Source organism: Drosophila arizonae, chromosome X (genome assembly GCF_054131065.1).
Source record: "Drosophila arizonae isolate 15081-1271.41 chromosome X, UAZ_ARI_1.0, whole genome shotgun sequence".
NCBI classification, from domain to species: domain Eukaryota; kingdom Metazoa; phylum Arthropoda; class Insecta; order Diptera; family Drosophilidae; genus Drosophila; species Drosophila arizonae.
The window spans coordinates 33776154-33837101 of NC_142927.1; the positions used below are offsets into that span (position 1 = coordinate 33776154).

General features: G+C 39.8%; 5 protein-coding genes across 5 annotated transcripts; all 5 read left to right on the plus strand.

Annotated features, from left to right (window-relative positions):
* Nucleotides 1-7078: 7078 nt before the first annotated feature.
* LOC149268234 (uncharacterized) lies at nt 7079-13436 on the plus strand. The gene is made up of 2 exons (XM_089476161.1): nt 7079-7363; nt 7468-13436. The coding sequence occupies exon 2, from the start codon at nt 7770-7772 to the stop codon at nt 9258-9260; it is 1491 nt and encodes a 496-aa protein (XP_089332287.1). The 5' UTR covers nt 7079-7363; nt 7468-7769; the 3' UTR covers nt 9261-13436.
* An 8028-nt stretch (nt 13437-21464) lies between these two features.
* On the plus strand, nt 21465-27052 carry LOC149268235 (uncharacterized). The gene is made up of 2 exons (XM_089476162.1): nt 21465-26275; nt 26343-27052. Exon 1 carries the CDS (start codon nt 21660-21662, stop codon nt 23148-23150), a length of 1491 nt encoding a protein of 496 aa, XP_089332288.1. The 5' UTR covers nt 21465-21659; the 3' UTR covers nt 23151-26275; nt 26343-27052.
* Nucleotides 25757-28574, plus strand: LOC149268236 (uncharacterized). The gene is made up of 2 exons (XM_089473643.1): nt 25757-25786; nt 27716-28574. Exons 1-2 carry the CDS (start codon nt 25757-25759, stop codon nt 28568-28570), a joined length of 885 nt encoding a protein of 294 aa, XP_089329769.1. The 3' UTR covers nt 28571-28574.
* Nucleotides 28575-34200: 5626 nt separating this feature from the next.
* LOC149268237 (uncharacterized) lies at nt 34201-37456 on the plus strand. The gene has a single exon (XM_089476163.1). It carries the CDS (start codon nt 34201-34203, stop codon nt 35683-35685), a length of 1485 nt encoding a protein of 494 aa, XP_089332289.1. The 3' UTR covers nt 35686-37456.
* Nucleotides 37457-40181: 2725 nt separating this feature from the next.
* LOC149268238 (uncharacterized) lies at nt 40182-47338 on the plus strand. Its single transcript, XM_089476160.1, has one exon. The coding sequence runs from the start codon at nt 41348-41350 to the stop codon at nt 42836-42838; it is 1491 nt and encodes a 496-aa protein (XP_089332286.1). The 5' UTR covers nt 40182-41347; the 3' UTR covers nt 42839-47338.
* The last annotated feature ends 13610 nt before the right edge of the window (nt 47339-60948 follow it).

A 60948-nucleotide genomic window follows, 5' to 3' on the forward strand; every position in this document is an offset into this window, starting at 1 on the left:
AGGAAAGCCAACCTTCGAGTAAACCGGAAGAAATGCAGCTTCTTCAGGAAAAGGTTGGTCTATCTCGGGCATGTCATCAGCGAAGAAGGGATACGCACAGATCCCGCAAAGGTCGAGGCGATCCGCCGCTTCCCGACACCATCGACTCTCAAAGAACTGCGGCAGTGTTTGGGAATGGCATCGTGGTACAGGCGATTCGTGCCAAACTTTGCGTCGATGGTGGAACCAATGACGAGACTCCTTAAGAAAGGCCACAAATGGGAATGGAGCGACGAGCAAGAGGAGTCATTGAAGCAACTCAAAGAGAGCCTCACGACCGCGCCAGTGTTGGCGTGTCCCGATTTTTCAGCGAGGTTCGTACTACAGACGGATGCCAGCGACTACGGCTTGGGCGCAGTGCTCACACAAGAGGTCGAAGGCGAGGAAAAGGTGATTGCGTACGCTAGTCGGAAGATGTTGAAAGCGGAGCTCAATTATTCAGCTACAGAAAAGGAGTGCCTAGCAATTGTCTGGGCTATCAGGAAAATGCGTTGCTACCTCGAAGGCTATCGATTTGAGGTAGTTACAGATCACTTGGCATTGAAGTGGCTTAATTCAATAGAGAGCCCCACAGGGAGAATCGCGAGGTGGGCACTGGAGCTGCAGCAGTTCCAATTCGACATCCGCTATCGACGAGGGAAACTAAATGTGGTGGCCGACGCACTCTCTCGCCAACCTGTGGAAAGCTGCCAGCGAATGATGGAGACCAATCCCCCTTGCAAGTGGTTAGCGAGGATGCGTGGGAGGATCAAGGAGGATCCAGAGAAGTTCAAAGATTACGTTGAGGAGAACGGGCAGCTGTACCGTAATCTTGGCCACCGGGTGGACGACGAAGACTACATTCCCTGGAAATTGTGTGTCCCAACCCACCAGCGGAAAAGAGTGCTGCAAGAATGCCATGACGCTCCCACAGCGGGGCATCAAGGCGTGAGGAAGACGGTCATGAGGCTGGCGCAAAGATACTACTGGCCGGGGATGTTCCGGGAAGCGGCTCTATATGTGAAGCGATGCGAGGAGTGCCAAAAGTTTAAGAGCGAGCAACGCAAACCAGCGGGTCAGATGCTGACCAGGCAAGTAGCGGAGCCCATGTCGATTCTGTGCGCGGATTTCGTAGGTCCCATGCCTCGATCGAAGCGCGGGAACACAATGTTGCTTGTGTTCCATGATGCGTTCGCCAAATGGGTGGAGCTGGTGCCGTTGAAGAGGGCAACCGCGGCGTTGCTGCAAGCGGCTTTCAGGGAGCGCATTTTGGCTCGATTCGGAGTCCCCAAGATGTTCGTCTGTGACAACGGCGCGCAGTTTGCGAGTAAGGGATTTCGGTCATACATGGAGTCCTTGGGGGTGCGGCTACAGTTCACTGCCCCGTACTCCCCGCAAGAAAATCCGACCGAGAGGACCAATCGCACCGTAAAAACGATGATAGCCCAGTACATCGAGGGACATCAGAGTTCGTGGGATGTGCTGCTACCAGAGATATCGTTAGCGATCAACTCTAGTGTCGCGGATTCTACTGGATTCACGCCTGCGTTCCTGATGATGGGTAGAGAGCCTCGCCTCCCGTCTACCCTTTACGACGAGGTCACTCCCGGGTCGGCAACGAGGGAAGTCGACTTAGAGACAAAGAAAGAGACGATGAAAGAAATCTTCGAAGTGGCCCGTAATAATTTGCAAAAGGCGTCGAAGGACCAAGGCAGGTATTACAACCTGCGCCGACGAGAGTGGAGACCCGCGCTAGGGTCGATGGTTCTGCTGCGGCAGCACCAGCTGTCCAGCGCAGCGGAGGGCTTCGCGGCGAAATTGGCCCCCAAGTTCGAGGGCCCCTACAGGGTCGTCCACTTTATCTCCCCCAACGTGGTGCGACTCGCTCGAGCGGGCGAACGAAGGAAGAGGGTGGCCAACCTTTCCCAGCTTAAGCCTTTCTACACTGAGGAGGAGGAGACCGGCGAGACGATGCTGAGAGAGGAAACGGGAGAGGAAGGAAGATTCGATCGGCTTAAATCGAGCATTGGCACGCCGCTCGAATGAAAGAGACTCGATTGCATGAAACCCCGCTATCCCCTCTACCACCTCTTTGGAAAAACCTCACTAATCTCACACTAACGCATTAACTGTTTTGGTCAAGAAGAGATCCGAGAGAGAGTGAATATTAATGTTCTAATTCCCACAGATAAGCGAAATGGAAGACGACGTGATCACTGTCAGTAGTGACGAGGAATGGGAGGAGGCATTTCCTCAAGGGTCGTCGTGGGAGAGGCAGCCACGCACCGGTCCTGTCCCTTCCATCCATCACTCCACGATTGACTTGTCGGTGGCCTTGGAGGACGCAATTATGGTGCTGAAGGGAAGTTTCACCACAATATATGTACCAGCGCCTGGAGTGCAGCGGACTCCACCGCACGTGGAAGAACCGGCGTCTACTCCCACTTCGCCGACTCCGTCCCAGGTGGAGGGCCACAGTATCTCAACAGACGAGGAGTTAGAGCGCTGGGCCAGCCCGATGCCGTGGGCTGCAGATGAACGCGAGGAGGAGAGCAACGCGGAAGAGGTCGCCGACCGGCTCCCGCCACGCGAGGTAGGAGGCGGCAGGGAGCGCTGTCCCTCCGCCCAAATCCTGCCTCGAGGGTGGCGTCGCGAGCGGAAGCCGGAGAGCCAGAGAAGCTTTGGACGAGGAGGGGCGAGCGGCGAGAGGGTGCGGAGCCGATGCCGACTCCACGGCGCCGATTAGAGGACGATCGAGGCGATAACCGATGCCGCGACTCCGCGCGGGTCGCGTTTCGCTATGTTCCGGGGGCCGTCGAGAACAGGCGTGGATTGGCCCAGCCGGTCTATCGTCCGGAGCGCACGAGTCGACAGTCGGGTGCAGGCCGCCGGGATCGAGATGCCAGATCCCCGAACGCCGAAGGAGCGTCGAGCAGTGGCAGGGCAGACCGACGGAGACGACCAGCGAGCGACGCCGAGCCGCGGCCAAGATGGCGGAAACTAGATGATCCCCGTCTGGCGGGGTCGAGCCATCGGAGGGAGCTAGATGATGTCCTCGATGGATGGCAAGCAGACGAGGCGTCCCAGTCAAGAGCAGAGGATAGTGCGGGACGAGAGGGCTTCGTGTCCATCCCGCGGGACTGGACAGTGCGCCCGGAGGGCACGGTTCTAGCCGAAGAAGTAGTAGAGCTGGTGAGGAGGGAAGCGGAGGTTTGCAGTCGCCGACATCGCCGCACGCGCTTCAAAGTGACGTCGGACGCCGGAGTCTACAATGTCACGGTGGCGGCCACAGGAGCCGTGGTCGTCTCCTTGATTAAGTAAGGGGGGGGGTGTGAGGCGGCGCCCCAGTTACCGCCTCACGATTATTTGAAATGAAGAATGTTTATTTTTTATGAAAGAGAGAGGAGATGTTGATTTACGAATTGGAATTAAGAGAATGAAGAAATGTTTATTTTTGGGCTTGAAATGAAGAAATGTTTATTTTTATTGGAATCGAAGAAACGTTTGTTGTTATTGAATTGTTATCGGAATTTATGAAATAGTTAGTTTATTTTGTAGTCATTAAGATTTAGAGTTAAGTTAGTAAATTAAGTAGGTTTAATTAGGGTTAGTTTTGTAGTCGGTAAGATTTAGCTGTAGCAGTTAGGAATTAAGTTAGTGATAATTAAGTAAAAATTAGTATTTGATATAATTTTGACATTTGAATTGATATTTGCAAATGCCGCCCAAAGCGCTGACGATTTATCGGCGATCGGCGGCGCAACCCTGCGTGGAGAGTTGTGAGCGGAGAGTTGCGTCGCCGACGCCGAGCGCTTTGGGCGAGCGCAAGAAAAGAGAGAGTTTTTTGAGTCGAGTCGGGATTGAGTAGCGAGAAGGAAGGATTGACCGCGAAGAAAAAGGTGATAGAGTTCTTTTAAATTTAAGCGCGTAGTGGAATCTTGTGAAACGCGGCTAGGTTAAGTGACATTTTGAATAAAAGAAGAAAGAAATACGGAAAGAGATCGACGACTTTCATTGGAATAAACGGCAACTGAAGCAAAGGCGCTGGAGAAGAAAAGGTACACGTGAGTGGCGGTCCCCATATTAGATTCCCCCCCCCCCCCCCCTCTCCCATTTCCCGGTCAATAACGTTAGATATTCCCCCCCCCCCCCCCCCCCCCAGGTGTCACACTATTATTTAAAATAAATTTCTTGTGAGAACACCCTGGGTAGACTGAGTCTACCCCAGCATTTAAATTTACTACCTTACAGAGTCTCCAAATTTTCAATGTATGCTTATATGCAATTTATACAATTTCGGTTTTTGTTAAAATTTACCCCCCACCCTTAAATTCACCCCCTCACCAACACTTTTGTAAAAAGCGTATTTCAAATACTAGAGACTTGTCCTTCGGCAATTACATGCATATCCATGTTATAATCATAATCTGAATGTTTCATGAAGATCGTACGTCCACAAAAAAAGTTATTAAGCAATTAAATTCTCATAGTAAGCGCTCACTGCCGCCCATGCGTGTTTATGCTTGTATGTGTATATGTATGTAATTGTTTGTGTATGTGTGTGTGTGTATGATGCCTGTGTATGCGTGTGTGTGTGTGTGTGTGTGTGTGTGTGTGCGTGTTTCTTGTGTAAGCTGAAAGACGCGAAAAATTATTGAAATAGCTATTACTCCAAGGGTTCAGGGGATCTCGTAGTCGAATAGTCTCGACTAGAGCTTTCTTACTTGTTCTTTCTTTTTTTTTCCCAAATTTTCTTATCCTTTTTTCTTCTTTTTATACCCTGAACCCATTTTCAATGGGAAATCAGGGTATGTAACAGGGAGAAGGAGGCGTGGCAGACCCCACAAAGTATATATATTCTTGATCAGGGTGACAAGCTGAGTTGATTTGGCCCTGTCCGTCTGTCCGTCTGTCCGTATGTATGAACGCGTCGATTTCAGAAGATATAAGAGCTAGAGACTTCAAATTTTTTTTTAAAATGTCCGTAATTACAGCGCGCATATCAAGTTTATCATTAAATATCGATAACTCATCCCGATCTTTTTTTATCGATAAAAACCTTATCGAAAACCAGTTATAAAATTATATCTTCTACACCTTTATTGCTATAATCTCCAAATTTTTAATATATGCTTATATGCAATTTATACAATTTCGGTTTTTGTTAAAATTAACCCCCCACCTCTAAATTCACCCCCTAACCATCACTTTTGTAAAAAGCGTATTTCAAATACTAGAGACTTGTGCTTTGGCAATTGCATGCATATCCATGTTATAATCATAATCTGAAAGTTTCATGAAGATCGTACGTCCACAAAAAAAAAATTATTAAGCAATTAAGTTCTCATAGTAAGCGCACACTGCCACCCATGCGTTGTAGTGGCGCTGGAATAGAGGAAAAAAAGAAACAGCCTAAAAGTAGGCAGTGCGCTGAGCATAGTGGCTTAGCATAGTTGAACGAGATCACGGATGTGGCAATCCCGAATCTCCAGTAATAACAGGAGAAATTGTCATTCTCAGCCAGGCCATAAAAAACTGTTCCCAAGCGATGACTTGTCGCTTCATGGGATCGGCCATATTTTCCTCTTTCTTTTCCAATCTCAACCACCGACTGAAAAAGTTGTGCAAAAATCACACTATGAAATAGTGTAAAGTTAATTTGAAAATTAAAGAAAAATTTTAAAATGAAAGTACTATTTCTTTTGTGCAAGTGCCAAACTAATGAATTCGGTAAGGAGAAAGTAGTGGCATTTCCATAAGTCAGAATGAGGCCTAAAATCATTTCGCACAAACCTCTTTGCAGGTTTGGCACCCAGCAAAAAATTTAAATATTTTTTGCCAAAGTGCAATTGCGGCGCACAACTAAATCTTTGCATCGGCGCACAACTAAATCTTTACATCGGCGCACAACCAAATCTTTGCATCGGCGCACAACTAAATCTTTGCATCTGCGCACAACCACATATAAGCAGTGCTGCAGAATACCGCATCATACATATATCTCCGCACCTGCACCTGTTGCACAATAATCATTGCCTTTTTTATTTAAGAAGTCCCACTTTTGGCGAACATTGATGTACTAATTTGTATTATAGGCACCGAGTTAATTTTTTTTTTCTTTTTCTTTTTATTTCACCATGAATATAATATAATAGTTAAATAGTAGAATAATTTAAAATTAACATTAGTCAATAAGCTTAACCTCCTCCCGATGAACATTTCCCATTCGTATTTTATGCATTATATTTTTTTTTTGTAGTTGCATATACATTTTTTTGTTAGCACAGCTTGCCGCCCAACCGAAATGGAAGCGCTTTCATCGCGGGACAGCACAGTAAGTGGAGCTGCATTATAAATTTAACCAATTCCATATTTATTTTTTCGTATCAGTCAGCGTTTTTTTTAACACCCGCTGCATTAAAAAGAAAGAACATAATGCATAAATTTTAATCTCTATCCACTTCTACCTTCCTCATTTCGATCAGCTGGTTTAAGGCGGAGAGAAAAAGCTCCCCGAAAGCTTTCTTTTTCGTCTGTTTATAATCTCGTATTCTCTATGCCCAAAACCACTATTTACATATGTATAGTTATTTTGTTTATATTAAATCTAATGAAGTATAATTAAGTTTAATTATTTTGGGGCCATGCGGCGCGTTTCTATAGGTTTTTAGCCTAGCTAGCTGGGAATGGGGTCGCTGACAATATAGGCAGGTAGCCAGCGATCAAGGTAGGGTGGGCACGGTCGGTCGCCTTAATATCAAAGGCCGACTTTCGCTGAGCAGGCACATATTTGCTTGCGCAGCGAGACCCAGCTTGGACAGGTATGTTGGTGTGTGTCTAAATCTGTTCTATCTCTATCTCTCTCTCTCTTCTTTTCTCTCTTCTAAGCAAGTGGCCGAAGATAATCGTTTGCACGCGATTTTTATTAATAAATATATCTTGGCAGCGCTAGGAGTCGCAGTTCCCCTCTTCTTACCCCTTCCCTTCTCCCGATGACCCATTGGCCGGATCCAGCGCGTGCACTGCTCTAATCCTCCTATTCCGCCATCTGCGCTTGATAATGTAACGCGTTACAGAATTAATTTTAAAATCATATATTTATTTTGGCGCCCAACGTGGGGCCCGATTAGTCCGGCAGCCCCGACAACAATCGATGCAAGTCATTATCAGCTGATTTGTTTTATCTCTTCGATGTGTCTCGGTCCACTTTAGCAAAGTGCATGCAAAAGCAATAATGCATTCCAGTTTATTAAAAGGAACGTGCGTACCTAATATTACATATTCTTGTAGCTGGATGTGGATTTCAATGGACACGATCTATTATCCTCCGCGCAACGAATTTGTGGTATCGCCGCCTTAATGACTATAATTTTAGTCATGACTATGGTTTATGTCATTTTTGCTTCTGTTTCGTGTTGTTCTCTTTACTAAAATTTTCTACTTTCATAGCACCTATGTGCCTGGCTAACTTTGTCTATTGGATGTGTTCGCATAGTATCCCAAAATCGTATGTAATTGAATTATTCTTTTGGATTTGGTTTACTTATTAGCTTTATTTTTTTGCAGTTACCGTTTTGCGAGTTTATTTTTTGTTTGATTTTATTATTATTTTTTGTTCTATTTTTTTGTTTGTTTTCTATTGGGAGTTATTAATTAATGCTGTATATTCCTACTTATTAGTAGTCAGTTAAGTTTTTTTGAATTACTTGTCATCTGCTTGCTATCTAGTTATTATTTATATCGATTAGAAAATGCCTTTAACGCGTAGTAGCGAAAATTTATCCCGGCCTGACGAGCCTATCATAAACTGTTTTATTTGTACAGAATCTATTATTAACGAAAGCCAGCTATTTAAAACAAGTTGTGGCCATACCTTTCATCAATCGTGTTTTAACACTAAGATAGCTAATAAGACAGTTTGTCCAGTTTGTAAACAGTCGTTGCGTTTACAGAGTGTTGCCGTCAGCACAGAATCTTCAATGGATAAGCCATCAGGGTCGAATGCAGCAACCAAAACTAGATCTCAGGCAAGAAAGACAGTAACCTCCAATATGTCTGAAGGTGATATCTCGTCACCAGTCTTGGTTCCTTTAGTGGCGCCCACACTTACTCCAGACTTGGCTACAATGATAGCTGACGCCATTTCTGCCGCTTCACTTCGGCAAACCGAGTTGATAGCTCAGATTTCTTTGAGGCAAAGTGAGACGTTGTCGCAGGTGATAGAGAGTGGCTTCCAGAAACTGCTTTCATCATCCGCAGAGCCGCATACAAGTCGCAGTCCCATACTGCCAGTGCAAGATAATACCAGCAATCTCGGCCAACAAGAGTTTCAACCAGCCTCAACTATATCTGGCACCCATTCAAACAATAGATTCACGTCATTAGGAACGGATTTGCGACCAGATCGCATCAGCCAAATTATTTCAAATTGGAAGGTACGTTTCAATGGCAAAGCGGCCTTGTCAGTAGAAGATTTCATTTATCGAACTGAAGCTCTTACGCATCAGACTCTAGAAGGCAATTTTGAGCTGTTGTCTAGATACGTTAGCAACCTCTTTGATGGTAGTGCGAGTGATTGGTTTTGGCGCTATCACAAAAGTGTGCCTGCGATTCGCTGGCAAGAACTTTGTTTTGCACTTAGAGAGCAACTTAATGACGATATAACTGACCTTCATATCCGAGCTGCTATCGATAGGCGTAAGCAAAAGATAGGCGAGCCCTTCGATGAGTTCCATGAGGCCATCGTATCACTTGCGGACAAACTTTCGAGTCCCTTGCGTGAGTTATCTCTACTCCAAATTCTCCGTAATAATTTGCTCCCTAAAATTCAGCATGAACTTCTTTATGAGAGAATTGAAAGAGTTGCTCAGCTACGCCATTTGGTGCGCACGCGCGAAATTTTCTTGCAAACGATTGGCAAGCCATTAGTTAATAGGCCGCATCCTATACCTATGCCACGTCGCTCAGTAAATGGAATGGCAATGGAGCGCGAGTCTTCGGATGAGGACGTAGACAGTCCAGAAGTATCAGCAGTAAATTTACTGTGCTGGAACTGTAATGCGACAGGGCACAGGTACCAAGATTGTACAGCGGAACGTCGAGTATTTTGTTATGGTTGTGGTAAACCCGACACGTATAAGCCTTCGTGCATGAAATGCAACAAGCATTCAAAAAACTTGTCAGCCCGTGCACCGTCGACCAGTGCACGCAAACAAATGAAGTCGACATCAACCAACACATAGATTTTCAATCCGTTGACTATACCAACGACCCAATTACGACCTCACAACTTTATGATGCCCATTCCGAAACAATACACACACAAATAAGCTCCAAATCTCGCTCTCAACTACGTCGCATCTCAGCAAAAAAACGTCATAAGATAGAGCAGAAGCAGCTAATGTTAGCTGTGATAGCAAACGCTCAAGATATTAGGCCATATGCAAATGTTAGTTTATTAGGAAAGAGTATTACTGGCCTAATGGACACAGGAGCTTCCATAAGCTGTATTGCTGGTGAATTTTGTAATCATGTTCTTAATTCAAATATTGTATTTAAGCCTCTGAATTCATCTGTACGTACTGCAGATGGCAAGGCGCAGAATATAATAGGCAAAATCACTACACTCACGAGTGTACACAGAAGATGTGTCTGCAATTTCAGCCGATTGTCTCGTGGATCTCGACTCGGTTCATTTTAAGACATCTGACTATCTAGAACTCAAAGCCAAAATATTAGCCAATCAATCTAGATCACCAGATGTAAAGGTAGTTGACGATTATATATATCGGAGAGCCGATCACGCGTCGGGTGAGAAAGTAGCCGATGATCTGTGTTGGAAACTTTGGGTTCCCCAATCGCTGGTTCCAGAAGTCCTTAAGAAGGCCCACGAGCCTCCACTAGCCTCTCACCCAGGCATAAACAAGATGCTAGATAAGCTGCGCCGCTATCTTTATTGGCCGAAAATGGTAGTAGATGTAAAAAAATTCGTTAATAATTGCGAGAGTTGTAAGTGCAACAAGCACCCAAATTACACACTACGTGTTCCAAAAACTTTATATTGACTTTCTAGGTCCATATCCGCGAAGTCGCACCGGGAATATAGGAGTCTTTGTTGTTTTAGACCATATGTCGAAATTCCCCTTTTTGAAACCCGTAAAAAATTTGACTGCCGACGCCATCACAGACTATTTAGAGCAGGACTTGTTTCATTGCTTCGGAGTTCCTGAAACTATAGTCTCTGACAACGGTGTACAGTTCAACTCTCAGTTGTTCAACGTATTATTACAAAAGTATGGAGTTAACCATACATATACGGCCGTTTATTCCCCACAAGCAAATGCTTCGGAGCGAGTCAACCGATCGGTGATAGCAGCAATAAAGTCATATATTGCACCTGACCAAAAAGATTGGGCCGCTGATCTAAGCTCTATCTGTTGCGCTCTGCGTTCAGACGTGCATTCGGCTATCGGCACAAGCCCTTATCGAATCGCCTTTGGCCAAAATATGGTGACCAATGCATCCACGTACAAACTGCTACGTAATTTAAACTTCTTAGAAGATCGCGCTATTCGACTTAATCGTGAAGATTCATTTGATCTTATACGCGACAGGGCAAAGGATTGCATGCAACAACAACGTAATCGAAACGAGAATATCTATAATATGCGCTGTCGTGATGTTTCGTTTGTGGTAGGTCAAGAAGTTTACAAGCGTAATTTTCAACAAAGTAATTTCGTACAGGGTTTTAATGCGAAACTAGCTCCGAACTTCGTAAAGGCAAGAATTAAAAAAAAACTTGGCAATAGTTATTACGAAATTGAAGATTTGCAGGGTCGCTTGATTGGTAAATACCATGCAAAAGACCTAAAACAATAATCGCAGAGTCCAGCGCGAATCACCCTATAGTGTGATTTTGGTCGGGGGGTCTTGTAGTGGCGCTGGAATAGAGGAAAAAAAGAAACAGCCTAAAAGTAGGCAGTGCGCTGAGCATAGTGGCTTAGCATAGTTGAACGAGATCACGGATGTGGCAATCCCGAATCTCCAGTAATAACAGGAGAAATTGTCATTCTCAGCCAGGCCATAAAAAACTGTTCCCAAGCGATGACTTGTCGCTTCATGGGATCGGCCATATTTCCTCTTTCTTTCCAATCTCAACCACCGACTGAAAAGGTTGTGCAAAAATCACACTATGAAATAGTGTAAAGTTAATTTGAAAATTAAAGAAAAATTTTAAAATGAAAGTACTATTTCTTTTGTGCAAGTGCCAAACTAATGAATTCGGTAAGGAGAAAGTAGTGGCATTTCCATAAGTCAGAATGAGGCCTAAAATCAGTTTGCACAAACCTCTTTGCAGGTTTGGCACCCAGCAAAAAATTTTAATTTTTTTTGCCAAAGTGCTATTGCGGCGCACAACTAAATCTTTACATCGGCGCACAACCAAATCTTTGCATCGGCGCACAACTAAATCTTTGCATCGGCGCACAACTAAATCTTTGCATCTGCGCACAACCACATATAAGCAGTGCTGCAGAATACCGCATCATACATATATCTCCGCACCTGCACCTGTTGCACAATAATCATTGCATTTTTTATTTAAGAAGTCCCACTTTTGGCGAATATTGATGTACTAATTTGTATTATAGGCACGGAGTTCATTTTTTTTTTCTTTTTTTTTTATTTCACCATGAATATAATATAATAGTTAAATAGTAGAATAATTTAAAAATAACATTAGTCAATAAGCTTAACCTCCTCCCGATGAACATTTCCCATTCGTATTTTATGCATTATATTTTTTTTGTAGTTGCATATACATTTTTTTGTTAGCACAGCTTGCCGCCCAACCGAAATGGAAGCGCTTTCATCGCGGGACAGCACAGTAAGTGGAGCTGCATTATAAATTTAACCAATTCCATATTTATTTTTTCGTATCAGTCAGCGTTTTTTTTAACACCCGCTGCATTAAAAAGAAAGAACATAATGCATAAATTTTAATCTCTATCCACTTCTACCTTCCTCATTTCGATCAGCTGGTTTAAGGCGGAGAGAAAAAGCTCCCCGAAAGCTTTCTTTTTCGTCTGTTTATAATCTCGTATTCTCTATGCCCAAAACCACTATTTACATATGTATAGTTATTTTGTTTATATTAAATCTAATGAAGTATAATTAAGTTTAATTATTTTGGGGCCATGCGGCGCGTTTCTATAGGTTTTTAGCTCTCCTAGCTGGGAATGGGGTCGCTGACAATATAGGCAGGTAGCCAGCGATCAAGGTAGGGTGGGCACGGTCGGTCGCCTTAATATCAAAGGCCGACTTTCGCTGAGCAGGCACATATTTGCTTGCGCAGCGAGACCCAGCTTGGACAGGTATGTTGGTGTGTGTCTAAATCTGTTCTATCTCTATCTCTCTCGCTCTTCTTTTCTCTCTTCTAAGCAAGTGGCCGAAGATAATCGTTTGCACGCGATTTTTATTAATAAATATATCTTGGCAGCGCTAGGAGTCGCAGTTCCCCTCTTCTTACCCCTTCCCTTCTCCCGATGACCCATTGGCCGGATCCAGCGCGTGCACTGCTCTAATCCTCCTATTCCACCATCTGCGCTTGATAATGTAACTCGTTACAGAATTAATTTTAAAATCATATATTTATTTTGGCGCCCAACGTGGGGCCCGATTAGTCCGGCAGCCCCGACAACAATCGATGCAAGTCATTATCAGCTGATTTGTTTTATCTCTTCGATGTGTCTCGGTCCACTTTAGCAAAGTGCATGCAAAAGCAATAATGCATTCCAGTTTATTAAAAGGAACGTGCGTACCTAATATTACATATTCTTGTAGCTGGATGTGGATTTCAATGGACACGATCTATTATCCTCCGCGCAACGAATTTGTGGTATCGCCGCCTTAATGACTATAATTTTAGTCATGACTATGGTTTATGTCATTTTTGCTTCTGTTTCGTGTTGTTCTCTTTACTGTAGTATGTTGTATGTCATATAAGCATATGCTCACAGTATTGTAGTGTATACAATATATGAAGTTGACATATGCCTAAAATATAAGTAAGAGTATCATGCTCACAACATAGCAACACTTTGTTGCTTTACTTATATTATAACAGCTATACATAAGCGCCGTAATATGATCGGTCACTTATGTATAGACTGGCCTGCAGCGTGGGATCTGCAACGTAAGCATTGTTACGCTCTTGTCCACGCCGCAGCTTATACGCTAAATGTATATGCCTTCTGCATATGCATACAAACATATATACACACACATACAGCATGTTATATACTCCCATTCTGCCGCTGCTATAAGCGACAGAATTCTTTATGTAAACTTTATGTACTTTAGGCTAAGACTTTATTTGAATAAAATACGGAGAGCATTCGCTGTCCACAACTCAAAGATAATAGAGGTTCATTTTATTACATGGCGACCGTGACAGTTGTTACTGTCTGGCGTCACTTTCATATTTCGTGTCAAAAACTTAAGACTTAAATAAGTGTTACGTGGCTGCCAAATTGTTATGCTGATCTGAAAAAAAAAATCCTCAGCCTTGTGGGTATAAAAGCCGACTCCAAGCGTCTGACCCATGCCATCAACAAAAACAACAAAATGCAACAAAAACAACAACAGCAGCAACAGCAGCAACAGCAGCGTAATAGTGACACCAAAAACAACAAAACTGCAACAAAAACAACAACAGCAGCAACAGCAGCGTAATAGTGACACCAAAAACAACAAACCTGCAACAAAACAACAACAGCAGCAACAGCAGCGCGCCAAGCTCGGCCCCCGAACCAAATGACAACAACAACAATGAGCCGCAGCAACAACGGACATAATCAACTATAAATATAAAAAAAAAGCCTGTGCGAAGACCAGCACCGGCCACGCCCAGCGCGCCAAGCTGGGCCAATTTAATGCAGAAAAAGCCTGTGCAAGGACCTGCACCGGCCACGCCCAGCCCTACAACAGGATCATGTGAACCGACAGCGCTACTCAGAGCGCGCAACGTTATAGACTATAATAATATATATTAAGATATAAAATTTAATTTTAGTTATACATTGTAAAATTGTACTACTGAGCGACGATTGCGTTGCTCGGTATAGCGCATGGCCCGTAAAGCCATGCAAAATTTAGACAGGAAGACCACTGCGTTGGTCGAGTAGGAAAAATAATAAAAATAAAAAAAAATAAAAAGAAAATAATAATAATTGATACAAAAAAAAAAGGGGAAATGATAGAAATTTGAAACAGAAATTAAAAAAAAAAAAAAAAAAAAAAAAAAAACAATATAGACTTCTATATATATATATGTATATGTGAATAAATTATATTCTTAAATGAACGATATAAAAAAATGAAAAGAAAAACTAGGCGCAGTGGAGTCTTACATAGAATAAAGAAACGTAAGGCCGAACTGCATAGGCTACTGTATGGACCCCAACAACTAAGTTGGGATACATCAGTAAAATTACAGGCGGAGATCGAATTTCTCGACTCCGAAGAAAAAAAATTAAAAAAAAAACAAATCTGCCAGTTCAGATAAGGTTAACGGTAGTAAAAATATTGAAAAACTGGCAGATAGAGTAGAGGTTGTGGAACCACAACCAAAGAAACAATTGCCCGTACTAAAAAAGAGGTGTCCAGCAGACTGCGAGGGCCCTCTTTTTAGTCCTTATTGCGTCTATTCATGCACGGAGGTGCGTAAATGACACACAAAATTTTTTTGTTTGACTAAGAGAAATTTGAAAATAAATTTATTTCATAATATACTTATAAAATTAAATGATTAGAATATAAGAATAAAAAAAAAAAAGGAAACCTTTTAAATAAAAAAAAAAAAAAAAAACATAATAATAAACAAAATTGAAAATTTACTTTAAAAGATTGACTTAAGAGAAATTTGAAAATAAATTTATTTTAATTTATTTCATAATATACTTATAAAATTAAATGATTAGAATATAAGAAAAAAAAAAAGAGAAAACCTTTTAAATAAAAAAAAAAAAAAAAAACATAATAATAAACAAAATAGAAAATTTACTTTAAAAGATCAAAATGGGAGGCAAAACCTCAAAGGCTGCTGATAATACAGCAAATGTGGTCAATGTTGTAGAAGTCATGGATACCACACCACATCTAGAAACGCATACACTGCTACTAGCTCTGTTGGTGGCCTTAACGGCTTTAAATCTGTTAATGAAAGCGTATCTATTGTACAAGCGTACACTAAAAAAACGGTATCTAAGTCGTGCAAACGATTTAGATAAAGTTTAAAATCCGAATATTATCTGACATATTGCAGAATTCGCCAACTAAAATAGTTCGTACTTCGAAATGTTCTAAAATGATCGGAAAAATACAAGAAATTTATAACAAAGAACCGAATTTTAGAGTAAACTCGTTGACAATATTACAACGGCATTTCGAATTCATTCCAGTATCTGATTTCGAAAATAAATATATAGATACATTTGGAAGTATCGCAAGCCCGCTATTTGGCCTAACTCAAATAGAAAAAGGCAAAGCACTTAGCACATTACCTTATGTAATGGTTAAAACCATAGTTGAGGAACATCCAATACTTGGTCCGGCTACGATACTACTTGTACGATTGCATCGATAAGATGCAGTCATAAACAGAAAAAATACGAACTATAATTGATGGAATGGTCAGAAATTGTGACCAACATCAAACAACAACGTGTAGAGTTTGACAAATCGTTTAAGTGCCTCAATAAGAGCGCCTCGATAACAATTCAAACAAAAATAAAACATGTGCAAAATTTGGTTGAAATCTACAACAACGTTCGTCAGATAGTTTATAATAACGCACCAAGACTTACGCAATTGCACCACACTCAAGTAAATGATGTACTTAAAAGGCTGAGAGAAAACCTTCTATACATCTCAGAAAGGCACAAAATAGATATATTCGTGCCGAATATTCTTAATACGCCCGCTACTTTCCATGTGTCTGAAATTGATATAAAAATACAACAAGACACAATGGCCCAAACTGTCGTAGATTTCTTAAAGTTAGCTTCATCACTCATGCCAGAGTTCGATGGAAAAGCTGAAAATCTACGTAGTTTCGTGGATGCTTTGGAACTTATAGATTCCCTAAAGGGCAGCCACGAAGCAGTTGCCATAAACCTAATAAAGACTAAACTGAAGGGTAACGCACGTAATTTGATAAGCAATGAGCAGACAATTCCCGCCATTATTGCTAGCTTATCAAAGTCAGTTAAAGGAGAATCTGTAGAGGTATTATCTGCAAAAATCCTTAACCTGCAGCAAAGAAGCAAGACAGCCAATCAATACACTCAAGAGGTGGCAACTTTGGCAAAAGCTCTCGAAAGTGCGTATATAAGCGATGGTTTAACATATGAACTAGCAAACAAATATAGTACAACTTTAGCTGTAAAGGCCATGACCCAAAACTGCTCTATAGATAAGGTAAAACTTATCATACAGGCGGGAACGTTTAATGACATGAACGAAGCCGTATGCAAATTTGTCAACAGTTGTACTGAGGCAACAGGTCAGTCAAATGCTGTCCTGTATTACCACAGACAAAACAATAGGGGTAACCGTGGGAATTACCACAGTCGAGGTAATAACCACAATAATGGTTACCAAACTAACAACACATACAGTAGAGGACAGAGCCGATATAGAGGCAACTCAAGAGGCCGTGGCAACTCGACAAGAGGCCACAACAATAACGTAAGAATTGTCAAGGAAGCTCCGGGAAACTCCCAAACGCCTCCAGATACTCAAAATTAACTAAAAGAATTTTTACCGTCAATTTAAGTCTCAATAACTTCGTGTCATTTAAAAATGTTGCAACAAATAAAAACATAACATTTTTGATTGACACAGGTGCAGATATCTCAATTGTTAAAGAAAATTCGGATGTTTTTCATGACATCCAAACCAATAAAATCATAGACATTCGAGGCATAGGTGAAGGAATAATAAATTCCAAGGGACTAGCCTCAATTGAACTACAAACAGGCAAATTTATTATTCCATACAAATTTCACATACTTCGATCAGACTTCGCAATCCCATGCGATGGAATAATAGGACTAGACTTCATTAAAAGATTTAATTGCAAATTAGATTATAATAGCTCAGATGATTGGTTTATAATTAGACCGCAAAACTTAACGTATCCCATTTATGTTCCAATAACATTTAAGTCTGGTACTAACTCAACCCTTCTACCAGCCAGATCCCAGGTGATACGCAAAATTAAATTATCTTCGTCCGAAGAAAATATTTTAATTCCCAATCAGGAAATTAAACCGGGTGTCTATGTTGCAAATACAATTACAACAGCCCAGAATGCGTTTGTCCGAATCTTAAATACAACCAGAACATATCAAATAGTAAACATAGATAAATTGAAATTTGAATCACTTTCGAACTACAATGTAGTTCAAAATTCCAAAGATAATAGAACAGAGTCCGTACTTAACAAATTAAAAAAAAATTTTCCACCCTTATTTAAAGAAAGACTTGAGAAACTATGCACCCAATATAGTGATGTTTTCGGACTTGAAACCGAACCAATCACAATAAACAACTTTTATAAACAAAAATTGAGACTTAAAGACGATGAGCCAGTATACGTGAAAAATTATCGATGTCCGCATAGCCAAATAGAGGAAATCCAACGCCAAGTTGGAAAGTTAATTGAGCAGAATATTGTTGAACCGTCTGTTTCATCCTATAATAGCCCACTTTTATTAGTTCCCAAAAAAGCCCTTCCGGGCACAGAAGAAAAAAAATGGCGATTAGTAGTTGACTATCGCCAAATAAATAAAAAATTGTTGTCCGATAAGTTTCCACTCCCCAGAATTGACGATATTCTTGATCAACTGGGTCGAGCAAAATATTTTTCATGCCTCGATTTAATGTCAGGCTTCCATCAAATTGAACTTGAGGAAAACTCAAGAGATATAACGTCCTTTTCGACAAACAATGGTTCGTATCGCTTTACGCGATTACCATTTGGTCTAAAGATAGCGCCTAATTGTTTTCAGAGAATGATGACAATAGCATTCTCAGGTCTAGAGGCCACTCAAGCTTTCCTTTACATGGATGATTTAATCGTCATTGGTTGTTCTGAACAACATATGATTAAAAATTTGACAGATGTTTTCAATGTTTGCAGAAAACATAATCTGAAACTACATCCAGAAAAATGCTCATTTTTCATGCACGAGGTGACATTCTTAGGTCATAGATGCACAGATAGAGGAATCTTACCAGATGACAGCAAATTTGATGTCATTAATAATTATCCTGTCCCTACGGACGCAGACAGCGCTAGAAGATTCATTGCATTTTGCAATTACTATAGACGTTTTATACAAAACTTCGCCGAACATTCACGGCACATAACAAGATTATGTAAAAAGAATATCCCATTTGAATGGACAACAGAGTGTGAAAAAGCATTCCAATATCTAAAAAATAAACTTGTTCAACCAAATCTACTACAGTACCCTGATTTTAGCAAAGAATTTTGCATAATCACAGATGCAAGCAAACAAGCATGTGGTGCAGTTTTAACTCAAAACTATAATGGACACCAGCTCCCAGTTGCATATGCATCAAGAACATTCACTAAAGGTGAAAGCAATAAGAGTACTACAGAACAAGAACTAGCAGCAATACATTGGGCAATAACACATTTCCGACCATATATTTATGGCAAACACTTCACAGTTAGAACGGATCACAGGCCTTTAACATACCTATTTTCTATGGTAAACCCAAGCTCAAAATTAACACGCATGCGACTCGAGTTAGAAGAATACGATTTCACGGTAGAGTATCTGAGAGGAAAAGACAATTTTGTAGCAGACGCTTTATCTAGGATAAAAATATCCGATTTAATTGATATGAACAAAAAAGTCCTGAAAGTCACTACCAGGCAACAAAGTAGACAAAACAATATCTGCGCAGATAATAAAGAGAGACTATTGCCAAGGCAAAGTCTAAAACAAGCTTCTAAGCCCAACGTATACGAAGTCATCACAAATGACGAGGTACGAAAAGTAGTGACCTTGCGACTAACAGATTCTACATGTTTATTGAAACATGGAAAAAAAGTTATAGCAAGAATTACAGTTAGCGATTTATACTCCAATGGAATCCTCGACTTAGGTCAGTTTTTCCAAAGGCTTGAACGACAAGCCGGGGTATATAAAATCAGCAAACTAAAAATGGCACCGAGCGAAAAGATCTTTGAATCAATTTCAATAGAGTCTTTTAAAAATATGGGCAATAATATATTAAAGAATTTAAGAGTAGCGCTACTCCAGCCGGTGACCATAATAAATAATGAAAAAGAAAAAGAAGCAATTTTGTCTACATTACATGATGATCCAATACAAGGAGGTCATACAGGCATTACAAAAACTTTGGCCAAAGTAAAGAGACATTATTATTGGAAAAATATGACACGTCATATCAAAGAGTACATTAAGAAATGTCCAAAATGCCTGATGTCAAAAACGACAATACATACAAGATCACCAATGATCATAACTGAAACACCACAATATGCTTTCGACAGAGTGATAGTAGACACAATTGGTCCACTACCACGATCGGAAAATGGCAATGAATACGCAGTTACGCTAATATGCGATTTAACAAAATATTTAGTAGCCATTCCAATTCCGAACAAAAGCGCAAAAACTGTTGCCAAAGCTATATTTGAAGATTTTATTCTGAAGTACGGTCCAATGAAGACGTTCATTACGGACATGGGAACAGAATACAAAAATTCTATTATAACTGATCTGTGCAAATATTTAAAAATAGACAACATAACGTCTACAGCACACCATCATCAGACATTAGGTACCGTTGAAAGAAGTCATAGGACATTCAATGAGTACATTCGTTCATATATATCAGTAGATAAAACTGATTGGGACATATGGTTACAGTATTTCGTGTATTGTTTTAACACAACACCATCAGTAACTCACAATTATTGTCCATATGAATTAGTATTTGGTAGACAGAACAATCTACCAATTCAATTTAATAGCGTAAATAGCATAGAACCTATATATAATATAGAAGATTATTCTAAAGAAGTTAAGTTTAGACTAGAACACGCGTATAAGAGAGCGCGAATACTTTTAGAAAACAATAAAATTAAACAAAAAGAAGAAAATGATAAGAAAGTATTAGATTTTAAAATAGAAATAGGAGACAAGGTCTATTTAAAAAACGAAACAGGTCATAAGCTAGAGCCTGCTTATATAGGACCATTTGAGGTCACTAGTATAGAAAATAATAATAATATAGTTATAAAAAACACAAATAGTAAGAATAAAACACAGAAAGTTCATAGGGATAGACTAAAAAAGATTTAAAAAAGCAGTGTTTTTCTTTCATTTTTCAAAAAAAATCCAACCAAATTAGTGGTTGTTTGATTATTTCAAACCTATATATTGATATACTAAAAACAAAAAAAAACAAAATCCGAAAATAATCAATTGATCAAATTAAACACAATATATATATATATAGAAATACTAACGTAAAAAATACAAAAATTACAAAAAAAAAAAGAGAAAATTCTTTTTTTTTCCCCCTAAATATCATATAATACACAAAAAAAAAAAAAAATAAAAACATTTATGAAACAAAAATTAATTAATTAAAAAAAAAAAAAAAAAATTTTTTGTAAACACCTAAAATATTTTGTCATAAGAATACATCATAACAAAAAAAAAACTAATAATAATTTTTATTTTAAATAACTACATTATATTACGTTATTTTTTTTAAAAAGGGGAGGTGTAGTATGTTGTATGTCATATAAGCATATGCTCACAGTATTGTAGTGTATACAATATATGAAGTTGATATATGCCTAAAATATAAGTAAGAGTATCATGCTCACAACATAGCAACACTTTGTTGCTTTACTTATATTATAACAGCTATACATAAGCGCCGTAATATGATCGGTCACTTATGTATAGACTGGCCTGCAGCGTGGGATCTGCAACGTAAGCATTGTTACGCTCTTGTCCACGCCGCAGCTTATACGCTAAATATATATGCCTTCTGCATATGCATACAAACATATATACACACACATACAGCATGTTATATACTCCCATTCTGCCGCTGCTATAAGCGACAGAATTCTTTATGTAAACTTTATGTACTTTAGGCTAAGACTTTATTTGAATAAAATACGGAGAGCATTCGCTGTCCACAACTCAAAGATAATAGAGGTTCATTTTATTACATTACTAAAATTTTCTACTTTCATAGCACCTATGTGCCTGGCTAACTTTGTCTATTGGATGTGTTCGCATGGTATCCCAAAATCGTATGTAATTGAATTATTCTTTTGGATTTGGTTTACTTATTAGCTTTATTTTTTTGCAGTTACCGTTTTGCGAGTTTATTTTTTGTTTGATTTTATTATTATTTTTTGTTCTATTTTTTTGTTTGTTTTCTATTGGGAGTTATTAATTAATGCTGTATATTCCTACATATTAGTAGTCAGTTAAGTTTTTTTGAATTACTTGTCATCTGCTTGCTATCTAGTTATTATTTATATCGATTAGAAAATGCCTTTAACGCGTAGTAGCGAAAATTTATCCCGGCCTGACGAGCCTATCATAAACTGTTTTATTTGTACAGAATCTATTATTAACGAAAGCCAGCTATTTAAAACAAGTTGTGGCCATACCTTTCATCAATCGTGTTTTAACACTAAGATAGCTAATAAGACAGTTTGTCCAGTTTGTAAACAGTCGTTGCGTTTACAGAGTGTTGCCGTCAGCACAGAATCTTCAATGGATAAGCCATCAGGGTCGAATGCAGCAACCAAAACTAGATCTCAGGCAAGAAAGACAGTAACCTCCAATATGTCTGAAGGTGATATCTCGTCACCAGTCTTGGTTCCTTTAGTGGCGCCCACACTTACTCCAGACTTGGCTACAATGATAGCTGACGCCATTTCTGCCGCTTCACTTCGGCAAACCGAGTTGATAGCTCAGATTTCTTTGAGGCAAAGTGAGACGTTGTCGCAGGTGATAGAGAGTGGCTTCCAGAAACTGCTTTCATCATCCGCAGAGCCGCATACAAGTCGCAGTCCCATACTGCCAGTGCAAGATAATACCAGCAATCTCGGCCAACAAGAGTTTCAACCAGCCTCAACTATATCTGGCACCCATTCAAACAATAGATTCACGTCATTAGGAACGGATTTGCGACCAGATCGCATCAGCCAAATTATTTCAAATTGGAAGGTACGTTTCAATGGCAAAGCGGCCTTGTCAGTAGAAGATTTCATTTATCGAACTGAAGCTCTTACGCATCAGACTCTAGAAGGCAATTTTGAGCTGTTGTCTAGATACGTTAGCAACCTCTTTGATGGTAGTGCGAGTGATTGGTTTTGGCGCTATCACAAAAGTGTGCCTGCGATTCGCTGGCAAGAACTTTGTTTTGCACTTAGAGAGCAACTTAATGACGATAGAACTGACCTTCATATCCGAGCTGCTATCGATAGGCGTAAGCAAAAGATAGGCGAGCCCTTCGATGAGTTCCATGAGGCCATCGTATCACTTGCGGACAAACTTTCGAGTCCCTTGCGTGAGTTATCTCTACTCCAAATTCTCCGTAATAATTTGCTCCCTAAAATTCAGCATGAACTTCTTTATGAGAGAATTGAAAGAGTTGCTCAGCTACGCCATTTGGTGCGCACGCGCGAAATTTTCTTGCAAACGATTGGCAAGCCATTAGTTAATAGGCCGCATCCTATACCTATGCCACGTCGCTCAGTAAATGGAATGGCAATGGAGCGCGAGTCTTCGGATGAGGACGTAGACAGTCCAGAAGTATCAGCAGTAAATTTACTGTGCTGGAACTGTAATGCGACAGGGCACAGGTACCAAGATTGTACAGCGGAACGTCGAGTATTTTGTTATGGTTGTGGCAAACCCGACACGTATAAGCCTTCGTGCATGAAATGCAACAAGCATTCAAAAAACTTGTCAGCCCGTGCACCGTCGACCAGTGCACGCAAACAAATGAAGTCGACATCAACCAACACATAGATTTTCAATCCGTTGACTATACCAACGACCCAATTACGACCTCACAACTTTATGATGCCCATTCCGAAACAATACACACACAAATAAGCTCCAAATCTCGCTCTCAACTACGTCGCATCTCAGCAAAAAAACGTCATAAGATAGAGCAGAAGCAGCTAATGTTAGCTGTGATAGCAAACGCTCAAGATATTAGGCCATATGCAAATGTTAGTTTATTAGGAAAGAGTATTACTGGCCTAATGGACACAGGAGCTTCCATAAGCTGTATTGCTGGTGAATTTTGTAATCATGTTCTTAATTCAAATATTGTATTTAAGCCTCTGAATTCATCTGTACGTACTGCAGATGGCAAGGCGCAGAATATAATAGGCAAAATCACTACACTCACGAGTGTACACAGAAGATGTGTCTGCAATTTCAGCCGATTGTCTCGTGGATCTCGACTCGGTTCATTTTAAGACATCTGACTATCTAGAACTCAAAGCCAAAATATTAGCCAATCAATCTAGATCACCAGATGTAAAGGTAGTTGACGATTATATATATCGGAGAGCCGATCACGCGTCGGGTGAGAAAGTAGCCGATGATCTGGTTTGGAAACTTTGGGTTCCCCAATCGCTGGTTCCAGAAGTCCTTAAGAAGGCCCACGAGCCTCTACTAGCCTCTCACCCAGGCATAAACAAGATGCTAGATAAGCTGCGCCGCTATCTTTATTGGCCGAAAATGGTAGTAGATGTAAAAAAATTCGTTAATAATTGCGAGAGTTGTAAGTGCAACAAGCACCCAAATTACACACTACGTGTTCCAAAAACTTTATATTGACTTTCTAGGTCCATATCCGCGAAGTCGCACCGGGAATATAGGAGTCTTTGTTGTTTTAGACCATATGTCGAAATTCCCCTTTTTGAAACCCGTAAAAAATTTGACTGCCGACGCCATCACAGACTATTTAGAGCAGGACTTGTTTCATTGCTTCGGAGTTCCTGAAACTATAGTCTCTGACAACGGTGTACAGTTCAACTCTCAGTTGTTCAACGTATTATTACAAAAGTATGGAGTTAACCATACATATACGGCCGTTTATTCCCCACAAGCAAATGCTTCGGAGCGAGTCAACCGATCGGTGATAGCAGCAATAAAGTCATATATTGCACCTGACCAAAAAGATTGGGCCGCTGATCTAAGCTCTATCTGTTGCGCTCTGCGTTCAGACGTGCATTCGGCTATCGGCACAAGCCCTTATCGAATCGCCTTTGGCCAAAATATGGTGACCAATGCATCCACGTACAAACTGCTACGTAATTTAAACTTCTTAGAAGATCGCGCTATTCGACTTAATCGTGAAGATTCATTTGATCTTATACGCGACAGGGCAAAGGATTGCATGCAACAACAACGTAATCGAAACGAGAATATCTATAATATGCGCTGTCGTGATGTTTCGTTTGTGGTAGGTCAAGAAGTTTACAAGCGTAATTTTCAACAAAGTAATTTCGTACAGGGTTTTAATGCGAAACTAGCTCCGAACTTCGTAAAGGCAAGAATTAAAAAAAAAACTTGGCAATAGTTATTACGAAATTGAAGATTTGCAGGGTCGCTTGATTGGTAAATACCATGCAAAAGACCTAAAACAATAATCGCAGAGTCCAGCGCGAATCACCCTATAGTGTGATTTTGGTCGGGGGGTCTTGTAGTGGCGCTGGAATAGAGGAAAAAAAGAAACAGCCTAAAAGTAGGCAGTGCGCTGAGCATAGTGGCTTAGCATAGTTGAACGAGATCACGGATGTGGCAATCCCGAATCTCCAGTAATAACAGGAGAAATTGTCATTCTCAGCCAGGCCATAAAAAACTGTTCCCAAGCGATGACTTGTCGCTTCATGGGATCGGCCATATTTCCTCTTTCTTTCCAATCTCAACCACCGACTGAAAAGGTTGTGCAAAAATCACACTATGAAATAGTGTAAAGTTAATTTGAAAATTAAAGAAAAATTTTAAAATGAAAGTACTTTCTTTTGTGCAAGTGCCAAACTAATGAATTCGGTAAGGAGAAAGTAGTGGCATTTCCATAAGTCAGAATGAGGCCTAAAATCAGTTTGCACAAACCTCTTTGCAGGTTTGGCACCCAGCAAAAAATTTTAATTTTTTTTGCCAAAGTGCTATTGCGGCGCACAACTAAATCTTTACATCGGCGCACAACCAAATCTTTGCATCGGCGCACAACTAAATCTTTGCATCGGCGCACAACTAAATCTTTGCATCTGCGCACAACCAAATATAAGCAGTGCTGCAGAATCATACATATATCTCCGCACCTGCACCTGTTGCACAATAATCATTGCCTTTTTTATTTAAGAAGTCCCACTTTTGGCGAATATTGATGTACTAATTTGTATTATAGGCACCGAGTTAATTTTTTTTTTCTTTTTTTTTTATTTCACCATGAATATAATATTATAGTTAAATAGTAGAATAATTTAAAATTAACATTAGTCAATAAGCTTAACCTCCTCCCGATGAACATTTCCCATTCGTATTTTATGCATTATATTTTTTTTTTGTAGTTGCATATACATTTTTTTGTTAGCACAGCTTGCCGCCCAACCGAAATGGAAGCGCTTTCATCGCGGGACAGCACAGTAAGTGGAGCTGCATTATAAATTTAACCAATTCCATATTTATTTTTTCGTATCAGTCAGCGTTTTTTTTTTAACACCCGCTGCATTAAAAAGAAAGAACATAATGCATAAATTTTAATCTCTATCCACTTCTACCTTCCTCATTTCGATCAGCTGGTTTAAGGCGGAGAGAAAAAGCTCCCCGAAAGCTTTCTTTTTCGTCTGTTTATAATCTCGTATTCTCTATGCCCAAAACCACTATTTACATATGTATAGTTATTTTGTTTATATTAAATCTAATGAAGTATAATTAAGTTTAATTATTTTGGGGCCATGCGGCGCGTTTCTATAGGTTTTTAGCTCTCCTAGCTGGGAATGGGGTCGCTGACAATATAGGCAGGTAGCCAGCGATCAAGGTAGGGTGGGCACGGTCGGTCGCCTTAATATCAAAGGCCGACTTTCGCTGAGCAGGCACATATTTGCTTGCGCAGCGAGACCCAGCTTGGACAGGTATGTTGGTGTGTGTCTAAATCTGTTCTATCTCTATCTCTCTCGCTCTTCTTTTCTCTCTTCTAAGCAAGTGGCCGAAGATAATCGTTTGCACGCGATTTTTATTAATAAATATATCTTGGCAGCGCTAGGAGTCGCAGTTCCCCTCTTCTTACCCCTTCCCTTCTCCCGATGACCCATTGGCCGGATCCAGCGCGTGCACTGCTCTAATCCTCCTATTCCACCATCTGCGCTTGATAATGTAACTCGTTACAGAATTAATTTTAAAATCATATATTTATTTTGGCGCCCAACGTGGGGCCCGATTAGTCCGGCAGCCCCGACAACAATCGATGCAAGTCATTATCAGCTGATTTGTTTTATCTCTTCGATGTGTCTCGGTCCACTTTAGCAAAGTGCATACAAAAGCAATAATGCATTCCAGTTTATTAAAAGGAACGTGCGTACCTAATATTACATATTCTTGTAGCTGGATGTGGATTTCAATGGACACGATCTATTATCCTCCGCGCAACGAATTTGTGGTATCGCCGCCTTAATGACTATAATTTTAGTCATGACTATGGTTTATGTCATTTTTGCTTCTGTTTCGTGTTGTTCTCTTTACTAAAATTTTCTACTTTCATAGCACCTATGTGCCTGGCTAACTTTGTCTATTGGATGTGTTCGCATGGTATCCCAAAATCGTATGTAATTGAATTATTCTTTTGGATTTGGTTTACTTATTAGCTTTATTTTTTTGCAGTTACCGTTTTGCGAGTTTATTTTTGTTTGATTTTATTATTATTTTTTGTTCTATTTTTTTTGTTTGTTTTCTATTGGGAGTTATTAATTAATGCTGTATATTCCGACTTATTAGTAGTCAGTTAAGTTTTTTTGAATTACTTGTCATCTGCTTGCTATCTAGTTATTATTTATATCGATTAGAAAATGCCTTTAACGCGTAGTAGCGAAAATTTATCCCGGCCTGACGAGCCTATCATAAACTGTTTTATTTGTACAGAATCTATTATTAACGAAAGCCAGCTATTTAAAACAAGTTGTGGCCATACCTTTCATCAATCGTGTTTTAACACTAAGATAGCTAATAAGACAGTTTGTCCAGTTTGTAAACAGTCGTTGCGTTTACAGAGTGTTGCCGTCAGCACAGAATCTTCAATGGATAAGCCATCAGGGTCGAATGCAGCAACCAAAACTAGATCTCAGGCAAGAAAGACAGTAACCTCCAATATGTCTGAAGGTGATATCTCGTCACCAGTCTTGGTTCCTTTAGTGGCGCCCACACTTACTCCAGACTTGGCTACAATGATAGCTGACGCCATTTCTGCCGCTTCACTTCGGCAAACCGAGTTGATAGCTCAGATTTCTTTGAGGCAAAGTGAGACGTTGTCGCAGGTGATAGAGAGTGGCTTCCAGAAACTGCTTTCATCATCCGCATAGCCGCATACAAGTCGCAGTCCCATACTGCCAGTGCAAGATAATACCAGCAATCTCGGCCAACAAGAGTTTCAACCAGCCTCAACTATATCTGGCACCCATTCAAACAATAGATTCACGTCATTAGGAACGGATTTGCGACCAGATCGCATCAGCCAAATTATTTCAAATTGGAAGGTACGTTTCAATGGCAAAACGGCCTTGTCAGTAGAAGATTTCATTTATCGAACTGAAGCTCTTACGCATCAGACTCTAGAAGGCAATTTTGAGCTGTTGTCTAGATACGTTAGCAACCTCTTTGATGGTAGTGCGAGTGATTGGTTTTGGCGCTATCACAAAAGTGTGCCTGCGATTCGCTGGCAAGAACTTTGTTTTGCACTTAGAGAGCAATTTAATGATGATAGAACTGACCTTCATATCCGAGCTGCTATCGATAGGCGTAAGCAAAAGAAAGGCGAGCCCTTCGATGAGTTCCATGAGGCCATCGTATCACTTGCGGACAAACTTTCGAGTCCCTTGCGTGAGTTATCTCTACTCCAAATTCTCCGTAATAATTTGCTCCCTAAAATTCAGCATGAACTTCTTTATGAGAGAATTGAAAGAGTTGCTCAGCTACGCCATTTGGTGCGCACGCGCGAAATTTTCTTGCAAACGATTGGCAAGCCATTAGTTAATAGGCCGCATCCTATACCTATGCCACGTCGCTCAGTAAATGGAATGGCAATAGAGCGCGAGTCTTCGGATGAGGACGTAGACAGTCCAGAAGTATCAGCAGTAAATTTACTGTGCTGGAACTGTACCCGTGCACCGTCGACCAGTGCACGCAAACAAATGAAGTCGACATCAACCAACACATAGATTTTCAATCCGTTGACTATACCAACGACCCAATTACGACCTCACAACTTTATGATGCCCATTCCGAAACAATACACACACAAATAAGCTCCAAATCTCGCTCTCAACTACGTCGCATCTCAGCAAAAAAACGTCATAAGATAGAGCAGAAGCAGCTAATGTTAGCTGTGATAGCAAACGCTCAAGATATTAGGCCATATGCAAATGTTAGTTTATTAGGAAAGAGTATTACTGGCCTAATGGACACAGGAGCTTCCAAAAGCTGTATTGCTGGTGAATTTTGTAATCATGTTCTTAATTCAAATATTGTATTTAAGCCTCTGAATTCATCTGTACGTACTGCAGATGGCAAGGCGCAGAATATAATAGGCAAAATCACTACAGAAAACAAATTTAAAAATGAAACTAGAATGTTGACATTTTATATAGTATCCTCCTTATCTCAAGATTTATATTTAGGGATAGATTTTTGGACCCAATTTAATCCTCTTCCGTTGGAGGTGGTGCCCACAGTTAATAATTTGTCTTCTTTAGAGGATCGCAACCTAAAGCCACTTACAGTCACGCAGCATCAATTGCTGCTGCAACACGTTAACATGTTCCCTTCTTTTGCTAAACTGGGCTTGGGACGAACAACTCTTCTTTCGCATGAGATTAATGTCGCCGGAGCCGCTCCAATTAAGCAACGTCATTATCCAGTTTCACCAGCAGTAGAAAAGTTAATGTATGAAGAGCTGGACAGAATGCTTAAATTAGGCGTGATAGAGGAGTCACAAAGCGCTTGGTCCTCTCCAGTTGTGTTAGTTCGCAAACCAGGACAGATTCGTTTGTGTTTAGATAGCAGGAGTGTTAATGCGGCTACCGTTAAGGATGCATATCCTATGCCGTTCATTGATGGTATTCTTAGTAGGCTACCAAAAGCTGAATTCATAGCCAGCTTAGATTTAAAAGATGCTTTCTGGCAAATTCCACTAGAGCCGAAGTCACGCGATAAAACCGCATTTAGCGTACCTGGTAGGCCGTTGTATCAATACACTGTTATGCCTTTTGGGCTTTGTAATGCTCCACAGACAATGTCGAAGTTGATGGATAGAATAATACCCACTAATCTGCGTCGTGAAGTTTTTATCTATTTAGATGACTTGTTGGTAGTTTCAGATACTTTCGAACGGCATCTAAATGTCCTAAAAGAGTTGGCAAGTCACATAAAAACAGCAGGTTTGACCATCAATATTGAGAAAAGTAATTTCTGTCTCAAAGAGGTGAAATATTTAGGTCATGTGATTGGCAATGGCACAGTTAGCACAGACCCAGATAAAATTGTATCTATTACAGAATTCCCAGTCCCGAGGTCAGTCAAATAAGTTAGGCGGTTTTTAGATATGACGGGATGGTACAATAAATTTATTCAGAACTATGCCACCATTGCATCCCCTATAACAGACACGTTGAAACACAGACAAAAATTTGTATGGGGTGAATCAGCTCAAAAAGCGTTCGAAGAACTCAAGGAGCAGCTTAGTACGGCTCCAGTTTTGCATAGTCCAAATTTTGACAGACCATTCTCTATACACTGCGATGCCAGCCATACAGGTGTTGGTGCTGTGTTAGTCCAGGTAACAGACAATAATGAAGAGGTACCGGTGGCTTTTATGTCTCGTAAACTTAACCGTTGTCAAAGGAATTATTCCGTAACGGAAAAAGAATATCTGGCAGCTATTTTAGCGATACAAAAATTTAGAGCTTATGTTGAAGGACAAGAATTTTCTGTAGTCACAGATCATGCTTCTCTAAAATGGCTCATGTCTCAAACTGACTTGAGTTCTCGGTTAGCAAGGTGGGCTTTAAAACTTCTGGGTTTTGATTTTAAAATAGTCCATAGAAAAGGCAGTCAAAACATTGTGCCAGATGCTTTATCACGAGTGTACACAGAAGATGTGTCTGCAATTTCAGCCGATTGTCTCGTGGATCTCGACTCGGTTCATTTTAAGACATCTGACTATCTAGAACTGAAAGCCAAAATATTAGCCAATCAATCTAGATCACCAGATGTAAAGGTAGTTGACGATTATATATATCGGAGAGCCGATCACGCGTCGGGTGAGAAAGTAGCCGATGATCTGTGTTGGAAACTTTGGGTTCCCCAATCGCTGGTTCCAGAAGTCCTTAAGAAGGCCCACGAGCCTCCACTAGCCTCTCACCCAGGCATAAACAAGATGCTAGATAAGCTGCGCCGCTATCTTTATTGGCCGAAAATGGTAGTAGATGTAAAAAAATTCGTTAATAATTGCGAGACTTGTAAGTGCAACAAGCACCCAAATTACACACTACGTCCACCCTTAGGAAAATCGGGCTCAACGCAATGCGTGTTCCAAAAACTTTATATTGACTTTCTAGGTCCATATCCGCGAAGTCGCACCGGGAATATAGGAGTCTTTGTTGTTTTAGACCATATGTCGAAATTCCCCTTTTTGAAACCCGTAAAAAATTTGACTGCCGACGCCAGACTATTTAGAGCAGGACTTGTTTCATTGCTTCGGAGTTCCTGAAACTATAGTCTCTGACAACGGTGTACAGTTCAACTCTCAGTTGTTCAACGTATTATTACAAAAGTATGGAGTTAACCATACATATACGGCCGTTTATTCCCCACAAGCAAATGCTTCGGAGCGAGTCAACCGATCGGTGATAGCAGCAATAAAGTCATATATTGCACCTGACCAAAAAGATTGGGCCGCTGATCTAAGCTCTATCTGTTGCGCTCTGCGTTCAGACGTGCATTCGGCTATCGGCACAAGCCCTTATCGAATCGCCTTTGGCCAAAATATGGTGACCAATGCATCCACGTACAAACTGCTACGTAATTTAAACTTCTTAGAAGATCGCGCTATTCGATTTAATCGTGAAGATTCATTTGATCTTATACGCGACAGGGCAAAGGATTGCATGCAACAACAACGTAATCGAAACGAGAATATCTATAATATGCGCTGTCGTGATGTTTCGTTTGTGGTAGGTCAAGAAGTTTACAAGCGTAATTTTCAACAAAGTAATTTCGTACAGGGTTTTAATGCGAAACTAGCTCCGAACTTCGTAAAGGCAAGAATTAAAAAAAAACTTGGCAATAGTTATTACGAAATTGAAGATTTGCAGGGTCGCTTGATTGGTAAATACCATGCAAAAGACCTAAAACAATAATCGCAGAGTCCAGCGCGAATCACCCTATAGTGTGATTTTGGTCGGGGGGTCTTGTAGTGGCGCTGGAATAGAGGAAAAAAAGAAACAGCCTAAAAGTAGGCAGTGCGCTGAGCATAGTGGCTTAGCATAGTTGAACGAGATCACGGATGTGGCAATCCCGAATCTCCAGTAATAACAGGAGAAATTGTCATTCTCAGCCAGGCCATAAAAAACTGTTCCCAAGCGATGACTTGTCGCTTCATGGGATCGGCCATATTTTCCTCTTTCTTTTCCAATCTCAACCACCGACTGAAAAGGTTGTGCAAAAATCACACTATGAAATAGTGTAAAGTTAATTTGAAAATTAAAGAAAAATTTTAAAGTGAAAGTACTATTTCTTTTGTGCAAGTGCCAAACTAATGAATTCGGTAAGGAGAAAGTAGTGGCATTTCCATAAGTCAGAATGAGGCCTAAAATCATTTCGCACAAACCTCTTTGCAGGTTTGGCACCCAGCAAAAAATTTTAATTTTTTTTGCCAAAGTGCTATTGCGGCGCACAACTAAATCTTTACATCGGCGCACAACCAAATCTTTGCATCGGCGCACAACTAAATCTTTGCATCGGCGCACAACTAAATCTTTGCATCTGCGCACAACCAAATATAAGCAGTGCTGCAGAATACCGCATCATACATATATCTCCGCACCTGCACCTGTTGCACAATAATCATTGCCTTTTTTATTTAAGAAGTCCCACTTTTGGCGAATATTGATGTACTAATTTGTATTATAGGCACCGAGTTAATTTTTTTTTTCTTTTTTTTTTATTTCACCATGAATATAATATAATAGTTAAATAGTAGAATAATTTAAAATTAACATTAGTCAATAAGCTTAACCTCCTCCCGATGAACATTTCCCATTCGTATTTTATGCATTATATTTTTTTTTTTTGTAGTTGCATATACATTTTTTTGTTAGCACAGCTTGCCGCCCAACCGAAATGGAAGCGCTTTCATCGCGGGACAGCACAGTAAGTGGAGCTGCATTATAAATTTAACCAATTCCATATTTATTTTTTCGTATCAGTCAGCGTTTTTTTTTTAACACCCGCTGCATTAAAAAGAAAGAACATAATGCATAAATTTTAATCTCTATCCACTTCTACCTTCCTCATTTCGATCAGCTGGTTTAAGGCGGAGAGAAAAAGCTCCCCGAAAGCTTTCTTTTTCGTCTGTTTATAATCTCGTATTCTCTATGCCCAAAACCACTATTTACATATGTATAGTTATTTTGTTTATATTAAATCTAATGAAGTATAATTAAGTTTAATTATTTTGGGGCCATGCGGCGCGTTTCTATAGGTTTTTAGCTCTCCTAGCTGGGAATGGGGTCGCTGACAATATAGGCAGGTAGCCAGCGATCAAGGTAGGGTGGGCACGGTCGGTCGCCTTAATATCAAAGGCCGACTTTCGCTGAGCAGGCACATATTTGCTTGCGCAGCGAGACCCAGCTTGGACAGGTATGTTGGTGTGTGTCTAAATCTGTTCTATCTCTATCTCTCTCGCTCTTCTTTTCTCTCTTCTAAGCAAGTGGCCGAAGATAATCGTTTGCACGCGATTTTTATTAATAAATATATCTTGGCAGCGCTAGGAGTCGCAGTTCCCCTCTTCTTACCCCTTCCCTTCTCCCGATGACCCATTGGCCGGATCCAGCGCGTGCACTGCTCTAATCCTCCTATTCCACCATCTGCGCTTGATAATGTAACTCGTTACAGAATTAATTTTAAAATCATATATTTATTTTGGCGCCCAACGTGGGGCCCGATTAGTCCGGCAGCCCCGACAACAATCGATGCAAGTCATTATCAGCTGATTTGTTTTATCTCTTCGATGTGTCTCGGTCCACTTTAGCAAAGTGCATACAAAAGCAATAATGCATTCCAGTTTATTAAAAGGAACGTGCGTACCTAATATTACATATTCTTGTAGCTGGATGTGGATTTCAATGGACACGATCTATTATCCTCCGCGCAACGAATTTGTGGTATCGCCGCCTTAATGACTATAATTTTAGTCATGACTATGGTTTATGTCATTTTTGCTTCTGTTTCGTGTTGTTCTCTTTACTAAAATTTTCTACTTTCATAGCACCTATGTGCCTGGCTAACTTTGTCTATTGGATGTGTTCGCATGGTATCCCAAAATCGTATGTAATTGAATTATTCTTTTGGATTTGGTTTACTTATTAGCTTTATTTTTTTGCAGTTACCGTTTTGCGAGTTTATTTTTTGTTTGATTTTATTATTATTTTTTGTTCTATTTTTTTTGTTTGTTTTCTATTGGGAGTTATTAATTAATGCTGTATATTCCTACTTATTAGTAGTCAGTTAAGTTTTTTTGAATTACTTGTCATCTGCTTGCTATCTAGTTATTATTTATATCGATTAGAAAATGCCTTTAACGCGTAGTAGCGAAAATTTATCCCGGCCTGACGAGCCTATCATAAACTGTTTTATTTGTACAGAATCTATTATTAACGAAAGCCAGCTATTTAAAACAAGTTGTGGCCATACCTTTCATCAATCGTGTTTTAACACTAAGATAGCTAATAAGACAGTTTGTCCAGTTTGTAAACAGTCGTTGTGTTTACAGAGTGTTGCCGTCAGCACAGAATCTTCAATGGATAAGCCATCAGGGTCGAATGCAGCAACCAAAACTCAGGCAAGAAAGACAGTAACCTCCAATATGTCTGAAGGTGATATCTCGTCACCAGTCTTGGTTCCTTTAGTGGCGCCCACACTTACTCCAGACTTGGCTACAATGATAGCTGACGCCATTTCTGCCGCTTCACTTCGGCAAACCGAGTTGATAGCTCAGATTTCTTTGAGGCAAAGTGAGACGTTGTCGCAGGTGATAGAGAGTGGCTTCCAGAAACTGCTTTCATCATCCGCAGAGCCGCATACAAGTCGCAGTCCCATACTGCCAGTGCAAGATAATACCAGCAATCTCGGCCAACAAGAGTTTCAACCAGCCTCAACTATATCTGGCACCCATTCAAACAATAGATTCACGTCATTAGGAACGGATTTGCGACCAGATCGCATCAGCCAAATTATTTCAAATTGGAAGGTACGTTTCAATGGCAAAACGGCCTTGTCAGTAGAAGATTTCATTTATCGAACTGAAGCTCTTACGCATCAGACTCTAGAAGGCAATTTTGAGCTGTTGTCTAGATACGTTAGCAACCTCTTTGATGGTAGTGCGAGTGATTGGTTTTGGCGCTATCACAAAAGTGTGCCTGCGATTCGCTGGCAAGAACTTTGTTTTGCACTTAGAGAGCAATTTAATGACGATAGAACTGACCTTCATATCCGAGCTGCTATCGATAGGCGTAAGCAAAAGATAGGCGAGCCCTTCGATGAGTTCCATGAGGCCATCGTATCACTTGCGGACAAACTTTCGAGTCCCTTGCGTGAGTTATCTCTACTCCAAATTCTCCGTAATAATTTGCTCCCTAAAATTCAGCATGAACTTCTTTATGAGAGAATTGAAAGAGTTGCTCAGCTACGCCATTTGGTGCGCACGCGCGAAATTTTCTTGCAAACGATTGGCAAGCCATTAGTTAATAGGCCGCATCCTATACCTATGCCACGTCGCTCAGTAAATGGAATGGCAATAGAACGCGAGTCTTCGGATGAGGACGTAGACAGTCCAGAAGTATCAGCAGTAAATTTACTGTGCTGGAACTGTAATGCGACAAGGCACAGGTACCAAGATTGTACAGCGGAACGTCGAGTATTTTGTTATGGTTGTGGCAAACCCGACACGTATAAGCCTTCGTGCATGAAATGCAACAAGCATTCAAAAAACTTGTCAGCCCGTGCACCGTCGACCAGTGCACGCAAACAAATGAAGTCGACATCAACCAACACATAGATTTTCAATCCGTTGACTATACCAACGACCCAATTACGACCTCACAACTTTATGATGCCCATTCCGAAACAATACACTCACAAATAAGCTCCAAATCTCGCTCTCAACTACGTCGCATCTCAGCAAAAAAACGTCATAAGATAGAGCAGAAGCAGCTAATGTTAGCTGTGATAGCAAACGCTCAAGATATTAGGCCATATGCAAATGTTAGTTTATTAGGAAAGAGTATTACTGGCCTAATGGACACAGGAGCTTCCATAAGCTGTATTGCTGGTGAATTTTGTAATCATGTTCTTAATTCAAATATTGTATTTAAGCCTCTGAATTCATCTGTACGTACTGCAGATGGCAAGGCGCAGAATATAATAGGCAAAATCACTACAGAAAACAAATTTAAAAATGAAACTAGAATGTTGACATTTTATATAGTATCCTCCTTATCTCAAGATTTATATTTAGGGATAGATTTTTGGACCCAATTTAATCTTCTTCCACTGGAGGTGGTGCCCACAGTCAATAATTTGTCTTCTTTAGAGGATCGCAACCTAAAGCCACTTACAGTCACGCAGCATCAATTGCTGCTGCAACACGTTAACATGTTCCCTTCTTTTGCTAAACTGGGCTTGGGACGAACAACTCTTCTTTCGCATGAGATTAATGTCGCCGGAGCCGCTCCAATTAAGCAACGTCATTATCCAGTTTCACCAGCAGTAGAAAAGTTAATGTATGAAGAGCTGGACAGAATGCTTAAATTAGGCGTGATAGAGGAGTCACAAAGCGCTTGGTCCTCTCCAGTTGTGTTAGTTCGCAAACCAGGAAAGATTCGTTTGTGTTTAGATAGCAGGAGTGTTAATGCGGTTACCGTTAAGGATGCATATCCTATGCCGTTCATTGATGGTATTCTTAGTAGGCTACCAAAAGCTGAATTCATAGCCAGCTTAGATTTAAAAGATGCTTTCTGGCAAATTCCACTAGAGCCGAAGTCACGCGATAAAACCGCATTTAGCGTACCTGGTAGGCCGTTGTATCAATACACTGTTATGCCTTTTGGGCTTTGTAATGCTCCACAGACAATGTCGAAGTTGATGGATAGAATAATACCCACTAATCTGCGTCGTGAAGTTTCTATCTATTTAGATGAATTGTTGGTAGTTTCAGATACTTTCGAACGGCATCTAAATGTCCTAAAAGAGTTGGCAAGTCACATAAAAACAGCAGGTTTGACCATCAATATTGAGAAAAGTAATTTCTGTCTCAAAGAGGTGAAATATTTAGGTCATGTGATTGGCAATGGCACAGTTAGCACAGACCCAGATAAAATTGTATCTATTACAGAATTCCCAGTCCCGAGGTCAGTCAAATAAGTTAGGCGGTTTTTAGATATGACGGGATGGTACAATAAATTTATTCAGAACTATGCCACCATTGCATCCCCTATAACAGACACGTTGAAACACAGACAAAAATTTGTATGGGGTGAATCAGCTCAAAAAGCGTTCGAAGAACTCAAGGAGCAGCTTAGTACGGCTCCAGTTTTGCATAGTCCAAATTTTGACAGACCATTCTCTATACACTGCGATGCCAGCCATACAGGTGTTGGTGCTGTGTTAGTCCAGGTAACAGACAATAATGAAGAGGTACCGGTGGCTTTTATGTCTCGTAAACTTAACCGTTGTCAAAGGAATTATTCCGTAACGGAAAAAGAATGTCTGGCAGCTATTTTAGCGATACAAAAATTTAGAGCTTATGTTGAAGGACAAGAATTTTCTGTAGTCACAGATCATGCTTCTCTAAAATGGCTCATGTCTCAAACTGACTTGAGTTCTCGGTTAACAAGGTGGGCTTTAAAACTTCAGGGTTTTGATTTTAAAATAGTCCATAGAAAAGGCAGTCAAAACATTGTGCCAGATGCTTTATCACGAGTGTACACAGAAGATGTGTCTGCAATTTCAGCCGATTGTCTCGTGGATCTCGACTCGGTTCATTTTAAGACATCTGACTATCTAGAACTGAAAGCCAAAATATTAGCCAATCAATCTAGATCACCAGATGTAAAGGTAGTTGACGATTATATATATCGGAGAGCCGATCACGCGTCGGGTGAGAAAGTAGCCGATGATCTGTGTTGGAAACTTTGGGTTCCCCAATCGCTGGTTCCAGAAGTCCTTAAGAAGGCCCACGAGCCTCCACTAGCCTCTCACCCAGGCATAAACAAGATGCTAAATAAGCTGCGCCGCTATCTTTATTGGCCGAAAATGGTAGTAGATGTAAAAAAATTCGTTAATAATTGCGAGAGTTGTAAGTGCAACAAGCACCCAAATTACACACTACGTCCACCCTTAGGAAAATCGGGCTCAACGCAATGCGTGTTCCAAAAACTTTATATTGACTTTCTAGGTCCATATCCGCGAAGTCGCACCGGGAATATAGGAGTCTTTGTTGTTTTAGACCATATGTCGAAATTCCCCTTTTTGAAACCCGTAAAAAATTTGACTGCCGACGCCATCACAGACTATTTAGAGCAGGACTTGTTTCATTGCTTCGGAGTTCCTGAAACTATAGTCTCTGACAACGGTGTACAGTTCAACTCTCAGTTGTTCAACGTATTATTACAAAAGTATGGAGTTAACCATACATATACGGCCGTTTATTCCCCACAAGCAAATGCTTCGGAGCGAGTCAACCGATCGGTGATAGCAGCAATAAAGTCATATATTGCACCTGACCAAAAAGATTGGGCCGCTGATCTAAGCTCTATCTGTTGCGCTCTGCGTTCAGACGTGCATTCGGCTATCGGCACAAGCCCTTATCGAATCGCCTTTGGCCAAAATATGGTGACCAATGCATCCACGTACAAACTGCTACGTAATTTAAACTTCTTAGAAGATCGCGCTATTCGATTTAATCGTGAAGATTCATTTGATCTTATACGCGACAGGGCAAAGGATTGCATGCAACAACAACGTAATCGAAACGAGATGTTTCGTTTGTGGTAGGTCAAGAAGTTTACAGGCGTAATTTTCAACAAAGTAATTTCGTACAGGGTTTTAATGCGAAACTAGCTCCGAACTTCGTAATGGCAAGAATTAAAAAAAAACTTGGCAATAGTTATTACGAAATTGAAGATTTGCAGGGTCGCTTGATTGGTAAATACCATGCAAAAGACCTAAAACAATAATCGCAGAGTCCAGCGCGAATCACCCTATAGTGTGATTTTGGTCGGGGGGTCTTGTAGTGGCGCTGGAATAGAGGAAAAAAAGAAACAGCCTAAAAGTAGGCAGTGCGCTGAGCATAGTGGCTTAGCATAGTTGAACGAGATCACGGATGTGGCAATCCCGAATCTCCAGTAATAACAGGAGAAATTGTCATTCTCAGCCAGGCCATAAAAAACTGTTCCCAAGCGATGACTTGTCGCTTCATGGGATCGGCCATATTTTCCTCTTTCTTTTCCAATCTCAACCACCGACTGAAAAGGTTGTGCAAAAATCACACTATGAAATAGTGTAAAGTTAATTTGAAAATTAAAGAAAAATTTTAAAGTGAAAGTACTATTTCTTTTGTGCAAGTGCCAAACTAATGAATTCGGTAAGGAGAAAGTAGTGGCATTTCCATAAGTCAGAATGAGGCCTAAAATCATTTCGCACAAACCTCTTTGCAGGTTTGGCACCCAGCAAAAAATTTTAATTTTTTTTTTTGCCAAAGTGCAATTGCGGCGCACAACTAAATCTTTGCATCGGCGCACAACTAAATCTTTGCATCGACGCACAACTAAATCTATACATCGGCGCACAACCAAATCTTTGCATCGGCGCACAACTAAATCTTTGCATCGGCGCACAACTAAATCTTTGCATCTGCGCACAACCACATATAAGCAGTGCTGCAGAATACCGCATCATACATATATCTCCGCACCTGCACCTGTTGCACAATAATCATTGCCTTTTTTATTTAAGAAGTCCCACTTTTGGCGAATATTGATGTACTAATTTGTATTATAGGCACGGAGTTCATTTTTTTTTTCTTTTTTTTTTTTTATTTCACCATGAATATAATATAATAGTTAAATAGTAGAATAATTTAAAAATAACATTAGTCAATAAGCTTAACCTCCTCCCGATGAACATTTCCCATTCGTATTTTATGCATTATATTTTTTTTGTAGTTGCATATACATTTTTTTGTTAGCACAGCTTGCCGCCCAACCGAAATGGAAGCGCTTTCATCGCGGGACAGCACAGTAAGTGGAGCTGCATTATAAATTTAACCAATTCCATATTTATTTTTTCGTATCAGTTAGCGTTTTTTTTTTTTTAATACCCGCTGCATTGAAAAGAAAGAACATAATGCATAAATTTTAATCTCTATCCACTTCTACCTTCCTCATTTCGATCAGCTGGTTTAAGGCGGAGAGAAAAAGCTCCCCGAAAGCTTTCTTTTTCGTCTGTTTATAATCTCGTATTCTCTATGCCCAAAACCACTATTTACATTTATAGTTATTTTGTTTATATTAAATCTAATGAAGTTTAATTAAGTTTAATTATTTTGGGGCCATGCGGCGCGTTTCTATAGGTTTTTAGCTCTCCTAGCTGGGAATGGGGTCGCTGACAATATAGGCAGGTAGCCAGCGATCAAGGTAGGGTGGGCACGGTCGGTCGCCTTAATATCAAAGGCCGACTTTCGCTGAGCAGGCACATATTTGCTTGCGCAGCGAGACCCAGCTTGGACAGGTATGTTGGTGTGTGTCTAAATCTGTTCTATCTCTATCTCTCTCTCTCTTCTTTTCTCTCTTCTAAGCAAGTGGCCGAAGATAATCGTTTGCACGCGATTTTTATTAATAAATATATCTTGGCAGCGCTAGGAGTCGCAGTTCCCCTCTTCTTACCCCTTCCCTTCTCCCGATGACCCATTGGCCGGATCCAGCGCGTGCACTGCTCTAATCCTCCTATTCCACCATCTGCGCTTGATAATGTAACTCGTTACAGAATTAATTTTAAAATCATATATTTATTTTGGCGCCCAACGTGGGGCCCGATTAGTCCGGCAGCCCCGACAACAATCGATGCAAGTCATTATCAGCTGATTTGTTTTATCTCTTCGATGTGTCTCGGTCCACTTTAGCAAAGTGCATGCAAAAGCAATAATGCATTCCAGTTTATTAAAAGGAACGTGCGTACCTAATATTACATATTCTTGTAGCTGGATGTGGATTTCAATGGACACGATCTATTATCCTCCGCGCAACGAATTTGTGGTATCGCCGCCTTAATGACTATAATTTTAGTCATGACTATGGTTTATGTCATTTTTGCTTCTGTTTCGTGTTGTTCTCTTTACTAAAATTTTCTACTTTCATAGCACCTATGTGCCTGGCTAACTTTGTCTATTGGATGTGTTCGCATGGTATCCCAAAATCGTATGTAATTGAATTATTCTTTTGGATTTGGTTTACTTATTAGCTTTATTTTTTTGCAGTTACCGTTTTGCGAGTTTATTTTTTGTTTGATTTTATTATTATTTTTTGTTCTATTTTTTTTTGTTTGTTTTCTATTGGGAGTTATTAATTAATGCTGTATATTCCTACTTATTAGTAGTCAGTTAAGTTTTTTTGAATTACTTGTCATCTGCTTGCTATCTAGTTATTATTTATATCGATTAGAAAATGCCTTTAACGCGTAGTAGCGAAAATTTATCCCGGCCTGACGAGCCTATCATAAACTGTTTTATTTGTACAGAATCTATTATTAACGAAAGCCAGCTATTTAAAACAAGTTGTGGCCATACCTTTCATCAATCGTGTTTTAACACTAAGATAGCTAATAAGACAGTTTGTCCAGTTTGTAAACAGTCGTTGTGTTTACAGAGTGTTGCCGTCAGCACAGAATCTTCAATGGATAAGCCATCAGGGTCGAATGCAGCAACCAAAACTAGATCTCAGGCAAGAAAGACAGTAACCTCCAATATGTCTGAAGGTGATATCTCGTCACCAGTCTTGGTTCCTTTAGTGGCGCCCACACTTACTCCAGACTTGGCTACAATGATAGCTGACGCCATTTCTGCCGCTTCACTTCGGCAAACCGAGTTGATAGCTCAGATTTCTTTGAGGCAAAGTGAGACGTTGTCGCAGGTGATAGAGAGTGGCTTCCAGAAACTGCTTTCATCATCCGCAGAGCCGCATACAAGTCGCAGTCCCATACTGCCAGTGCAAGATAATACCAGCAATCTCGGCCAACAAGAGTTTCAACCAGCCTCAACTATATCTGGCACCCATTCAAACAATAGATTCACGTCATTAGGAACGGATTTGCGACCAGATCGCATCAGCCAAATTATTTCAAATTGGAAGGTACGTTTCAATGGCAAAACGGCCTTGTCAGTAGAAGATTTCATTTATCGAACTGAAGCTCTTACGCATCAGACTCTAGAAGGCAATTTTGAGCTGTTGTCTAGATACGTTAGCAACCTCTTTGATGGTAGTGCGAGTGATTGGTTTTGGCGCTATCACAAAAGTGTGCCTGCGATTCGCTGGCAAGAACTTTGTTTTGCACTTAGAGAGCAATTTAATGACGATAGAACTGACCTTCATATCCGAGCTGCTATCGATAGGCGTAAGCAAAAGATAGGCGAGCCCTTCGATGAGTTCCATGAGGCCATCGTATCACTTGCGGACAAACTTTCGAGTCCCTTGCGTGAGTTATCTCTACTCCAAATTCTCCGTAATAATTTGCTCCCTAAAATTCAGCATGAACTTCTTTATGAGAGAATTGAAAGAGTTGCTCAGCTACGCCATTTGGTGCGCACGCGCGAAATTTTCTTGCAAACGATTGGCAAGCCATTAGTTAATAGGCCGCATCCTATACCTATGCCACGTCGCTCAGTAAATGGAATGGCAATAGAACGCGAGTCTTCGGATGAGGACGTAGACAGTCCAGAAGTATCAGCAGTAAATTTACTGTGCTGGAACTGTAATGCGACAAGGCACAGGTACCAAGATTGTACAGCGGAACGTCGAGTATTTTGTTATGGTTGTGGCAAACCCGACACGTATAAGCCTTCGTGCATGAAATGCAACAAGCATTCAAAAAACTTGTCAGCCCGTGCACCGTCGACCAGTGCACGCAAACAAATGAAGTCGACATCAACCAACACATAGATTTTCAATCCGTTGACTATACCAACGACCCAATTACGACCTCACAACTTTATGATGCCCATTCCGAAACAATACACTCACAAATAAGCTCCAAATCTCGCTCTCAACTACGTCGCATCTCAGCAAAAAAACGTCATAAGATAGAGCAGAAGCAGCTAATGTTAGCTGTGATAGCAAACGCTCAAGATATTAGGCCATATGCAAATGTTAGTTTATTAGGAAAGAGTATTACTGGCCTAATGGACACAGGAGCTTCCATAAGCTGTATTGCTGGTGAATTTTGTAATCATGTTCTTAATTCAAATATTGTATTTAAGCCTCTGAATTCATCTGTACGTACTGCAGATGGCAAGGCGCAGAATATAATAGGCAAAATCACTACAGAAAACAAATTTAAAAATGAAACTAGAATGTTGACATTTTATATAGTATCCTCCTTATCTCAAGATTTATATTTAGGGATAGATTTTTGGACCCAATTTAATCTTCTTCCACTGGAGGTGGTGCCCACAGTCAATAATTTGTCTTCTTTAGAGGATCGCAACCTAAAGCCACTTACAGTCACGCAGCATCAATTGCTGCTGCAACACGTTAACATGTTCCCTTCTTTTGCTAAACTGGGCTTGGGACGAACAACTCTTCTTTCGCATGAGATTAATGTCGCCGGAGCCGCTCCAATTAAGCAACGTCATTATCCAGTTTCACCAGCAGTAGAAAAGTTAATGTATGAAGAGCTGGACAGAATGCTTAAATTAGGCGTGATAGAGGAGTCACAAAGCGCTTGGTCCTCTCCAGTTGTGTTAGTTCGCAAACCAGGAAAGATTCGTTTGTGTTTAGATAGCAGGAGTGTTAATGCGGTTACCGTTAAGGATGCATATCCTATGCCGTTCATTGATGGTATTCTTAGTAGGCTACCAAAAGCTGAATTCATAGCCAGCTTAGATTTAAAAGATGCTTTCTGGCAAATTCCACTAGAGCCGAAGTCACGCGATAAAACCGCATTTAGCGTACCTGGTAGGCCGTTGTATCAATACACTGTTATGCCTTTTGGGCTTTGTAATGCTCCACAGACAATGTCGAAGTTGATGGATAGAATAATACCCACTAATCTGCGTCGTGAAGTTTTTATCTATTTAGATGAATTGTTGGTAGTTTCAGATACTTTCGAACGGCATCTAAATGTCCTAAAAGAGTTGGCAAGTCACATAAAAACAGCAGGTTTGACCATCAATATTGAGAAAAGTAATTTCTGTCTCAAAGAGGTGAAATATTTAGGTCATGTGATTGGCAATGGCACAGTTAGCACAGACCCAGATAAAATTGTATCTATTACAGAATTCCCAGTCCCGAGGTCAGTCAAATAAGTTAGGCGGTTTTTAGATATGACGGGATGGTACAATAAATTTATTCAGAACTATGCCACCATTGCATCCCCTATAACAGACACGTTGAAACACAGACAAAAATTTGTATGGGGTGAATCAGCTCAAAAAGCGTTCGAAGAACTCAAGGAGCAGCTTAGTACGGCTCCAGTTTTGCATAGTCCAAATTTTGACAGACCATTCTCTATACACTGCGATGACAGCCATACAGGTGTTGGTGCTGTGTTAGTCCAGGTAACAGACAATAATGAAGAGGTACCGGTGGCTTTTATGTCTCGTAAACTTAACCGTTGTCAAAGGAATTATTCCGTAACGGAAAAAGAATGTCTGGCAGCTATTTTAGCGATACAAAAATTTAGAGCTTATGTTGAAGGACAAGAATTTTCTGTAGTCACAGATCATGCTTCTCTAAAATGGCTCATGTCTCAAACTGACTTGATTTCTCGGTTAACAAGGTGGGCTTTAAAACTTCAGGGTTTTGATTTTAAAATAGTCCATAGAAAAGGCAGTCAAAACATTGTGCCAGATGCTTTATCACGAGTGTACACAGAAGATGTGTCTGCAATTTCAGCCGATTGTCTCGTGGATCTCGACTCGGTTCATTTTAAGACATCTGACTATCTAGAACTGAAAGCCAAAATATTAGCCAATCAATCTAGATCACCAGATGTAAAGGTAGTTGACGATTATATATATCGGAGAGCCGATCACGCGTCGGGTGAGAAAGTAGCCGATGATCTGTGTTGGAAACTTTGGGTTCCCCAATCGCTGGTTCCAGAAGTCCTTAAGAAGGCCCACGAGCCTCTACTAGCCTCTCACCCAGGCATAAACAAGATGCTAGATAAGCTGCGCCGCTATCTTTATTGGCCGAAAATGGTAGTAGATGTAAAAAAATTCGTTAATAATTGCGAGAGTTGTAAGTGCAACAAGCACCCAAATTACACACTACGTCCACCCTTAGGAAAATCGGGCTCAACGCAATGCGTGTTCCAAAAACTTTATATTGACTTTCTAGGTCCATATCCGCGAAGTCGCACCGGGAATATAGGAGTCTTTGTTGTTTTAGACCATATGTCGAAATTCCCCTTTTTGAAACCCGTAAAAAATTTGACTGCCGACGCCATCACAGACTATTTAGAGCAGGACTTGTTTCATTGCTTCGGAGTTCCTGAAACTATAGTCTCTGACAACGGTGTACAGTTCAACTCTCAGTTGTTCAACGTATTATTACAAAAGTATGGAGTTAACCATACATATACGGCCGTTTATTCCCCACAAGCAAATGCTTCGGAGCGAGTCAACCGATCGGTGATAGCAGCAATAAAGTCATATATTGCACCTGACCAAAAAGATTGGGCCGCTGATCTAAGCTCTATCTGTTGCGCTCTGCGTTCAGACGTGCATTCGGCTATCGGCACAAGCCCTTATCGAATCGCCTTTGGCCAAAATATGGTGACCAATGCATCCACGTACAAACTGCTACGTAATTTAAACTTCTTAGAAGATCGCGCTATTCGATTTAATCGTGAAGATTCATTTGATCTTATACGCGACAGGGCAAAGGATTGCATGCAACAACAACGTAATCGAAACGAGATGTTTCGTTTGTGGTAGGTCAAGAAGTTTACAGGCGTAATTTTCAACAAAGTAATTTCGTACAGGGTTTTAATGCGAAACTAGCTCCGAACTTCGTAATGGCAAGAATTAAAAAAAAACTTGGCAATAGTTATTACGAAATTGAAGATTTGCAGGGTCGCTTGATTGGTAAATACCATGCAAAAGACCTAAAACAATAATCGCAGAGTCCAGCGCGAATCACCCTATAGTGTGATTTTGGTCGGGGGGTCTTGTAGTGGCGCTGGAATAGAGAAAAAAAGAAACAGCCTAAAAGTAGGCAGTGCGCTGAGCATAGTGGCTTAGCATAGTTGAACGAGATCACGGATGTGGCAATCCCGAATCTCCAGTAATAACAGGAGAAATTGTCATTCTCAGCCAGGCCATAAAAAACTGTTCCCAAGCGATGACTTGTCGCTTCATGGGATCGGCCATATTTTCCTCTTTCTTTTCCAATCTCAACCACCGACTGAAAAGGTTGTGCAAAAATCACACTATGAAATAGTGTAAAGTTAATTTGAAAATTAAAGAAAAATTTTAAAGTGAAAGTACTATTTCTTTTGTGCAAGTGCCAAACTAATGAATTCGGTAAGGAGAAAGTAGTGGCATTTCCATAAGTCAGAATGAGGCCTAAAATCATTTCGCACAAACCTCTTTGCAGGTTTGGCACCCAGCAAAAAATTTTAATTTTTTTTTTTGCCAAAGTGCAATTGCGGCGCACAACTAAATCTTTGCATCGGCGCACAACTAAATCTTTGCATCGACGCACAACTAAATCTATACATCGGCGCACAACCAAATCTTTGCATCGGCGGACAACTAAATCTTTGCATCGGCGCACAACTAAATCTTTGCATCTGCGCACAACCACATATAAGCAGTGCTGCAGAATACCGCATCATACATATATCTCCGCACCTGCACCTGTTGCACAATAATCATTGCCTTTTTTATTTAAGAAGTCCCACTTTTGGCGAATATTGATGTACTAATTTGTATTATAGGCACGGAGTTCATTTTTTTTTTCTTTTTTTTTTTTATTTCACCATGAATATAATATAATAGTTAAATAGTAGAATAATTTAAAAATAACATTAGTCAATAAGCTTAACCTCCTCCCGATGAACATTTCCCATTCGTATTTTATGCATTATATTTTTTTTTTGTAGTTGCATATACATTTTTTTGTTAGCACAGCTTGCCGCCCAACCGAAATGGAAGCGCTTTCATCGCGGGACAGCACAGTAAGTGGAGCTGCATTATAAATTTAACCAATTCCATATTTATTTTTTCGTATCAGTCAGCGTTTTTTTTTTTTTTAATACCCGCTGCATTGAAAAGAAAGAACATAATGCATAAATTTTAATCTCTATCCACTTCTACCTTCCTCATTTCGATCAGCTGGTTTAAGGCGGAGAGAAAAAGCTCTCCGAAAGCTTTCTTTTTCGTCTGTTTATAATCTCGTATTCTCTATGCCCAAAACCACTATTTACATTTATAGTTATTTTGTTTATATTAAATCTAATGAAGTTTAATTAAGTTTAATTATTTTGGGGCCATGCGCCGCGTTTCTATAGGTTTTTAGCTCTCCTAGCTGGGAATGGCTACGGTGGGCACGGTCGGTCGCCTTAATATCAAAGGCCGACTTTCGCTGAGCAGGCACATATTTGCTTGCGCAGCGAGACCCAGCTTGGACAGGTATGTTGGTGTGTGTCTAAATCTGTTCTATCTCTATCTCTCTCTCTCTTCTTTTCTCTCTTCTAAGCAAGTGGCCGAAGATAATCGTTTGCACGCGATTTTTATTAATAAATATATCTTGGCAGCGCTAGGAGTCGCAGTTCCCCTCTTCTTACCCCTTCCCTTCTCCCGATGACCCATTGGCCGGATCCAGCGCGTGCACTGCTCTAATCCTCCTATTCCACCATCTGCGCTTGATAATGTAACTCGTTACAGCGTGTTTATGCTTGTGTGTGTATATGTATGTAAATGTTTGTGTATGTGTGTGTATGTGTGTGTGTATGTGTGTGTGTGTATGCGTTTGTGTGTGTATGCGTGTGTGTGTCTGTATGCGTGTGTGTGTCTGTATGCGTGTGTGTGCGTACGTGCGTGTGCATGTGCGTGTTTCTTGTGTAAGCTGAAAGACGCGAAAAATTATTGAAATATCTATTGCTCCAAGGGTTCAGGGGATCTCGTAGTCGAGCAGTCTCGACTAGAGCTTTCTTACTTGTTATACCCTGAACCCATTTTCAATGGGAAATCAGGGCGACAAGCTGAGTTGATTTGGCCCTGTCCGTCTGTCTGTCCGTCTGTCCGTCTGTCCGTCTGTCCGTCCGTCCGTCTGTCCGTATGTATGAACGCGTCGATTTCAGAAGATATAAAAGCTAGAGACTTCAAATTTTTTTTAAAATGTCCGTAATTACAGCGCGCATATCAAGTTTATCATTAAAAATCGATAACTCATCCCGATCTTTTTTTATCGATAAAAACCTTATCGAAAACCAGTTATAAAATTATATCTTCTACACCTTTATTGCTAGAGTCTCCAAATTTTTAATGTATGCTTATATGCAATTTATACAATTTCGGTTTTTGTTAAAATGTACCCCCCACCTCAAAATTCACCCCCTCACCCTCGCTTTTGTAAAAAGCGTATTTCAAATACTAGAGACTTGTGCTTTGGCAATTACATGCATATCCATGTTATAATCATAATCTAAAAGTTTCATGAAGATCGTACGTCCATAAAAAAAGTTATTAAACAATTAAGTTCTCATAGTAAGCGCACACTGCAGCCCATGTTTGTTTATGCGTGGGTGCTTATGTGTGTATGTGTTTGTGTATGTGTGTGTGTATGTGAGTGTGTGTATGCGTTTGTGTCTGTATGCGTGCGTGTGTATGTATGCCTGTGTGTGCGTACGTGCGTGTGTGTTTGTGTGTGTGTGTGCGTGTTTCTTGTGTAAGCTGAAAGACGCGAAAAATTATTGAAATATCTATTGCTCCAAGGGTTCAGGGGATGTCGTAGTCGAGCAGTCTCGACTAGAGCTTTCTTACTGGTTTTTTCCTTTTTTTTTTTTATTTATTTATTTATTTATTTCTTAAAGCTATTGACAAAAACGAGAGTCAATTTTAATTTAAAAAAGCCTATACAAAGTACACGATATAATTTCAATAGTAACACCAACCCGATGGGGGTATTTTATTTGCCAGTCCGGCCGGCTATGCCCACGTCTCACAGCCAAATATGGTCAGTGATACTATTGAAGCTATGAAAAGAAAGTGTTAGTAAGAAAACTTAAAAAAATAAAATATTAAAATGTAGGTTATTAACAATTTCTAGCATAATTAAAATAATTCTTAAAATAATAATAAAAAATAAAAAAATAATAATAATAAAAAAAAATAAATAAAGAAATAAAAGGAGTTAAAAAAAAACAATAACAGAAAAAGAAAAAAAAAGAATAAAATAAGAAGAGATAAAGTATAGAAAAAGAAAAAGGACGGTAATAAAAGAAGTTGCAAGAAAAGTTAATAAAAAGAATAAGAAACAATAAAAAGAAAATAGTAAGGGAAGAGCCAAAAATAGAGTATAAGAATAGAATTGAGAAATCACTAACACAACATTAGCAGCAAAAACGTATGCCAATGCTTATGCCTGGGCATTGTGAGTGATTTCCCTAAGATAAGCTGATAGTACACTTTTTATTTTAGAAGGAGAGAGCTCTAAGGAAAAAACGTGATAATATTTATTAAAATTAACACAAAGAACATGAAACGCACTGTGCAAAGAATAATCCCTAGTGCACACAGGTAAATGAAGCGGACGATAGTGTCTAGTTGCTCGGGACGGAACCAAAAAATTTAGACGACCCAACAAAGAGGACGAATCAATATCACCACTAATCAATTTATGCAGAAAAACAATTCCTAAAATTGTTCTGCGATTGGTTAGCGATGGAAGATCTATTAGCTGGAGCCTACTATGATAAGACGGTAATCGTAAACTACTGTCCCATCTAAGGTCTCTTAAGGCAAAGAGAAGAAACTGTTTTTCGACCGATTCGATACGATCCTGATACAGTTTATGTTGCGGAGACCATACGACAGAGCAATACTCTAGGATAGGACGCACAAGCGAAGTAAATAAGCGCTTGCTAATAAAAGGATCTTTAAATTCCTTAGACCAACGTTTAATAAAGCGAAGCACACTTTTGGCTTCATTAATGATGGTAGAAATATGAAGATTAAAGTTAAGTTTACAGTCAAAGAACACACCAAGATCTTTGACTGTAAAGATGCGTCGTAAGGAAGTATTGCTAATTATACCCTGAACCCATTTTCAATGGGAAATCAGGGTATAATGGTTTTGTTGAAATGTATGTAACAGGGAGAAGGAGGCGTGGCAGACCCCACAAAGTATATATATTCTTGATCAGGGTGACGAGCTGAGTTGATTTGGCCCTGTCCGTCTGTCTGTCCGTCTGTCCGTCTGTCCGTATGTATGAACGCGTCGATTTCAGAAGATATAAGAGCTAGAGACTTCAAATTTTTTTTAGAATGTCCGTAATTACAGCGCGCATATCAAGTTTATCATTAACTTTCGATAACTCATCCCGATCTTTTTTTATCGATAAAAACCTTATCGAAACCCAGTTATAAAATTATATCTTCTACACCTTTATTGCTAGAGTCTCCAAATTTTTAATGTATGCTTATATGCAATTTATACAATTTCGGTTTTTGTTAAAATTTACCCCCCACCCTTAAATTCACCCCCTCACCCTCACTTTTGTAAAAAGCGTATTTCAAATACTAGAGACTTGTGCTTTGGCAATTACATGCATATCCATGTTATAATCATAATCTGAAAGTTTCATGAAGATCGTACGTCCACAAAAAAGTTATTAAACAATTAAGTTCTCATAGTAAGCGCACACTGCAGCCCATGCGTTTATGCGTGGGTGCTTGTGTGTGTATGTGTGTGTATGTGTTTGTGTATGTGTGTGTGTATGTGTATGTGTGTGTGTATGCGCTTGTGTATGTATGCGTGTGTGTGTGTGTATGTGTGTCTGTATGCGTGTGTGTGTATGTATGCCTGTGTGTGTGTGTGTGTGCGTGTTTCTTGTGTAAGCTGAAAGACGCGAAAAATTATTGAAATATCTATTGCTCCAAGGGTTCAGAGGATCTCGTAGTCGAGCAGTCTCGACTAGAGCTTTCTTACTTGTTTTATAATCAACAATTAGAGGAACGGTACGACTGAAGGTCATTGTCATACACTTTGAGCAATTTAGGTCAAGCTGGTTTGCCACACACCAAAGTTGAAATGTATTTAGGTCATCTTGAAGGTGAAGATGTCCATTTGCCCTGGAGTATGAAGGCAAAGTTTTATATCATCAGCATACATAAATATAGTGGAATACGAGATACAACTAGGAAGGTCATTTGTAACAAGTAAAAAAGCTCTAGTCGAGACTGCTCGACTACGAGATCCCCTGAACCCTTGGAGCAATAGATATTTCAATAATTTTTCGCGTCTTTTAGCTTACATAAGAAACACGACACGAACTGCGAACTGCGAACTGCGACACACATACACTCACACATGCATACACACACAAACGCACACACAGGCCCACATACACACACACGCATACAGACACACATACACACACACATACACACACACATACACAAACACATACACACACAAGCACCCACGCATAAACACGCATGGGCTGCAGTGTGCGCTTACTATGAGAACTTAATTGTTTAATAACTTTTTTTTGTGGACGTACGATCTTCATGAAACTTTCAGATTATGATTATAACATGAATATACATGTAATTGCCAAAGCACATGTCTCTAGTATTTGAAATACGCTTTTTACAAAAGTGAGGGTGAGGGGGTGAATTTAGAGGTGGGGGGTAAATTTTAACAAAAACCGAAATTGTATAAATTGCATATAAGCATACATTAAAAATTTGGAGACTCTAGCAATAAAGGTGTAGAAGATATAATTTTATAACTGGGTTTCGATACGGTTTTTTATCGATAAAAAAAAGATCGGGATGAGTTATCGATTTTTAATGATAAACTTGATATGCGCGCTGTAAATACGGACATTTAAAAAAAATTTGAAGTCTCTAGCTCTTATATCTTCTGAAATCGACGCGTTCATACATACGGACAGACGGACAGACGGACGGACGGACAGACGGACAGACAGACGGACAGGGCCAAATCAACTCAGCTCGTCGCCCTGATCAAGAATATATATACTTTGTGGGGTCTGCCACGCCTCCTTCTGCCTGTTACATACATTTCAACAAAACCATTATACCCTGATTTCCCATTGAAAATGGGTTCAGGGTATAAAAAGAGAAAAGAGCAATGGGCCCAAATGGCTACCCTGAGGTACACCAGACGAAACAAAGATAAGTTTAGACATAGCTGTTCTCAGCAAGACTCTTTGGGTTCTACCCGTTAAATAGGATGAAATCCAAGAGACAAGACTGGGTGAAAATCCTAAGCGTTCAAGCTTAAGAATTAGTATGTGATGATGTACTGAGTCAAATGCTTTACTGAAGTCCGTATAAATAACATCGGTTTGCATTTTTTTTGGAAAAGCTGTCACTAACAAGCGAAGTGAACTCAAGTAAATTAGAGGACGTTGATCGATTTTGAACAAAACCATGTTGAGATGGTTGAATAATCGATTTGCAAAAATGCTGCAAGGCCGATGTTATGATTTTCTCAAATAACTTCGGAATAGCAGATAATTTCGCGATGCCTCTATAATTGGAAATATCAGATCTTCCACCTTTTTTATATAAGGGAATGATGAAAGATTCTTTCCAAATTGAAGGGAACACAGAAGTATCCAAGGACAAGTTAAACAATTTTAGTAATTGTGACTGAAGAGAAACACTGCACTCTTTAATCACACAACTAGGAATATTATCAGCACCAGGAGAGAAAGATGATTTCAATGTCCTAATGGCTGCAGCCAGAGAGGATGCAGTAACTTTGGGAGTATTTATAGATCCATATTCAGGAAGAGAATAAGGATATGAGTTGCTGTAGAGATCAGCAGAAGAATAAGTGGATTGAAAAAAATCAGCAAATAGATCAGAGGAATCCTGATCATTGCATGTTTTTTCACCTCCAAGGACAAATGTGGACGGCAAACCAGAAGATTTACGCTTCGAGTTTACAAATGAGAAAAATGGTTTGGGATCTCGAGTAAACTGACGTTTGCAACGTGTAAGATAATTCTCATAACAGCTGGAATTTCAAAGATTGAAGTTTGACTTGGAAATGGAATATTTGGACCAGTCAATACTTGAACCAGACTTTTTGTAATTTTTAAAACATTTAGTTTTAATGTTTCTCAAGTTCGAAAGAGTTTTGGTGAACCAAGGTGGCTTATTTGAAACTGTCGAAATCCGGCGGAGAGGGACACAAACATCCAGAATAGAGTTTAAGGTAGAATAAAAAAACGATGCTGCTAAATTAATATCAACCGACTCATATAAAATAGACCAGTCTGTTGAATTAATTAGTTCGTTAAGCAAAACGAAATTGCATTTACGATAACAGCGACTAAGTTTAGAAGGCATTGGAGTAGTAGAGGGAGGATTATCGATATTTAATAAAACCTCTAAAGTGGGGTGATATATATCCTCAGGTAAGGAGAAAGGAGTTGATCTCGCGACATTAATGAGCGAATCATGATTAACAAACACAAGATCAAGAGCGATTAAGATGGTTTGAAATAGAGTTCATCTGAAACATAGACAGGTTAAACAATTCATCAAAAAGATACAAGTTGAAGACCAAGAAGTGTTCGGAATATTAAAATCACCCAACACAAGAAGACAATCTCTATCATTTACATGTTCATTAACTTGTTTAATACAATTTATGTGCATAAACTTGAGCATAAACTTGTACATCAGAAGAGGGAGGGATATAAGAACATGTGATGTACAATGAGCACGATGGGAGAGTTAATTTAACCGCTATAATCTCCACATCATGAAGGGACGAAAAGGTAAACAATTCAGAGTGGATAATGGACTTAACCGCAATTAACACCCCACCACCTCTGCGCGACGAACGGTAGAGTCTATAAATAGTGAAATTACTTGAAAGAATTTCACTATTATGAATATTACTACTTAGCCATGTTTCAGTGAAAGCGATAATATCATATTGTACACTGAAACTATGCAAGAAAAGACTTTTAAGTTTTGAGTTTAAGCCACGTACATTTTGATACATCAGAGACAGCTGAGAAGAGGTTTGTAAGTAATTTAGTTTTTTGGTACAACGTTTGATGAAGATTGCACCGAAGGTAAATTTACTGAAATAGGCATCGATCTGTTACGATTTTTGGGTTTAAATTCATGAACAACTACATGAGGTGGCCAGAAATTAGGGTCACAAAGGATTTTAAAGTATTCTACAGGCACATTGATTTTGAACGAAGCAATTTCACGCGGTGTCGCAAAACTAAACTTCGATATAAAAACATTAGCCGGAATCTTATTTGAGATAAAAGCCGATGCCTCAATGGTAGTGTCAGATGAAAGCCTAGATAAGAAAACTTGCTTTCTAGGAGAGACAACAGATAAGGTAATGCTATGAGAGGCTGACTTATTGTCACTCTTTTTTTGAGCAACAATAGAAGTAGCATCCAAATTTGGGACAGGGGCTTGAGTTTCAATAGAAGCCTCAATAGGAGAAACAGATATGGGACAAGGTGAAGGAGGATTGGAAGTAAGGTAACCAGGAACGATTTAAGCTAAAAAATTGACGTCAGACATATCAGCAATTTCTACCTGAGTCTGGTTGCTTCGTTCTGTAGTTGCTTCGTTCTCGTATGGTGCTTCGACGATACCTTGCTCCTCTGTAGCAGCATAGTAAGCCTGTTCACTCATACACTGCTCGTATGCCTCGGCATAAGCTTCGGCGGCATATGCATTTGCATATGCATCTGCGTAAGCGTTAGCCTCATCATCTACTTGGGTTTCCCCAGTATTGATATGAAATTGTCTCTGATGCTTGAATGGGTTCTCTGCCCTAGAAGATAAGGGTCTTTTCCCAGCAAATGGACTATTATTTGGCCTATTCATATAATTCACGTTCCTAGTTCTGATAGAAGAGTCGACTTCCATTGGTTGTGGAGCCGGTTGTGGCTTTGGGGCTATTGGTCTTGGCGGTGCGTTAAAGAATTGTTGTTGTTGTTGTTGGTATATGGGTCTTGGTGGAAAAACTGAATTTTGGGGGTTAAACTTAGGATTTGGTGGATAGTACAGGTTCGGATTGAAGTTGGTTTGATTTAAGACGTGTGGATTGTTGTATCGAAACGGGGATTGAGTAGTTTTGTTTTGATAATTGTTCTTCGGAGGAAGCGAAGGGGCTCTAATGGGACTAACAGAATTTCTAATCGACTGGTTCTCAATCAGTCGGCACAAGTGAAGGGCATGTTTAAGGTCGGTTGGCTCTTTGATGGCTAATAACCTTGATAAGTCTCCTTTGAGACCTCTGATAAATGTATCTAAAGCTTTGTCTCTATATATCTCGGTAATGGCCCTTACTGTTTCTGCAGATGAATCATGATTGCACAGTGGTTGCGCTTGTATGGGGAGAGCGGCCAAAAATACTTCTAGTGGAGATAAAAGTCTAAAACTTTTTTCGAAATTCAGTAAAAATATAATAATTACAATAGGCAAAAAAAAACCTTGATATTCAACCCCCTCCGAAAGTTACACCCCCTACTCTAACTCAAGGCAATGGGCAAAAATAGCTCTAGTTGAAGTATGGATTGAAAAATAATGTTGTTTTATTATAATAAATCAAAATTTAAATTTTTGAACAAAGTGGGCGTGGTTAACCAGCCTTTATAATATTATTTAAAAAAAAATGGGTAAAAAACATATTTTTAAATATAAATCAAATACGACTAAGTATATAGCAATAATCTTCTAATAAATCAATTACATATTTTGTTAATTTTGATTTTTGTCTGCGCGATAACGCCCTCTGCTGTGCTATTGAAGGACTTAAAAGCAAATTTGAAATAGAGTGTTGTTGCACTTGCACTTCAGACTACAATTTAGTAGCTAAGTTTTGCTCTAATACTGTAGAAAATTCAGTTTTTCTCCATTTGCCACGCCCCTACTGGGCGTAGACACTTCATTTTTGGCCAGCTCATAGAACAAGCTAAAGGTAACCTAGCTGCAAAATTTGGATGCTTACGCTCAAAAAATGACAAGATTACAGGGTATTTTTTCATATGCCACGCCCCTAAAGAGGCGCAACCATTTGTTTAGCTCATCGATAGAAGAAGTCACAAGTAACTTAATTATCCAAATTTGAAGCCTCTAGTTAATATTCTTCAAGAGATATAATTTTTTTTGGGTAAAACTTACCCTTGCAAACCAAAAGTCCCCTTAGTATATTTACTACTATACATCCATGGGCAAATTTGGGCAGCTAATTTTAACATATTTCTTAGAAATATTATAGGCAAACACGATGACATAAATTTCATTTGTGGAATTTTGTGGGATCACAACTAAAACTTTAACTAAACATGAAAAAGACGTTTGCAAAACACACAAAAGTGATTAGGTTGTTCAAAACAAATTCTCAAAAAGAATTAATTTGTTAATATAATTTTTAAGCTATACATTCATAATAAATACTTTCAACTATAAATTCCATTTTAAATAATGAAATTTGGACCACTCAATCAAACGTTTTACCACTTTAAAGTTTGCTTTTGGTGTAATAAAAAATTCTCTTCGCTGAGAAAGTTGCAACATTGAACAAGTGTTGAAGCTTTCAATGCTATTTTTAGAAAATCCCGTTAGATTCCAGCAAAAAGCCGGTTTGCCATTAAATAGTTTGGACATTTACGAGACAATTTGTGTGGGTTTTGTCAAAATTGGTTGAGATGGACTTTTTGATTTTTGGCCTATGGGAGCAACCACTGTGGATTGTTTATCTGATTCAAGATTAAAGACAGATGATAATAAACGGCTTGATAAAATTCGTCTATTGATCGTCCATTTTGCTTAAGAGTATAGAGTTGGTACTCTAATGTCTTAAGATCTCTACGGTCTGCAAAATGATCAGTGAGACATTGAGATATGGCCTTCCAATTTAGTGGTGAGTTATATGCTTCTAATACAGCATCGGCTTCGCCAACTACTTTGCTTCTTACTACCATTAAGATACCATAGTGCTTTGGTGTTCCCTGTACGGTAGAGTATGCCTCGAATATCCTGTCTACGCTTTTGCGCCATGAAGTGAATTCTGCTCTATTCCCGGAAAAGTCTTTTAAAACCCTTACAACGTCTGGCAACTTGTCTAACTCGTTGATTCGTCCCATATGTTCTGGTAGAATCGTCTGATCTTGCTCAACTGAAACGGTTGTACCTGTTTTAAGTAACTCATCGCCTTTCTCGGACAATATCTTCCTAAGGTATCTCTCTATCGGGAGTGTATTTTCTGGTGGTGGCATGTTTATCTTAGAGAATGCGGTCGTTAGTTCGTCAATGGTTACGGACAGATTTAAAGAATTTTTATCGAAGCGGAAAATGATGGTGGTTTGTTTTCAGAAAATGTTCTCAGGATTTTGATTTTGTGTTAGTAAATGGTAAATTCCTAAGCGATCAATGCAGTGATCTTCCTGGCTATTATTGTATAGCTTTACGGGCTATACGCTATACCGGGCAACGCAATTATCGCTCAGTAGTACAATTTCAGAGTTTTTCTTAATTATTAAGTGTTAATGTTTAATATTTCTTGTTATTTCTTGTTTTTCTTAATTACTAGGTGTTAATATTTGTTGTTTAATTCTTGTTTTTCTTTTCTTAATTACTAATATTTCTTGTTTTGTTTTAATTCTTTTCTTTTCTAGTTTCTTTACTTTTGTTTTCAAATCTTATTCACTATGCTTACAAGATAATTTTCAGCATTGTTGACTCCCGCGATGGTGGTCCGGATTTCTCTCTTTCCTCAGATTCCAGTGCTAGTGGTTTATCCGTTACTGAAGATCCTGCGACGCACTCCGATTACGCGGTACCCTACGGACGGACACTTATAGGGTGGCAACAATGTTTTTTTTTTTTTACCGACGAACGTACCACGTTTACGTAGTTAGAGCCACTCGTTCACGATGTGGTTGCGGATTAGGCACTAATATTATCGTTCGAATGCTCCGGTTTCAGTAGCTGCGGATTAGGCACTAAAGATTTTCGTCGCGTTCACTAGCAGCTATATTTCGTTATAGGTGCTCTCGCGAACGATAGTCGGTACTATATTTTTCGACGCGTAAACTTTTCTGTGGTAACGATCGCGGGTCCCTGCTCGGGCGCCAATTAAATATTCGAAAGCGGGTTTTGTATTAAAAAAACATTTATTTACTTTCGGAGCTGGATTAGAACTAACTTAAGAATAATTATACAAGTAATATTTATATGAAAGCTGCCGCTGCTGCTATTGGCGTCGCTGCCGCCGTGGTCACTGCTGTTGCTGCTGATAGGTGTCTTGTGACACGATGGCTCTCACGGTGGTTGCTGATCGGTGCGCTGACTCGGCGCTCGTGGCGGAAATGCGCACGTTGACCAGAATGTGTTTTGGCCACGTGCATTGATCTTATTAATATTGCTGACGATAGGCTCCCACGGTTGCGGTTGCGTTGCTGTTGTATTCTGCTGAAAAAAGCGCACGTGTCAAAAGTGCATGCACTGGAGCCGTGATATAATTGGGCCGGTGCAATGCCCTTTTGTAGGGTCTGTCGTTAACTTATACAACAGTTATAAATAATAGCTGTAAATGAAGTCAGAAACATTTTTTAGTACTGTTCTATATATGCAGACTTTAAGAAAATATGGAGTAAATTGTAATTATTTTACATTTTCGATAGCACTATCGATAATATCGATGGTGTTCACTATCGGATGTGAAAAAATCGATGACCTCACTATCGATAGTTTTGCATCCCTACTATGGAACAAACTAAAAATATATAATGCCATCGTGGTCCCAACGCTCACATACCCTATCCTCATCTTGGGTACTGCAGCGAGGACACACATAAAATAAGTGCAAGCCCTGCTAAACAAGGCGCTACGGCGACTCACAGGTGCCAGCTGGTACGTCCGCAACTCTGTGCTGCACAGCGACCTAAGAATGCCAACAATCGCTGAACTGATTGGACGTCACTCCTCGAGGTACGGGGACAGGCTCCTGGCGCACCCAAATCCGCTGGCTACTGACCTGGTAGTCAACAACAACAGGCGACGACTCAAAAGGCTTCACCCATTAGACCACAGATAAAAAATTGTAAATAATTTTAAATAGTGTAAATACTGGCTTCTAGCCCATGATTTAGGTTAGGGTTTAACGATGACTGCGCTATAGAGTCTAAGACAGAAGCCGCAATAAATGAATTCTTAAAAAAAAAAAAAAACCTTTTTTTTATAAGTTTAAATTTGTTTCTTCTTAAATAGCCCTCAAATACATATACGCAAATACATACATACATATGCACACGCGCTCATTTGTATGTGTGTATGTATGCACACATAAATGGGTACTCTAGCATATTCTAAGAATCCTTTTGCGATTGATTTGTCTTTGCATTGTTTTTGAATTTCCAGCCGCTACACTGGCTTTTCTTTGCTATATAGCGTAATAACAATAATGTGATTTCGTTTTAACTACTGTTGATCGAAACGACGCGCTGGTGCTGTAGGCTGAAGCGCCGGCGATCTTTATTTTAGATATTTTGACATGAACATGCTTTTCGGCTTGGGTGCGAGTTCAAATCCCGTGGAAAACACTTTTTTGTAAATTGCACATTTTTGTTATTTTAGCTTCTTTTATATTTTTTTTAATTCATAAAAATGTTTCTTTTCGTATTATGAATATCTATTATGCTTATTTATATGTACAAATGCATAAATAGATGGCTGACGCATATAAATGTCGCAATTCGGGCACTGTAAATGCCGATTGCCACGCCCCTAGTGGCCGTAGACTCCTTATTTTTAGCCAGTTCTTAGAACGAGCAACCGGTTACCTAAATGCAAAATTTGAATTCTTACGCTAAAAAAATGTGAAAATTATAGGGTATTTTTCGATATGCCACGCCCCTAAAAATGCTTAAAAATTATTTTTGGGGCATCGATAGAGGAGGCTACCAGTAACTTAACTATCCAAATTTGAAGCTTCTAGCTCTTAAACTGTAGGAGATATAAACTTTTGCGGTTTCCCACGCCCCCTATGGGCGGACATATATCTACCATAGTTCGTTGGACTTGGGTGATCAACCCGCGTATATATACCAAATTTCAGTTCTCGAGCATCAATAGTGCCTAAAATATAGCAGAATTCGAAAAATCACTATATCTTCAGGTCCAATTTACCACGCCCCTAGTAGGCGTAGATATTTTTTTTTTTTACCCATCTTCATAGAATCAAAAAATTAGCTTACGTGCAAAATTTCAGCTTTCTAGGTTTATAACTTTAGGAGATAAAGTTTTGTCCGATTTGCCACGCCCCTAATGGGCGAAGATATATCCGCCATAGCTTGTAATCTTGGGTGGACGGCGCGGACCTACCTATCAAATTTCAACTTTCTAGCTCTTCAACAAACATGATTTCTGGTATATCAGAAATTGCATTTTCTGATTTGCCACGCCCTAGCGGATCGGGAAAATTTTAGCCCTTTATAAATCGGAAATATACACGAGTATGTGTTCCAAATTTCAAGTCTCTAGCTTCAATAGCGCCGAAATAGATTGCGTTCATACGGACAGACGGACGGACAGCAAGACGGACATTGCACAAAATTAATATACTTATTTCACTTTCGTAAATGAGTATACCCGGTATACCCAAAAACAGGTGGATGAACAAATACACTTGACTATGATGGTGTTTAGTTGCGTATTGATCTTTATTCTTCTGAGCCTGGGTTTATAAACCCAGACTCATGCATAATTTCAGCCCTTAAATGTATTGCCTGACTCTAGGGTTGCAAGGGCTAGTGACCCTTATCTTTTCCCAGCGCACTACCTGTTAGTCGTTGAGTGTGT

What these genes read in the sequence shown, in the direction of transcription:
- LOC149268234 (XM_089476161.1), top strand. Translation starts at nt 7,770, where the DNA reads ATGCCTTTAACGCGTAGTAGCGAAAATTTATCCCGGCCTGACGAGCCT.
- LOC149268236 (XM_089473643.1), top strand. Translation starts at nt 25,757, where the DNA reads ATGGAAGCGCTTTCATCGCGGGACAGCACA. An exon ending in TTTCATCGCGGGACAGCACA is followed by an intron (nt 25,787 to 27,715) that starts GTAAGTGGAGCT and finishes TCATCCGCATAG; the next exon opens with CCGCATACAAGTCGCAGTCC.
- LOC149268235 (XM_089476162.1), top strand. Translation starts at nt 21,660, where the DNA reads ATGCCTTTAACGCGTAGTAGCGAAAATTTATCCCGGCCTGACGAGCCT.
- LOC149268238 (XM_089476160.1), top strand. Translation starts at nt 41,348, where the DNA reads ATGCCTTTAACGCGTAGTAGCGAAAATTTATCCCGGCCTGACGAGCCT.
- LOC149268237 (XM_089476163.1), top strand. Translation starts at nt 34,201, where the DNA reads ATGCCTTTAACGCGTAGTAGCGAAAATTTATCCCGGCCTGACGAGCCT.